The 71335-nt window shown below is 43.3% G+C and overlaps 2 protein-coding genes and 1 long non-coding RNA gene across 3 annotated transcripts in view; 2 read left to right on the top strand and 1 right to left on the bottom strand.

Moving 5' to 3' along the window:
* Nucleotides 1-17007, bottom strand: part of LOC101924328 (TGF-beta receptor type-2-like) — a 33636-nt gene extending 16629 nt beyond the window's left edge. The window contains exon 1 of the mRNA XM_027781189.2: nt 16873-17007. Within this exon, the coding sequence (XP_027636990.2) occupies nt 16873-16924 (52 nt within the window). The 5' untranslated portion in view covers nt 16925-17007. The remainder of the gene's footprint in view (nt 1-16872) is intronic.
* On the top strand, nt 592-4071 carry LOC129784979 (uncharacterized). Its single transcript, XR_008748344.1, has 3 exons — nt 592-2078; nt 2825-2966; nt 3304-4071. It is a non-coding gene; the product is annotated as an uncharacterized LOC129784979 (long non-coding RNA).
* Nucleotides 17008-26469: 9462 nt separating the features above from the next.
* SNX4 (sorting nexin 4) lies at nt 26470-61709 on the top strand. The gene is given in 15 exon segments (XM_055812436.1): nt 26470-26532; nt 26534-26650; nt 27729-27844; nt 38254-38392; nt 38469-38618; nt 39682-39729; nt 43602-43657; nt 48192-48264; nt 49782-49843; nt 51410-51475; nt 55524-55613; nt 56854-56953; nt 57787-57932; nt 59333-59447; nt 59803-61709. Coding segments are annotated over 15 exon segments (1374 nt in total). The 5' UTR covers nt 26470-26484; the 3' UTR covers nt 59851-61709.
* The last annotated feature ends 9626 nt before the right edge of the window (nt 61710-71335 follow it).

Here is a 71335-nt window from a genome sequence, read left to right as displayed (position 1 = left end):
ATATTATTTACTTATTTATATCAAGGGTTTGCTTGAGGTCTCAGAGCAAAACGTCAGCCCTGGCAGTTTTGTACTGGTGTGTATGATGGGGATCTTGACTTGGCAACTGTTTGCACTGTGGAGCGGAGAAGCCACGGCAGATGAAAGAGTTAAATATGGAAACAAGATCCAGAAATATAGTGGTAACTGGACAAAATTCTTTGGAGACAAATTGTTCTAAACTAGCTCAGGCTGCAATTCTGTTATCTGCTCTGCAAGAAAGGTCAGAGCAAGAATATCTCTTTTCCCCCTCCCTCCTCCTTCTCCTAGGAAGCTAAAAAGAAGAGCACAAAGACCACTGTAAGTTTCTTTAGGACTTTGTGTCCTTGAACCATTAGCTTGTAGGTACAATTTAACTGCCACATCACTCATTGTGGCCCTGATTAGACCCAGATGAACACTTTCAATATTAATAGTTGGATGATTTAATAAAGCTGCACGAGCAGTAAAAGTAACAATACACTTCCATAAAGGGGTTCCAGATGTTGCCAAGGCAAATGCTAAACATCAAAATACAAACTTCAAAAAAAAAAAAAAAAAAAGCCAAAAAAAAAAAAAAAACTGGATAAGCAAAACTTGGAACAAACTATAAACTAATTAAATGTGGGTTGAGTTTTCCAAAAATAAATTGAAGCCATAAGGATGTGATGTGAGCCAATAAATAGTACAGTTAGTCAAAGTTACTGTGGAGCGACGGAAAGATGGTTTGAAGTCACCGATAGGTGGGCTCTCCGTGAGCTTGGCTTCCTATCAGTAGGAAGGCTTGTTCTCTCGTGCACCAGAGTGGGATCAAGTCTTCTGGTATCTATAACTGGGACCTCAGAGAGGTTACTAAGAGAATATGAGAGGATTTTCAAGTAGAGGAATAAAGGAAAAAATTACTCCAAATGTGCCTGAGTCTCTCCTGCAAGAGCAGCAGGGGTAATACCACCAACCAAGGACACCGGGATATTTTTTCATGTGTGTTGGGGCAGCCCTCCAGCCTCATTACCCACAGGGCATCCACGCTCTCTACTTGGCCACCTGCAAGGCCCACTGAAGCACCATTGCCACAGTCAATAATCCATCCTCTTCCCCCTTAAGACAGTCACCTAAAACAGCTCTCTCAAAGAATTTCATACCAGTCCTATCACCGCAGTCACAGAAGCACTCAGCACCCAACAGATGAGCTTTTTGCTCGCCTGCCAGGTGCTCAGCTGCCAACGGTGGCTGCAGCTGCAGAAACCCCGTGGAATAAATAGGGCGCTTATTAGCTCGTCTCTACCAGTGCAGCCCCAGAGAGCAGGTAGGGCATCCACCACCTAACTCCAACTTCAGCTTGCTGCACGCTGCAGTCCCTCAGGAGGGTGCATCCCTAAGGAGCAAGCCAGGGGTGCACAGATGTGGAGGCACGGGGCATTTGTTACAGGGAAGGAGAAAGCGCTTCACAGCCAAAGTGGTGGCACGTGCAAGCAATGCATTTTTGCTGCAGGGCAGAATGAGCAGTTTTAGTTCTCCAATATTCTCTCTGCAATGCTGTTTTGTGACAACTAAACACCAGATGGGCTTCAGGAAAGGTGCTTGGTGTGAGATGCTAAGGCACTTCAGCCCCTCAGCACTCCTCCAAAGGTGGAAGGGGACCTCTGCCACATAAGAGATTATAAGGCCTTTTTATAATCTCCATTATAAGACCTTCAGATTCTGCTCCATCTTTCAGTAGCAAATTGCCCTTAAATTGTCTTTATTTTTCAAGGACAAAGAAAAATTGATCATTTTTAGGTCATAAATGCTCTACAGTGAAGTCTACCTGCTCTTTTCTGTGTATCTCTAAGCACCCAGGGATGGGGCTGATGCTAACTTAGCAGTTGTGGAGGGCTTCCCAGCTCGGTGTGACTGCAGCGGTGCCAGGAGCATTCTGCATCATCTTTTCCACATGGGACGGTCAACCTGTAATCCTCAGGCTCTGCACGCAGAGAGACTCTAATCAGCACACTTTGGTGCGGGATTGGGGACCACCTCTGTCCTAGCCCTGCAGCCACATCACTCCTGGAAACCTCCAGGTAGGTGCCCTGGTGGAAACCAAGACTGTGCTGAGGCCTGCTGTCCCACCTGGCTGAGCCCGGCCTCGGTGGCGAGTCCTTCATCCCCTGCCTGGTTTAGGGTTAGGCTTTGCCTTGGGCTTTCATCCATGGCTAATGACATGACTGCACAATAACAGAGCCTCTCATAAAATTATTATGAGAACAAACAAATTCCCTCCCTATTATATACAGTACTTGTTTTTAAGATTAAAATAACCACATGGCTGATGGGCTCTGCTCTCTTGCTGACCCGTGTGAGAACACCAGGACCTTGGTGTTCTCCATCAGCAGGTTATTCCTGAGCTGCCGCCTCCACAAAGCAACCACTAGTGCCACGGATGGGCTATGTCAGGGTAATTCCTACGTCCCTGATTTCCAGGAGATCCTACGCGGGGTCAGAAGCCCCCACTGCAATTGTCCAGCATGAACTGTATAACAGAGATCCCAGATTTCCTGCAGTCAGCTCCAGTTTGAGCTAGATCCAATCTGTCGGAAAGCACCTGATCTCACTGCAGCACCCTGCAGTGCTGCAGGATCCCCCCAGAACTAGACCTCAGGATATCGTACTTTGATTTCAGATGCAGTTTGGCTTCCTGCAGCACAGTTCTGTTCTCCAGGAGTCGGATCTGGTGCTACTTTCAGCTGTTGAACCAAAAAGGTTTTTAGCGTCGGGCTGCTCTTCTCCACCTATGCGTTTTACAAACACTGTATCTTCATCTTCATAGGAGAGGGAGAGCAGACCAAATGGAGATGAAAAAACTTATTACGCCATTTTTCGCCCCTGCAAGGCACAAGCCCCTGGCTCCCCCAGGAAACCCAGGAGTGCTCAGGCTGCATTTGGTTCAGAGGACCAGGATCTGCCCTCAGGTATGTGGTCCCACATCGTCCTGCATAATAAATACTGTACTTGGCAGAGTACAGTATGGAGTGAGGAATGAGCCAGTAATGTTTCCTGGTGAATAAAAAAGGACTGATTTTGATTGCCTTAGACATCAGTGCTTCCCAGTGCCAGAAAGACATGCAGTATACATTTCTGCTGTACTTGGACCTTCTTCAAACAGGCTGGTAACTGACTTATTCCACCACTTATTTTTCCTTTGTGAAAATATCCCTTTAAATTAAGTGTTTAGCAAATACTGCTTAGTCCCATTACAAAGTAAATTGGGTATGGATCGTACCAGCAGATTTCTCCAATCTCTTTCAGATGCTTAAATTACATCATGATCTAACTTCACCCCGGGGAGAGAAGAGCTCTGCAGAATACTGTCCGTCCTTCTGCTTTGGTAATCTTCAGTATTTCTCGGGTACCTTTCGCCAGTTATCTGCCTGTCAGTGCAATGACTGCTCACGGGGCATTGGGACCTTTCCTACAGACGTACCCCGAGGTTGTGCCCCAGCAATGCTGGTCTGTCCCGGTGAGCTGCAGGGCCAGGGGCCAGCGAGGTGGTGCCCAGCACTCTGGGGAGGATTTGGCCAGACTGGTTTCTCTTTGAATTCAGTCAGTTGATGTCTGTGCCTGCAGGCAAGGACAGGGAGAGTGTGCCCAACCCCACGCTCCTCCATCTGCCCTTGGACCTGCTCGTCTCCTCTGTCCACTGTCACAGCCCATCTTGCTCCTGCCCAAGGCACTGAAATCACACAACGCCAGGGATCCTTCTCTTCCACCTGCAGAAAGACACTTCCCCTTCAGGACATCTCAAGTTTTCTCCCCCAGATTTCACTTTCCGTGCCCCAAAGCTGCTCCTGCTGGGACAACCCATGCTCCATCCTTCTGGGTCCCTGTCTGTGTCGCAGAGGTCGGGGTGCTGGTGCTGGGTCTGGCCAGTGCCCGCCGCTGGGGTGGGCTGGCAGGGACGCCTGTGACGGGAGGACTGCACAGGCAATTATCTGCCATATTGTGCTCTCGCTTGTGTTTAAAAACAACAACAGCTCAACTGACTCATAGATCCTACGGCCTCTGAGTCATTTTTTATTTCTGGATTTCACTGCTCTGCCCTTTGCAATGAAGGGAGTTACATGCGCGCGCACACACACACACATCAAGTTCACATTTGTTTTTCCCCTATAAAAACAAAACGATTTCCATACCGTTAATGAAATAGAAATGATTTGACTTTGCATACCCTGCCTTTTATTTTCCATTGTATAAACTCTCCAGATTAAATAATGATGGTTGTAAAGTAAACTTCTTTTTCTTCCCCCCCCCGGCTCCCCCCCCTTCCCTTTCCAGGCAGCCTCTTTTCGAAACAGCAATAGGGAGTCACTTACAGGCTTGGCTTGCGCTAAGCCTGTAGTAATTAACCCCTTCATCCCTAGCTTTTCCTCTGTTGGTATTTAACCACAGCGTGGGTGAAGGCGACAGTAGGTCTCCCTGGGACTAGAAGCAAAGTGGGGGAGCAGAGCAGGCAGGGAAAGGAGGAGAAAAGCTGGGCTGTGCAAAGCAGTGGCGTGTGCTCGGTGCGGTGCACCCGTGGGTTGGACAGCTTTCCTGGGAGAGCTGCGGCACAGCACTGCACAGCCGGAGGTACCTGCCATCTCCCTGCACACACACCCTGTGGTTTTGGGTGGAAGTCAGCACCGCTGTGTTGTGTTTAGCCTGGCAGCCCTGTCCTGGGTTGTCTCCCTTCCTTCTCCCTGCCTGGGGACCACCAGCACTGACATCTCAGCAAAATGTCCTCTCCTCTCCACACGCCACTGTGGAAATCATCTGTGGTAAATAATTTAGTCGCTAAATCTTGCTCTTTCTGTTTACAGGGCCGTTATGATTTTATGAAGTACTCAGAGGAAAATTAACAGGGTGAAGTAATCCCTTACACAAGCAGCAGATACAGCTGGAGCTGGGTGCACGGGCACGTGCCTGCCTCGCCCTGTGGGACTGGGTGAGCTGCTCCCATCACGGTCATGTGAGCTCCGCTTTTCGATATACCCTTACCATTAACACAAGGTCTGCAATCTGTCTATCTTCAAGGCTTTTAAAGATGCTACAAGCATTTTTCCTAATCACATCTATGATACAGCGGCTCAACCCTGCATCCCCCCAGCAGTGGTTCAGATGCTTTGCCAGTGCCTGGCCCGGGCGGGTTAGTGGCACTGGCTGAGACACTGTTACTCTTCCCAGACTGGGTGATGTGTTTTATATTATTTCTCTTGGATTTATTAAGCATTATGTAACTGGCTAACCAATCCCGCATGCGATGCAATCGCGGCTGATTTCATGTCAGTGGAAAGTAAACAAAAAAAAAAAAAATGGTCTGAAGTGGCTGAACTGAAATTCATTTCCACATGCAAAGCAATTCCTGAAGGATCTTCTCCATCTCCACGCAGCTACTTTGCATCCAATGCAACCCATTAGAAAAGAGTTATGGAAAAATTGCATGTTGAACATGACAGGGTGTTACAAGCAAATGCTCTCTGTTTACTCCCCTGCATGAAATTATTAAGATAAAGTTTATTTTACTTAATTATTTTTAAGCTTTAATCTTTTTAGATTTCTGCTGCTCCTTGAAACATGTTATGCTTGCATATCATTTTCTCTTTTAGCTGGAGAACTCTTTCAAATGTGAAAATTACTCGCCAAAGGAAGTTTGGCATTAAACTCTGAAAACTAAAGCAAGCCAGCCCTGCAGTCTTGAGGTCCTGAAGCCCAGCAGAACCCAACCCAACATGATGGGGAGGATGTTCCATCTCTGCTCAGCTTTGGAATGACTGTAAGTGCCAGGTGATGTAAAAACTATACCCCCATTAGACTCTGAACTCAAGCTCTTTCAGGAGCACTCTTCTGGTGTTATGGACATCATCCTTCCTATTAACATCAGTTTGCACCCAGAGACATTGAACTGAGGATGGAGGAACACAGAATGGATAAAACACTAGTGGCCCTGCACTATTCCTTTTCTTTTTCGTGGTGTCTTTGAAGCACTCAGCAAAGTCCAAAAACGTTGTGTGTCTTTCTGAATCCATTTAACCAATGCACTTCACTGAAACGTCGGTAAAAGTCAGTGGCTGGGGGATACCCAGCTGCAGGTTATTTGCATTATTTTTCAGTAAGCCCCTAAGGCATCCAAGCACCTGCTTCACCTGGGCAAGTAGCTAAGTTCAAGTTGAATTGCTGAATTAGACCTGGCTGAGCTGGTGGATCATGTAACAACATTTGCCACTTGCCAAGCTGCAGTTGGAACACAAAGGTGGCACCTGTGTTCCTGGGGGCAGATGAAGTCATGAGGGGTAGGACAGGACAGCCCTGAAGGTGATGCTCGTGAGCAAGTTCGCAGCTCTGCACCTAACTTTGGGCCAACTTACTAGATGAGCAAAGTTGTCCTAAAACTTGGAGGGAACCCACAAGTTAGGGATTTGTCTGCCATTCTAGAGGCTCACTTATTCCCTTGGGAGATGAGCTGGGATGCCCTGCATCCTTCATTTGAAAAGGTGGCCCAAAGGAGGTTTGAAGGTTAGCACAGGAGTCCCCCAGGTCACACAAGACAGCAACTTAACAGAGATATTTTTCACTCCCTAAGTGCCAAGTGTGTGCTGACTATGGGTTGCTGTGGTAATTTGCTGTGTAATTATGGCCGGTACCTCCAGAGCTGTTACCATGCCAAGCAAAAACTGCCCTGGCAGACAAACGCAGTTGTGAGTTTGCCCAGCAGTAACTGTACTTACTCTATTAGGCATTCAGCAGCTGCTTGTTAAGTGCTGGGCTATGAAAGTCAAATGCAGGGAGCTAGGACACAAACCAAGGCTCGTGGCTGTCCTGGTCTGAAGTGCAGCCCAAGATCTCGGCTGGTAATGAGTCCTTTTGGTTGCACCTGTTGCCCTATTCCTTTCTCTTCCGTACCTTATTCTGTCCTTCCTAGCCACATGTGGCATTGGAAAAACCTTGAGAGACCAAGCCAAGCTGGCAGCACAGCTTGAACAAGTTTGGGGTCTGGGAGGGGAAAAAAACCCACAACCGGGGATCAGCCCAAGGGAAAATGACACATACGTACACTCAGTCCCGTGTGGTTACCTCCACCAGCATCACACCATGGCCCCACCGGCCCAGCAACTCCCACCAGCCCAGATGGCTCACAAGGGGAACGTTCCATTTCTCTTCATCAGATGGAAAGCAGAGCAATTTATTCAAGGTCTGAGGAGAGGGGAAAACTGCTGAGTGCAATGTTCATAAGCAGTTTTAGCAGCTCTGCCAGTGCCTCTGCTTATGTGGGTCTTTGCAGGGTAAAGCAATGTATTAGCATATGCCATGGCTATGTGTAGGCTGCCGGCGGGGTTGCGCAGGGCTAAGCTAGCATGTGCCCTGTGGCAAATGCCTTCTGATGGCTGGAGATTCACATGCCGTGTTTTCAGAGGGCTCTGACATTTCAGCCCTTTGAAGAGCGCTTTGCAGTGATCTGTTCTTGACTAAATCCTGGTCTTCAAAATTAATGCCTTCTTCCCACCTCCCATGCTGCTTGGAAGAAGATGTCATAGCCTGGCCATGCACAGGTGGTTTGAGCTCATCTCGTTGCAAGCTGTTGCAGAAATTACTGAGGATTTAACAACGCTTACAGGTCTGGGAGCCGAACAGCAGAAGGTAAGAGTCAACCAACTTTGCAATGCTGTTGCCATCGGTTTTGTTGCTCGTGTTTCTCCAGAGCTACCAACAGTCTAGCCTATATCTTACTTAACAGTGGCTTCTGCATCTCATTCTCAGGAAGATGCAACAGAGATGAGTCCCCCTCTCTACATAGAAAAGCAGCAGCAATGAACTTAGCAAATGCAAGTGAGCTGCAAGTTGGTTGCAGACGTTGCTCTGCAATTCAAGTAAAACTACTGCACAGCAGGTTTTGGGTTTTTATTTTGTTTTGTTGTTTTGTTGTTTGGTTTGGGTTTTTTTTTCACTATTATCATTATATTGTACTCTGGAATTCAGTTTTGTGTATATTTTTCAGGCTCTGCAGGAATTCTGGATCTCTGTGAATAGATGGAATTGAGATTTTCAAATATCATCCAAATAGGTAAACATGTCAGAAACATTATCTGGGTCACATTTGGGCAACAGGGTTTGCTCTGTTTTAAATGCAAATGGTCTACTGATGATTTAGATGAACTTCCTGAGGAGTGTTTGAAATTCCTGGCACACGTTCGATTTACCATCTGCTAGAATGACTTTGATGAGCCCACAAAGAGACGTTAGACTGGAGCTGCTCTTCATATCTCGGGTGGACTTGCTGTAATTGACTAGTTTGTAATTTTTTGCATTGGTATTATTTTGATTCCTGAGGAGAAGCGGGGCTTGCAAGGGACTGTGCTATGAACTGCTGGGGCAGAGATGTTCTGTTAATTCTCCGTCAATGTGCTGTCATCAAGTTGTTCCAGCACTGCCCGTTCTTTATGTCTGCTAAAATTATTATCTGGAGTCAAGTTTTGCCCTCATTTAGACCAGATCTAACAGTAATTAATTTGTGCTGTCAGAGGGAACTTGAACTTGAGGCTAGCCTGCATTACAGACGCTGAAAACTTTCTTGCTTTTCCTAAACCATCCCACATTTAATGCGTAAATAGATGGTGTGTTCTTCTCTCTCATTTCTTTCTTGATCTCTTAAAAAAATGTCTTTTAAGGAGCTTGTGTTGTAACCTACCAAAAGACGCTGCTCAATAGGGTTGAATGCAACTTGAATATTTTCCATTTTTCTAAAGCAGAAGAGAGTTATGGCAGGAGGGCAGAGGGAGCAGGGTTTTTCCTTCCAAAAAGGAATTTTTGCAGGAATGGAACCAAGAGTCTTGTTGACAGGGCCTGAAGTGCTGTTTTCTCCACACATGAAAGTAACAGGAGCTTGCGTGTCTGTGCGTTGCCTCTCCAGAGATCCCTCTTGCAAGAGGAGGAGAAGGTTCCCACGGGTGCCAGCCCCTGGGCAGAGCTGCAGCACAGCCCCAGGCAGCCTCAGCGGCCGGAGGGGGTGAGGTGCAGGGGGCAAAGCTGCTTCTCCAGCATGGAGGAATGGGCAAAGAGAGGAACGTTCACCGTCCACCACCTCCCGCTCTGAGATCTCCTCATCTGCAGTAGTGCGTTGCCTTTCCAACTCAGCGTCCTGCCCCAGGATACCTCCTGAAACATGCCACAGTCTGAATATCACTAAGCAATACTTCTGCCCCAGAGCTGCCTCCCAACCTGCAGCCTGTTGCAAAGGTAGCAGCTCTGACAAAGGCGAAAGAAAAGCTTGGCTGCTTGTGATGCTGCTTTACAAACAGGTGAGCACAAGGCAAATGTACAAAACCAAAGTAAATGTGTGGTGAGGAGATCTCACCCCCAAGTGAATGGCCTCTGCCTCTGGTGGGAACATCTACAACCATTTTCTAACCGCCCTTTGACATATTAAAGACATGGCAGGAACTGAGCTCCCAGGGGATCCATTGGTCTTATTTCTGTGGACACTTGTACCCTGGGTCTATTTGAAGAAGGATGATTCATTCAACTGCTCGTTGCCAATGGCTCTGTGTGTCACTTCCCATTGTAAGAAGAAGGGTCTTGTTTGCTGTTATGGACTGGTTGGGGCTAATTTTGGGATAGATCTAGCATGGAAAAAATGCTTTACACAGCAAGACAGCAGCTGATTCAGTTTCTTCATTGCTGGATGCTGGCGTTTAGAGTCTCCCAGGCAGGAAGTTTTATCAAGCAACATCAGACAGATGTTCCTCATCATGTCCCAGCTATGTTGACTGGAGACCTGCTCTGTCAAACACTTGTCAGGGCACATGGGCATTCATTCTGCATGGCTGGCATTTTATTAAACGATCCACCTGAAAACAGCAACAAATCTTTGTAAAGAAACACCTATACCAGTGTTAGCTGTGAAGACCCAGAAATGCTTGTAGTCATGGCATTCCCAAGAACCTTTTCCTGGAAAGGGTTCAAGTTCCTGATTTAGCAATAAAAGGGAAGAAATTATGTGGATTTCCAGTGCTGGACACGGTATGCATCCACATTGGCAGTATTGTCTTTTTTGATGGGGTGTGCAGTGCACCAAGGCAATGCAGGACACAGTTGAGCCTTCTGGTTTGGGATGGCTGAAGTGAGAAGGGATCAGTATCAAAATCTCAGGGTTTTGGATTGCTGGTGTAAGGAAAAGGCCTCTGTTAGCAGTGCGACAGCCAGCAGGCCAGGAACTTCAGCAGAGTGCTGAAGCCTCCCAGAAGCAAAGACAAAAGTGTGTTGCTCCCAGAGGGAAAGTCTTCACAGGGTGTTGGAGAAACTGAAAAGATTAGGAGGTACTCAGATGTTGGGGCAGGGAGATGTCTTAACAATGATAGGATCAGATCCGTTGGTGTCACCTCAGGTGATTGTGTCAGGGCTCAGCCCTGCCTGACTGCAGACCAGGGCAATAAACCAGTCCTGTTTGCTGGCTGCCAGGGCTGCACTGGTTCCAGCTGCTGGCATAAGCTCACCTGCACAGCTTTGCATGCAAGGCACGTATTAGGGTGTGACGGTCCTGGAGGCACGGACTTTCCAGCTCCCAGGCATGGTCACAGGACTTGCCATCATATGCTGCAAGGGGAGGACAACAGCTTTTTGCAGGCTGAGCAAAGGCAGGCAGGTATTTCTGTCAGATACCTTCAGGCCTCATCAGCATTGACTCTGGTGCCAGGGTGGCAGCTGCTGGCGACAGCTTTCTTTGGACCTCTGCTTGCCCAGAAGGGCTGGAGTTTTGGATCCAGCGGAGAGTAACTGACATAGAACTAAAGGGACCATCTCCATCTACAGCGTGGCAAGGTGAGAGGTCTTGCCACAGGCCCAGGCAGAACCTGTCCAATGTGATGCTGCTTCGACTACTCTGAGAGCTGTGGCCAAAGCATGGGTCGAACTGGAGCGTGGGACCCTGCAAAGTGACACCCGGCAGCTGCCACCACTGGAACTGCATGTCGGGTCCCCATTACAGCTTGCTCCTGCTGATAGCTGAAGGAGATAGCAAATCACACACCGCACATGTTGAAAAGATATTTTTTTTTTTTAATTTAAAATCTATTTTAATCTTGAATCCAGATGTAAATATTCCTGTCTTGTTGAGGGTAACACTTCAGCTGAGGCATAGCCTCGGAGCTGCCAGGATTCACGTGGGTAGTTGCCCTCCGTCCAGTGCAGGCTGTAGTGTACAGCTGGATACAAGAATTGCCCCAATGCCGAGATGCGTTTGCTGTAGTATAAATCAGCTGCCGTTTGTCAGACATGTTCCTGGCTTATCAGTGGGAAGCAAAACCCCACAGTGGAACAGCTCCATGGAAGGGTAAGCCCTGGGGTGGTGTAATCGGTAGGAGCATGGGCTGCAGAGGGGATTGCACGGCAGGCAGGCTTTCCCGCTTTTCCTAAAAGTTTGACAGCTACCAGCAGCTGGCAGGAGAGTTTCAGCCCCACATGGGCTATAACAAATAGATGAACCAATTGATGAGCAAGAAAATGACTCTGATGGACGTTACAGATGCTTTCCGGAGGCAGGATCACAGCAGTCATCTCTGAACTCAGGGATGTGCATGCGAGCAGGGCCAAGACAGCTTTCAGCCACCCCTTCATTTCCCTCCGAAGCTCCCAAAGGAAACATTATCCCACAGTTGGGGTCCAGCACAGGGATAATGTAGCTGTAATCCACAGGTTTGATAAGGCAGGCAGCCATCCGTGGTGTTATCTCCCCCTACGTGGAGGCCCCTTCCAGTGCAGGCTTTCACTTGGCACACAGCGCTAAACATTGGATGTGAAAAGAGCAAAGTGTGTGGGAGCTGCTGATTTTGTCTCCTTGGTGGGACTGTTGTTTTTTAATAAAAAGATCAGATGTTGCGCTTCCTTGAAAACACGACAATCTATGGGAGAGTTCATTAGTTTATGGCAAGTTGCAACACTGTGGAGCCCGGCTGAAGGCAAATGTTATTACAAAGAGTTATCACTAAGGGGAGAGGAAAATAATGTCCTGAGGAAATAAACTTGATGGAGCAAAACATGGAGCAATATAAAGCTGTGGAGGACAGGCAGTAGAGTTGAATACTTTCTCAGAATAAAAGTCCCCAGTCACCTGTTTTTAATGCCAATGTTTGCTTTCTGCATATTCAGTGAATATGTGGGATGCATCTGTTCAGGACTCCATCTCTAATGGGAGTAAAAAGTATCATGATTGCAGCTGGCTGAACTTTTTTTACTACTAGTACACAAAAATGTCTTTGTGACCATCATGAAATGGTGATAACACCAGTAAAAGTCTTTTTTTTTTTTTTTTTTTTTTTTAGAAAACCATGTGTGTTAATTTCAAGTTCCATGGAATTATATTTCAAGGAGGACTTTCCTCCGCAAAGTCCCCCACTAAAATACAGATTTGAGCAGCTTTTATGATGACCAGCCTGTCTCAAGTCTGAACAAAGCTGGAGATGCGAGGGGAAGAGAAATGCCTGCTTTCCTAAATCTGACATGGGTGTACAATGCCAGCTTTCTCAGCCTTCAGTTAGTCTAACTTACACCAAGGGCTGAAGCTGTAGTATCAGGTTTGGAGAAGTGTAAAGGTGAATTCAAAGTATCATCACTTTCCTTGCTGAGTCTCATGCCACTTTGTCACTTGCAGCACTGCGGAGGACTCTGGTTTTGCATTGTTAGGATTTTTCTTGTGCTTTCCCCTTTGATTTCCTAACCGGAGAATTTGCTGCAACCTTGCTGTTATTGAGCCTCATGGTGGAATGCACACGTTTCTCCTTCAGGCAGTGGCATGCTGCGCCTGCTCCCAGCCCAGCTACCTCCACCCAGCCAATGTGGGGACCTTGCAGCCTCTTGGTTTTTTTTGATGGTGATAATTTCTTCCTTGGTGTTTTGGCTGTCTTAAAACAACACCAGAGCAAAATATGGTGCTACTTGAGAAGGATTGTCATAACTAACCCTGCAGCCACGTGTCCTGGCATGGGCAGCACCCACCTCCACGTGCTGCATAGCCTGGGAGAAGAGGTCTGCCCTGGCTCCGGCTCAGCCTTGGACCTGCAAAGCCTCTTTCTGAAAATGGATGTATTTGCCTGCGAAACTGAGGGTGACTCTTTCTTTGTCCTCTTCCTTCCTTCATCCTCTCACTAGCCTGGGTTTCACCCTGTGTTCCTTGATTGTGTGTGCATTGGTGTTGGGGTGCAATCCTAATAGTTGCCCTGCCTGAGGAGCGGGCTGGTGTTTTGGTGCAGCATGACTCCTGGGTTTAGCTCTGGTGACCTTAGAAATAAAAGGCCAACTTCTGAATGAGCTGCCTGAGGAGCCTGGGATAGGTCAGAGATTTCTTGAGCAGATCAAAAGCCAGAGATGTTTTTCTGACAGCCCCGGAGCTCCCTGTCATGATTTATGCATTATATACGCTCTATATATTTAGCCAGAGAGGCTCACTGGGGGGACCAGGGCTGGTTTGTGCAAGCAGGAAAGAGCATGTGGCTTCGGAGAGCTGCCATCTACCAGGAGATATCCCTCCAAATGCATTCTCTGCGGAGCCAGTGAAGTGCCTTGAGGGACCATAGCAAAAGGAGCCCAGGATGCTCACGGCAAAAAATATCAAGATAATTTAGTGGAACAACATTTTAATGGGAGATCAAGTTATGGGGAAGCAGACCAAAGCTGGGAGCTCTGGACTCAGGGCAGCAGACCTGCAACCTTCCGTCATTTCACAAATCCTCTTTCTCTTTCTTTGGAGCTTCAGAGTACAGCTCTTCCTTGGTAAGGGCTACGTGCCCTCACAGATTTTGGGTTTGATATCCTTTTTTGGAGGCTGGATGCCCAAAGGCTCCCATACTTTGCTGGGCTCCTGGGGCTCCTCATGCCCTAAGAGCTGTCGTCACACCAGTGACACTTAGCTCACATTCTTGGGGTTGTCTCAACAGCTTAGAGGGTTGTGGTGCTTTTCTCTCCTCCCTGTGAGACGAGATTTTGCTCAGCTCCATGCTTGCATGGCCTGACCTGAGCCCTACCCCTGACAGACAGAGCACAAGGGAGACTTTCCTGATTTTGATGCAAAACAGGGCAGGAAAACTCCTGATTATTAACTTCAAGGCCAGAGTGTTTCCATGTGCACAATACAGTAATCCCGATATCAGATCTGTAGCTTCTGAATAGGTTATGGTCTACCAAACAAATAGTCTTGCAGTCTTAAAGGCTTTGAGCAACAAAAATCCACTACATCCTGAGCCTGAGTAATTGATTACCTGCTGGAACAACTTTACTGTGTTGTGCTGTAACACAAAAGGGTGCAGCTTCAGCTTCCAGCATGTAAATCTTGTTTTTCCTCTATCCCACAGAAGAAGCAGCCCTCTGCCAGATAGCATCTCTCCAGGACCTGGTTACAGATGATGACGAGCTCACCTCCCAGCTCTCTCCTGGCTAGAGACACTGAAAGCCTTCAGCCCCCATGGTGTAAGATAGATTTTGCAGTCCTGAATGATCCTTGTATTTTTTTGTCCTGGGCTAGGTAAATCCAGAACTGCGCTAGCTCTCTGCCCTGGGAGGATTCCCCTCTCACCTGCCTGAGGGCTTGTGTTAGCACTGGTGCAACTACAGCTCCTGTCTGCACCTTCTGCTGAGAAAGTCATGTAAAAATGCTGCCTCCAGCAGCCACTGCCACTGGGGAGAAGTGTAAGGGTAGTTATTTGGGGAGAAGTCTAAGGGTAGTTATTTTGAAGCCTCGCTAGAGCTGGCCAGGGACAATTAGGGAAATCCAGTAGCTGAAATTTCAGTGGTCTGTCAGATCTACAGTGCTTTTTTCTGTTGCATATGGACGAAAGCGGTCAGATGATGCTGGCTGATGACCACTCTATCATGTTGGTGATTAAAGGGGTAGAGACAGGCAGCATGAAGCACAAACTGGAGTCTCTGCTGCCCTGGTATAAACTCCTAGGGAGAGTGGCAAAAACTCAGCTGAAGTTATTCTGGGACAACAGAGATGCAATTTGGGCCATGTTCTCTATGGCAAGTCTTAAATCTCTGTGCTAAAAGGAGTGACTTTGCTGCTGTCACCAAGCTAGTGCTGCCACTCTTTAACAAGAGGCTGGGTGAGCAGCGGGGCTTGTTGCTTGAAGAACAGCTGAATGTGTATTTTCTGTCAATGTGGGAACTTTCTGTTCCCTTCTCTCTCAATGTCAATGCAAAGTGGGCTCCCAGGGTACTTCTACTGTCCCAGAATGACTATAGCATCTATTTAATGCTACATGCAAGAGAAGTGCATGTAGCCCCAGAAAACATCTATCACTGTTGAGCTGAATCACAGAGAGGAAGCCTTGGCTTATTTTTTTTTCCCCATACGGAGGCAAATTTTGTCATCATATCACTCACGTAACCTTTTGTATGAACTTAGTAATCATGATATGTTTTGGTTTGGCTTCTTTCAGATTAAAACCTTGCCTTTCAGAAAAAGGAAACCATAAGTTAAATAACTCCAAAACTAGGTATTTCTGAAGGATAATTAGTGGTCATCTTTCTTACCAAAAACAACCCAAGACTGTGCTTTAAATAATACCTTGTAGTAATTCCTTCAGTTCTGCTCCAAATGTGATTAATTTAGCAGGATGTTATTGGTATAGCATCCTACATTTTAAACCACAGTTTAGGGTATTATCTACAGTAATGAATACTATATAGCTCCACAACTTTTTGAAAAATCAACCAGACCTTACACCCTAAACCCTCCCATCTGGGTCCCCCTGCTTCAACAGTTGTGCCAAGAGTTGTATTTGCCTACACACACATTATCGACTGATCCTATTCTTTTATTCCCTATTCCTGTAGATAGGGGGACCCATGTAAAGTGAATGCAGGCACAGATCCCTGCCCCCAGTTATTTCATTTGGATGCAAAAGCACTGGAATTATAATCCTCCTACTTCGTTGCTTTCAGCAAAAAGCAATTTTAGTTACACTGAGATTTCTACAGCGAAAGGAACGGGTCTGTGTTCGTAAAAGAGTTCACTGTAAAAAGTGCCGTTGCCTGTGCAAATATATAAATATATACTATATAGGGTTATATGTATATATACACATACATAGGCACTGTATATACAGAAAGTATATACACACATACTTAGGAGATGTGTATATAACGCTCCTTTATATACAAATCTATTCCCTGTTATGAAACAATCATCTAGATATAAACAAGAGAAGTTAAACCATGGATGGGCACATTTTCAAGTGCTGCTGGAGGGTTTTATCTACAGTATTGAAGAAGTGCTATCAAAACCTAAACAGGGCACTTATTACAAAGAAATCTTTACGTAAGTGCTGGAAAGGTTTGCTGAATAACCAGATGTTGTTGCAAAGACACTTCTCCTCCCCCCTCTCCCCACTTCTTTCCTTCTTTAATAGTTCGATTAATTCTGCACATAAACCGGGGCTGATAAAAGTTCTAAGCTGCAAACTTCACCACATCTGGACACTGTCGAAGCCAGATTGTTCAGCGGTGCACTTCAGTTGCTTTTAATCTCCCTTAATAAAATAAAATCTTCCAACAAGTAATGCTGACCTATATATATTTTTGCACTGTAAACACTGACATCTGCGAGCTGCTCCAAGCGAGCACGCAGTGCTTTCCACCAAGGCGATCGCTCGCCCTTCACCGTAAGAGAAATACACAGCTGATGCAGCCGGAGCAGTGTATTCTACTAAACTCCTCAGCTATTTCCAGTCCTCTGGCTAATTGCTGCCAGGGGAGAAATCAAAGATTAGCTATTTTGCTGGAGGAAGGAAAAATAAACGACTTCTTGGAGTATGTTGCTTAACATTGCCTAACCAGAAACATTTTTCTACTCACAGAAGGAGAGCAGCAGTAAGGCAAGCAGACCCGGTTTCCTCCAGTAACCCATTTTCTGGATCCCGGCAGCAACCAGAAGCCCAGCTTCACGGCGTTGACCAATTCATCTTCCCTCGGTGCAGGCAGTCTCCTGCATTTCTGCTGTCAAGCCCGGAGCCCCGAGTTTGTGAGGCTCCCGGCCAGGCTTGCCAGGAAGGCGGATCCAGCCACTAAAGCCCAGCTGTGTGTGGGGTCCGCCCAGGAACTGCAGTTTATGAACAAACTAAGCCCAAGTCTCCTCTCGGAGTATATACAAATATGGGAGGGGGGAGCCAGGGGAAGAAGCCTGGATCTGAGAAAAAGGGTTGGATTTTGTTTTTCCCCGATGACAACGCAGAGCTGCTCCCAGCTCCGTACAGCCCAAGGAGGTTTGAAGGGGACCTAATGTCTGCTGCATGCATCTAATCAAAAAGGCATGGGTACTCCTGCATGCCTCTTCCATCTGAATAAAATACGAAAGGTAACACTTCAATATGCTGAGCTGCCATTAATTCACTGCTTCCCCACCCCCCCTTTTATAAATTAACTCTATCTTTTAAGTAAGCTTCAACAGGCTATATTTTTAATAAGGATAATTAGAAGTTTTAGGGCAGCTTTTTAAGAAAGACCACATCAATATGAGCTTAGCCTAAAGTACGTGCTTTCAACCCATTAAAGCAGCAGGATTTAAACATATATGTTTTCCTGAATCAGGGCCTGAAATAATAACAGAGCATTTAAATAGCTGCTTTCTCCCCAAGATCTCAAACTGCTTTACAAAAACTTGTAAGAAATATTATCCCACTTAAAAAAGGGAAACTGTGAAACGTAGCAGAAATGTGACTTGCCTTGGTTGTTAATGCAAACGATCAGTGGCAAAAAGAGGAGTAAAATCCTCAAACTCTTGCCCTATGATCTACCCCGATCCTCCAGATTGTGTTAAACTAACAATCAATGTACGTGAGTGTGGCAGAAAAAGGGACATCATTATTAAGGCTTTTTGCAGCCGAAATGCCTGCCCTAAGGTGAAGTTAGTTCTTTATAGTTACCGATAAATACATTGATTAATTTTTAATGCATATGCAGCATTCTAATTCAGCAAATCTCCAGCTTTTTATTTACCCATTTCTGCAATCCATCTTTTACTTCATTAATCAGTGTGATAGATACGTGGTGCTATAAAAGCTTGTGAGTATGTGTGATCATGACTGGTGAGCGTTTTGCTTCTTTGGACTTGAAGGTCCTTTTTTTGCATGAATCTTTCCGATATACCACACGCGTTCATGTTGTAAACTATTTATATAAATTATTCTTAGGGAGTTAAACAATGGTATCTTTTTACCTTCTTCTGTATTTAAAAAGGAAAAAGGGGAGGTGTTAGATGAGGTACAGACACCGCTGATGATAACCATAAAGCTTGTCTCCGATGGCACAGCTATATAAGCATGCCTCTGCACAGTTGCTTGGTCTGCTCTGACTTGCTTCAGGGTGCCAGCTTAGCCTGTCCTCCACCGAGAAATGGCCATATGCCGCTGGGATAGCAGAGCAGCAAGCTAGGTGGGTGCCCTAAAGGGTAGATACCGCCTGGGGTATACAGAGAATGTATTTGGGAGAATGAGCCTAGGAAGATCTGCGTGACCAGGGGAGCTGCTCGAGTCCTAGGCAAGGGGCAACATTGCTCTTCCTCGTTTGCCGGTCTTTACATCAAACTGGGCATCTTTCTACGTGCTACGTAGTATGAATCCAGAAGAGATGGCCTGGCCTAAGTCACAACAGCTGAGGCATGGCCTTTGAGGGCTAAGGATGAGCAAATGTTTAGCAAACTTTCAGAAAGACATTCTTTTCCAATAAGCGTATTGAAAGTGCTGTGTGCGCAGTGGTTCCTTTGGGTGACCTGCCAACTCTGCTCTTTCTGATTCAGAGCGTTTCAAAATGCCTGCAGATTGCTCAGGCTGCCGGGTGGATTTTCAGACGTGAGCCCTTCTGTGTGTTACAAGACAACGAGATAAGGCTTGTGTTAGGAACGTCACAGATTATTCATGATCCCTGGGAGCCCTCTTTAAAATCAGGAAGAATCCCCCGCTGCCTATGAAACTCAGAGAGAAATAATGTCCCCAGCAGGAGCCCGGAGGGGCTTTAAACAATGGTGGACATTGACAAAACATGCTGTAAGATCTGGAAGTGCAAGGGAAGCAAGGGATATTATTTTTTTAGCAACAGAACCTGGGAAGGCAGCAGGAAGCCTGCACAACATCCCAGCAGCTGGGGACCCTGAGTCGCAGGAGCTGCGTTTTCCAAAAACCCAGGTAATCCCAAACAACTTCTGGGCCAAAGTGAACCCTGTGAAATGCTTTGTCCTGTCTGCAGAATAATCTTAGGGAGAGATGTGGGGGCAGAGCTCACTGGAATGAAAGGAAAGGCAGTAGCTGTCCCATGCAATGGCATCTTTACAAGGCAGTTGGGCTCCTACAGGAAGCTCTGCAAGGGGAAGCTTTTGGGGAGTGATGTTTGTCCTGCTCTTCCTAAACAGCTGTACTTATTTCTTGATGGTGTTAGACCTGCTGCTTTGTAAAACATGGTATCGTGGTGACATGGACAAGGGTTTGCTTTCATAAACTGGCCACTGGGCTCTGCAGGCTGCTTTCTGCACAGAGGGAACCTGGCTGTTCAGCCCTTGCTGCACATAAGATTGCACAGAGCTAGATGTCCCCTCCCGTAACCTGCATTCTTGGTCCACTGAGCTGAGGCTATTGTAAGCAAACTTTATCTGCCGAATAGGAAGAACGTGATGCTGGGAGCTTGTTTCTTTCCTAACTCTGTGGTGTGGATCACCCCGGGTTGAGCAGGGAGCCACGCAGTACATGCCTCACCGACCTGGGCTTTGACAAACAGCTCTGTTCTGGAGCCCCTGCTTATTTCTCAGCCCTCATCCAAGGAAAAAGCACAAACTAAAAATCCACCGAAGTTACTCAGGAAGAAGTAAGAACTCTGGGATTCAGCCTAAAGTGTCTAAACTCACATTATAGAGCTTTGCTTCCATGAGAGAACACAGTGACCTTTGGAGTAAGACATTAGGGAGGAAGAAGAGATAAATGGTTATTTTTATTGTTGGCTTGTTTATTCCTTTTGGTGTAAATTCCCCTGCTCCTCTATTAGTGGTCTGGACAACCTCATAACTCAAGACACAGTGAAGGCTGGATTTAAGCTGAGGAACGTAAGGTCTCTGCAGGGTGATTTTTAAGTTGCATTGTGGGAGCGGTTTTCCCAAAGTTCTCGTTTAGGAGCTGGAATATATTTACTGGAGAAGTAAAATAAAACTTTGGACACCTGAAACAATATAGCGTATATTTAAATGAAGGTTTCAAACAGCCTGGGTTTCCACTGTGGGAGGCAAGGCTCTGCAATCAATCAATAGATCTGAAGTTCCCAACGAAGGCACTAAACACCCTTGTGCAGGGTAGCACTGTGATGCACGTGTGCCAGACCCAGGTGAGTCAAACCTCTTATTCTTCCCGGCGGCAAAGCCCACCTTCGTGTGACAGGGGACATGAAAGGAGAGAAGAAGGGAATGACATAGCCATACCCTGGATAGTGCTAATGCAAGGGCTGATGCTCCCGAGCTTCCCTGGACCTCCTCCACGCCCGTTAGACCCCAGGGAGTATAGCAGTGACACCGAGTTTAAAATGACTGACTACAACAAAAGGTGTTGGGTTTACTTCTGCACTCAGAAGGTGTTCCCTTGGCCCTTGATTGCTTTTACATTATTAATGTCTGTTGCATCTGCTTTGTTCTTTTTTAATCGGTTGATATTAGCAGTGTTGTTGGGCTTCAGATAAGGTCCATGAGTGTTTCTGTTGTAAAGAGGATTTGTTTTATGCTTTGAAGTTTTAAAAGGCAGACCTAAGGAAGACGGCTACCTGATAGGATCAGGATTGAGCTTCTATTAGTGAGCACAAATCCATACTCTTAATTTGTGTGCATATATCATGTGGTAGTATTGAGCTACTCCCAAGTTGTCCTGGCAGTTAATTAAACCCCAGGAATTTCAGTGTCATCACTTCTGCATCTTATAAGCATGGCCTTGGTTTCACCATGCCATCAGCAACAGTTGCCTGAGAAGGATGTGACCCTGCACTGTGGATCCCATTCAGCTGCCATCCCCACCCTGTGTTTGCAAGGACACTGGCTCCAGTCCTGGGAGGCTCGAACAAATTAAAATGCCATTGCCAGGTGAGTGCCGAGGGTGCCCATTGCTCTCTAGGGAAAGTTCTCATTACCCTCCTGCTGTCACAGTGCCACAGCGTGTTGGTGTTTGAGCTCATGTACATGATACTGTGGTTTGTGCTCCCTGCTATCACCTGAGGGAAAATACTTTGACCTGACCTTCGGCATTTTCCATTCTCTTGCTGCAGCATGTCCCAGCGATGGCGTGGTAAGCGGTGATGATCAGGTAGCTTGAGGAGTGCAACCAAAGCCAGCAATGTGTCCTGAGGGACACAGCTATAGCTCCTTCAGGCACAGGCAGCCTTGTCTGCATTGCCCCAGCCACTTCTCCTTAGCCCTGCCAACTTCCCCATGCTCCTGCCTCTCAGCTAGCGCTCATTTTAGTAGCCACACAGGATAAATAAATTTTCTAAGTGATGCCTGACTTTTATTGGAGTCTTTCCATAGTCCAGAAACACCGGCCTACCTTCTAACTTCTCTTAGACTGTGTGCGACAGGCTCCTTGACCAAATCTGCATAAGGATTAAGTAAAAGTCTAATTTGCCCATCTCTATCATTCACAATGTTATTAAGCTGGGTTTTTTTTCTGCTTGGTTCTGTCCTAAATCTTCTTTCTTTCTTTCTTTCTTTCTTTCTATGACATTTTGAATTTTTCTCATGCTTGCTTTGTGCTGCTTTTGAAACCACTTTCATTAAATTTTCTTTCATACTATTGATGTGCTTGTACAGATTCTTTCAAATAATGTGGATTAGTTTAGGCTTTCTTGTTTCTATTAAGGGATCCAGATCTGTTGTTGCTGAAATGGATGGAAACCACTACTACCAATTTCATATTGAGTGGAATCCGGTGACTTCCACCACCCCAAAAGACACCCATATCTCTTTTCTACTCTCCACTTATCTTTCCATGAGTTTTTCTTTCCCTGAATAATTAACAAAATATTGTTATTTCTACTGGCCATTTGACACAGCCATTTAGGTGATAAAAATATGTCTATGAGCATCCTGGATTCATGTGAGGAGAGGATTTCCCATTTATTCTTTTTGAACTTCCTTTTCCTCCTGCACTCTTCCATGCTGAAGCAGCTACTCATGCATTTTACCGACAGCTCCCTGACGTTCATTCCTCCGCTGTGTTTTCTTAGGGAACCTGAGCAAGCACTGTTTTCTGCTCCATCCATCATACTGACGACATCACATGCAGACAGATGCCAGGGTCTTCAGTGAGGATCAGCCTCTGAAGACCAAAAGCTCAAGGTAGCATCGCTTTGGCTGCTGGCTGCCTCCAGTTAGCAAGCACCTTTGGGTCTGTAGAGAGAGGCATGAGCAGTTTGACAGCCTGATTCATGATCTTTTTATTATTATTACTGGTAGTGAAATCATGATAGGATCCAGGAGCCTGAACCATGAATCAGGAATGTGCTTTTGAAGGGAAACTCCCATCCATACCACTTTGGCTTGCACTACAAGGCAGCCTTAGGGCATGTACATGCTGGATCTTTTTTCCGTAGCAGCTAAACTGAAAGGTGTAAAGGGTGGCCAGTCCCCAGGAGCAGGCTAGGGGCACCTAGCCCTGTGTGTGGATGGTGGCTCCTCAGGTCCAGCTGTGTTGCTCCATGAATCTGCTCGTGCTGTACCTTGCGAGCACCAACACAGCCAGACACTGTGCTGGCACATAGGTGCGCACCTCCCGTCAGCAGGAATATCGGCTGGTAAACTCTCTCCTCCTGAGGTTATTGAAAGGCCATGGGTGTTGTGGGGTAGATGCAAAACATAGCCACTGCTTTAGGTGTTTTCATTTAAGTTCTCAGTAGCAAAGTGATGGTTGTTAGTGGTGGTTGTATTATCATTTAATTCTAGCTACTTCTAAAATGTTGAAGGGATGAGGACTGAAAGATGAAGTTACTGAAAACTGGTGTTGTGGCAAAGGGGAAATTGCCTGAAATAGTTCTCAATGATATGGCATATATTTTTTATTTAAGGTGTGCAACTTCACAGAATCACAGAACGGTCAGGGTTGGAAGGGGCCTCTGGAGACCACCTAGCCCAACCTCCTGCTAAAGCAGGTTCTCCTACAGCAGGTTGCACAGAGTCACATCCAGGTGTGTTTTGAACATTTCCAGAGATGGAGACTCCACAGCCTTTCTGGGCAGCCTGTTCCAGTGCTCTGTCACCTTCGAAATAAGGAAGTTCTTTCTTGCATTCAGATGGAACTTGCTGTGATGCAGTTTGTGCCTGTTGCCCCTTGCCCTGTTGCTGGGCACCATGGAAAAAAGCCTATTTGCTAGAACAAAACAAATCTTTTGCTGTCAAAAGATCCAAGCAGGAAAGGTAACACACCTGACCTTACAAAAGGCATCGGGGAGCTAGTTATAAGGTAATATATCTTGCTTAGCTTTCTTCAAAGAGCAGTTTATCAAGAGTAACAGTAGAATTAAAAAGAATGGACTTCGAGGCTAGGAAAACATGGGGTGCCTGTTTGCCAGAGACTGTGCTGGGAGTCAGGAACAGCGGAGAGGAGGGCAATGGGACAGCCTGCAGCTTCTGCATGTGGTGTCATGGCTTCTAAAACTAAATACTAATACTAAAACTAATACTAAAATTTGCAAAAAGGAACATCTGTGCTTAGTGAACCTGGCATATTGGGGTCTCTCCTGTAAGACGTGTAACTCTCTAGTAAGGAAGTCAATCGTGCTTTGACATGAAAAGGTTGGTTTTGGGCAAATCTACCTCTCCGATGACAGCTTTGGAGATTGAAGGGACTTGCAGGTAGGGAGTTGAGCTTGTCTTCTTATGGTTGAAGAACAAGGGACATGTTGCCTGGTGAAGATGCTGAAGAGCAGGAGAGTCCTGGTTAGAGTAACCTGCAGGAAACCAGACTCACATCCTGACAAGAGGGTGTCCCAGAAGAGCCTGACTGCACTAGCGGTTATGCCTAGCTAGGGGGGAAACACTAAAGCTTATTTTGACCAAAGTAGCACAAACCTTGGAAGTACTCCTGGAAGCAGTTCTGTGTTGGGACCACTTCTCTGTGAGAAAATACTGTTAGCCTACTTTGCAGGCTGAGGTGGGGCAAGGTGGCTCAGGGAGAGAACTTTGTTGAAGACTTTGGTGCTTGTTGAAGACCTCTTCACTGCACACTAGTTTGTAGCTCTCCTCTAAAGCTCCCCAGGCTATATGTACATGAGGGCTACCCAGGCTCTTGGTCATCTTCATTTGGGCACTTCTATCACTATTGCCCTCCTACATATCCAGTATTTTAATTCTTCTCCACTTCACTTAGTAGTATGAAGAAAATTCAAAGCTGAAAGTAGTTTTTGAAATTACTGAATATTAGACCTGCAAAATACGACTGTACTTTATTGATAATATTGTTTCCATAATAAAAATATTTAATACAAAGTATGATATCCTGCATCAGCTTCACATAAATATTTCCATTATATCACTGATAGGGATCAGAAAAATTTCAGTATGCACATCCTGCAAATGCAAGTGTAATTGATACAAGGTATGTATCTTAATGTACATCTTGAGTAAATATAAGAAAACCATACCCTAATGGAAAACAGACTTTGTCATACAATGTGCAATCATGCTTTTACATCTAAACTGGACTTTGCGTTTAGAAAATAAATCTTAAATCAGTCCTGTTCAGAAGATAAATCACAGTTCATGTACTTGCAAAAAACTTCTGTTTTAGGAAAGCCCTTTGCGGAAAAGCTTGGGAAACTCCATCCAGCTACAGTGGTGGAGGGGTGGGAAAGGAGGGATTGAGGTATCAGTTCAAACAATCTGAGGAAAAAGTTGAATAAACATTGAAGACAACAGAATAGAAACCAGACACCAAATATTAATTCATGGAGTCTTCAAAGGGGATTTTGAGATTTATTTTAATTGTCGTTGAAAGAAAAAGATTAATTTTTGGATGAAAAATGTATGCAAATTCATCTCTGGTCAGCACCAAAAAACCTATTTCCCACTCAAAGCAGAAAAAAAGCAAAGCAAAGAAACCTGTAATATTAACTCTTTAATCCCCTGAGGTGGCCTTTAACCTGGGTTTGAAAAGGGCAGGAAAAGAAAAAAAGCTATGTGAGAATAATAAAAAAATGTAGTGCCTGAATCAAAGGACATGAATCTGGTGCAAAAATGGGAAATCTTGAGGGAGTGATGTGATACGTAAACCAGAGAACGATGGGGCTGCTCCTGAGTGCCCAAAACGATGTTTGGGGTATGAGGAATAAATGGGAAGAATCTCCGCTCTGCCCAGTTTGCTGCTCCACAAGGGCTGCGTGGGCACCTGGGGGTTGTGAGGGAATAAACCCAAAGGCTGCAGTCATGAGGGAGGAGATATATCTATATTTATAAAGTGTGATATATCAGCTGGTGCTCGGTAAAAGCCGTGGGGCAGGCTTGCTGGATGCGTCTGTGAAAGGATGGACCGGGAATCACGGCGATGGTGGTCAGGCTTCTTCCTGCTCAACGAGGAGAGGCAACGCAGTGGGGCTTTTATGAAATAAACGACAGAGGGGTCCCAGAGCTGGGCCTGGGGGTCTGAAGGGTGCGGGTGCATCCCTGCGAAGCGGGGCGGGGCGGTAGGCCCGGCGCCGGCTGGCCGAGGCGACAGGCAGGGCTGGGTGCCGGGCCCCCAGCGCGGCCAGCTGATGGAGAAGGCAGGGTGGGCCGGGGGTGAGGGAAAGCCAACACAGCACCGGAGAGTCCTTCCTCGCTTGTAAAGGAGCGAGAGCGGGGAAATAAGGGGCTGGTGGGCTTTACAGAAATAACCCGAGCTGCCTGATGTTAACAACCGTCCTGTGGGAAAGTTAATGGCCGCTGAAACAGACTCCATAAAGCAAAGTGACAAGCTGCTGTGTTGCGGATGGAAGGTGAGGCACAGCACGGGCGCACCAGACCCCCCGCAGTGAGCTGAGAGCTGAGGGGAACAACAGAAACACATCTTTAGAAACCAACACGGACAGCTGTACGAGTGACGGCGAGCGCCCAGGGGAGCGCAGCAGGCCCGTCCCGCTGCTGGGCAGGAGCCTGGCTCTGCCCGGCCTCGGGCGAGCGGCGGGGGGACAGCGAGGGGTGCCCGCACTCCCGCCGCCGGGAACGTGAGGGGCCACGGCTGGCAGGGAGCGGGGCAGGGCACCCGCAGCCCATGCGGGCTCACACCGAGTCAGCCGAGGAGCGTCGGTCGAGGCGGGCGGCAGCGAGGGCCGAGGGCCGGCGGGGCGCCCCCCGCCTCAGCCCGCCTCGCCTCAGCCCTCCGCCGGCCGCCTGAGCCGGCGCCCCGGTGGCGGCTGCGGGCAGCGCCGGCCCCTGGACGGACACACCCCCCACCCCGGCCGCTCGCTCTAGGACCTGCGATGAGTTTGCCCGCCGGAGCCGGCCTCAGCGCCTGCGCGGAGGGAGGCGGTTGAGCCCCATATCCCCATGGAGAGCGCCGAGGCTGAGCCGAGCGATAGCCGCCCGGAGGAGGACGGTGCCGCGCGCTGCAGCGGCCTCCCGCCTCCGGAGCAGCCCGGAGCCACGGTGAGGGTGCGGAGGTGGCGGGCGGCGGCGGCGGCGCGGCGTTCCTCCTGCGGGCCGCTGGCCTCGGCACGGCCTGCTCCGCCGGGGCCGAGCACCGGGCTTTCCTGAGCCTGCTGCCCGGCCGCCGCGCTTCCGGCCCGGGGCGGGCAGGGAGAGACGTCGGGATGGGCCGGCGCGGGGAGGCCGGGACCGGGCGGTAGCCGAGCGCTGCCCGCCGCGGCGGGAAGGGGCTACAGGTGGGCCGAGCTGCTCCCCGCCTGCCTGGGGCCGAGCCCCTGCTCGGGGCAGCTCGGGGCAGGGCTGTGCTGCCCGGCCCGCGGAGCTGGGGGGGCGTGCGCCCGCCAGCCCCGTTCTGGCCGGCCTCGGAGGGCTTTGTGCACCGTCTGTCCTCACCCCTAGTGCCAGATAATTAATGATAATAAATAGGAATAATGATCGTCGCAATTTGTCTCCCCCTTAATTTCTACAAATAAAAAAACCCCAACCGTCCCTTGCTCGGTTCAGCTCTGCCTGTCCAGGGTGGGCGTGTGAGCCTGATGGACTTCAGCCGACTAATGTGTAAAAGATAACCATCCTCCTCCGAGAGATTAAAGGGAAAACATCCCGCTCCGGATGTATTCAGTTTCCTTTGAACGGGGACATGTGGTTACATGTGTCCCAGGTGTCCAGGGGAGGAATTTACCGGCAGCTGGAAAGTGTTTTGGGTTGAAAGTACTGGGATTGATTGTTTTTTGCTTTTTGTTTGTGTTTTGTTTTTTTTCTTTAAGGTTAGTTTTTCTTACCTTAAGGAAAAATGTTTCACCTTTCTCTATCTTCCTGTCTCAGCACGGCTTTTGGTGTCTGAAGTTGTTTGTTGACTTTAGGGTTTTTTTTTCCCCAAAAGCAGTTTTTTTTCTGTTCTAATCTGCAAATGTGATATGGAACACAGGTATAAAAGGAAGCCCTGCCAAAGTTGTTAACCTATACAGACCTGTCTTACTTGAACGAATGTGGTGTGGGAGAAGGGGAGGCAGGGTTAGTAGCCTTTGCCTTGCATGACTAATGTTACATGCATCTTTTATTTTCCTCCTCTAAAAAGATGGAAGAGTGTTTGGCAAAAAAAATGGAAATCACCGTTTCAGAAGCTGAGAAGCGGACTGGAAGGAATGCCATGAACATGCAAGAAACATACACTGCTTACCTCATTGAGACAAGGTGGGTGACGAGACCTCACTCTCAGAATATATGGATGTGCTATTCTAAACAGATTCTTCCTCCTTCCACCCCTAAAAATACTCAGGTGCAGTTGATGAGCGGATTTAGCTGGCTTATGATTTTTTTATGCTATTATCAACCCACTCGGAGGCTCTTTTCCTGTGAAAACTTGTCATTTGATCTCCAGTTCGGTACTAATGCTGGTGTTTTGTAACTGTGCGCTGTTAACTTTTCATTTGGAGCTAGGTGGAAAAATGTGTGTTTGAAAGATGTTGCTTTAATACAGTGTCAGCAACTGCTTGGTTATTTCTTGGACATGAGTTGGGTAAACTTATATACATATGTATGAGGTTGTGCATTGAGGTCTAAAGTAATGGTTAGGCTTGTTTGAGATCACAGGAAAATAGAGAAGTCTCATGACTTATGTCATGTGGTCAAAATTTACTGCTCCACTAATATTTGAAGTGTTTTGCTTCATCTGATCACCACATACTCCTCGTAGATGCCCTAAGGGTTAGGGTTAATTAACTATTTCCTGCCTTCATACTAGCTTGAACTTTCATTGGAGAGCTTATGGCTTTCAGTCTTCTTGTGTTAACAAGATTAATAGTACAAGTATGGTAAACATGCTTGGTACCACAAAGACAACTTGCAATTTTAAGTACTGAGTAGTGAACAAAGCTTTAAAAATCCCTTATACCTTATTATTACTTCACAAACAGTCACCAGATGACTCCTGTAATGCAGGATCGTGCTACTCAGCTGAAGCAAGAACTTCAAAATTAGACTTTATTAGGAGTTTTGTCTCTTTCCTTTTATATTAACAGCTTTAACCTTTGGGCCTTGCCTTGAGAATGATCTACTGTATAGATAAAACCTTCTGAAACAAAGCAGTTGCATTTTGCAAAGGCTCTGAAGAGTTCAAATTACAATGCTATCACAGAAGTCTTCTAGTTACTACTTAAAAGGCTTCTTAGCTTGTTTAACCGATGGACACACCCTTCACACTGACTGCAGACCTACTGGGATAGGTATGCTATATTTTTGCTAAACCTTAAGAATAAAATCTGAAATAGATGTACACTTTATTTTTCAAATATTGTAGCTCTTGGACAGTTGCTCAGATGTTTTTTAAAAAAATACTTTTACAGTGTATTGATATTAAAGATCACATTTTCTCACATAAGTAATATTTTTCTTTTAATAATATTTCGGAAGGAAAAGAGAAGAAAATTGGAATCATTGGTGTCTAACTGTGATGTGAAGTGTACTCTGGGGCCATTTTTACACAGCCCCAGAACATGCTGACTGCATCTTCTTTCCCAGTAATCCTTGCATTACTTTAGACTCACTCCTGCTGGTCTTTCCCAGTGGTTCTTTCATAGTGGCAAAACCATGTTTTGCTGCCCAGACTGCTTTCTTTCATTAAGATTTATTTTATCCTGTGGTCAGCAAATACCAAGACCAATTACATGTTTGTCACAGAGCTATTGAAAATGTGGGTTTGTCACATCTCTAATAAAAAAGGTTCTCTATTCCTTTTGCTGAGAAGGCAAAATTTCTTGCATAAATATAATTGGTGGCTATTAAATGTGCTTCCTGCTGAGCCTGTAGCTGTAGGTGGGCTCCACAGCAATTTGTCTGTGGGTAATAGGATATTTTGTAGTTGAAGAATAAAATTCAGTTTATAGTAATATGAAAGGAAGACCACTTAATAATAGTTGTATTACGTTTATGTGAACTGGGGTTCCACCATTACTGCTATCTAGGATTTAATTTCAATTGAGGAATTGCATCTGGGTGAGAGACACAAGAGGGATGCAATTACAACCATTGCATATGCATTACAGAACAGGAGCTGAGTACCTAAACTTGCTAGTTTTGCTGGTGCTGATGAAACTCTTTTCAAAATGCAAGTGATGTTGTTGGTTCTTTTTTCTTTTCAAAATGAAAAGATTTATTACTATTCTCACAGTTTCATGTGCCTTTTGTTGATTCCCCCCCCCCCCCAAGTGATATTATACCCCTCTGTAGATCTTTGAGACAAAACAAACTCCACTGCTGTAGACCACAGAGCATCAGCAAATTCCAAGGTTCACACTTCCTGAAGGCATCCTCTTTTTTCCTGGTTTACACCTTTCTGCATTAACTCATTATATTTTTATGATGAGCTATTTTCGATGAATTAGTCTTGAAGCCAGTTTGTTTCACAGCTTCTGTTAAACAATACATTATTTAAAAATAACTTTTTATTTTCCCTGTGAGAACAAAGGAAATTTCCACCACTCTGTGGGAAATGGCATTAAGGCAAGTACAAATTCTTGTGATTAACATGCGTAGCTAAATATTTCTTCTTGAGATGCAGGTGCTCAGCATATCACTTGCTTTCTGTAAAGGAAATTGCAAATATTCAGGACCTCACTTAAATTCAAGCTTGCGTTGTTGTTAGAAATTTAGGCAGCTCTGTGTTACACCATAGTCTGCATGCAACTACAAGAACTGAGATGGTGTAAAACCCAGAGTTTGACTCCTGGTCTTGTACCCTTTGTTTTTCATGACAGAGCTGAAAGTTAATCTGAATGCAGAGCACCTCTTAAGTGTTGACTTGTAATTATAGTACATACAAGGATGCCTTTTTTCCCGTTCTCCTTTGAAGTAAACAATTTCTTTTGTAGTAGTTGTACACTTCCATTTAGTTAACTTTGCTTCCATCCCTGCTGACTTTCAGATCTCTAATCTGGTCTTCCTGGTCACACAATATGCTGATTAGAGTGGTGAGGGTTTTTTTGTTATGTTTTGTTTTTAAATGTGGCTTTAGGAAAAAGTAACAAAACTTTGTGTAGCCTGGTAGCTTGCTACTTAAGCAGGATCCCTGGTTTTCAGTCCTACTAGTCTTTACTTCCTTTTGAAGTAATTTGACAGGGTCACTCAGTGTATTTGCTTGTTACTCCCCCAGTATGGCTGGGAGGGAAGTTACTAATCTTATTTCTGCTTTCAGTATTTGGAAAGTTTTCCAATAGTTATGTTGTGACATGAGTGATACTTGGTTCTCTTAAAACTGTGGATTACCCATCCAAAGATAAAGGCTTCTAAAAAAAAATTCTATTGGAGAAATGAACTTGGAAATCAGTATCCAGACAGGTCACAATTCAATGGTAGCAATGCTGCACCATGGGACTTCAGGAGTTTTCATTTCGTTACGTTTTGTTTGAGCTTCTTTCCCAAACTTTCCTATTCCATGTAGGGCTAGGTGAAGAGCCCAGGCATGCATTTCACGGAGAGAGGCACAAAGTCCTGCAGAGGTATTTTGTCTTCTGATAAAACAACAAAATGCAGATTTTGGTTTTTGAGAGTCAGGAAGACTTGTCTTTTCCCTCCAAAAGGAGGTATTGGGAAAAAAGGAAGAAAGTCTGTATTCAGTATAAGCTTTAAACAGGGGAGAGTCAGGAGGTGAAAGACAGCAGAGGAGTTGAAAACTTACTTTACCGCTGATTTTTACTTAGTGGTTACTATGAGTCATTAACCTGCCAAGTATATGTTTATGTTAGTTAAATATGGCAAACTAGGTGACAGTATTAAAGAAAAATAAAAATCACCTGGCTGTGAAAAATCTTCTGGCAAGAGAACTGCCTCTTCATTACACAGCTTGCCAGGTAACTTCTGGTGTCTTACAAATGGCATAGTTGATCCATAATGATTGCTCTTCTGTCTGAGAGGCCCAAATACAGAGACCATCTCTAAATAGCTAATGGAAAAAGTTGTCCAGCACTCTAAAATAATAAAACTTTATGTAGTGACTGATCCTTGTCTTCTGTGGGGGAGTGGGAAGTGTCAGTTCTCATACACTGGAAGGTCAAAGGCTGAAAGAAAAGTTACTGCTTCTGCAATTGAAGAGGCGATTGCTTTTACAGTGAAATAAGCCAATGTACTTCCTTCTCATAGGATTTAATATTTTGCAGCCATTCCTCTTTTTATTGCATTCAGAATTGTTTAATGGCTCATTTAAGATAATTACTTTTACATAAGAAATGGGAAGAGGTTAATTAAGTGGACTAATGTTTTCACATTGGCACTTTGAATTAAGGCAAATGAACGTGACTTTTGGAGTAATATAATTTTATAATCGCTTATGATAACATCAGTTATGAACGTAAAAGCTGAAGGTTTCAATTTTGTCTTATTTTTTTTAGGCAGGTTGGTTCATTCAATGAATAACTTGCATTGTTAAAACTGCACTTAGAGGGGGAAACCATATGGTTTTCCTGCCTGAAGACTGTACAAGTATTATATTGTGTTTTTAAAACCAAAACAAATTGAGAAGCTTGACTGAATGTCAACAAGTGATTATAATCTTAATTGAAACTGGTCTGCAGTACTTGCATTTAATGATGGAGTTCATAATGTGGTCTAAAAAATTAGATGGTAATGAAGGCATTAAGTGTCATGAGTACCTTTTTGGATTTCTACTTCCTTTCTGGAAAGGGGTTCCTAGGTAGGAATGCTCTTGTAATTGGTGATATTTTATGTAACCAGCTGGAGACTTTTTTGGTGTGGTGAAAAAATACATATTTCTCATCTTGCTTGCCTGTCCCAAATCCATCCATGCAGTTTCAAACTTTTTTTTCTTTAACTTTGTTTAAAAGGCAGTAGTGCGGATGCAGGCTCAGGTTTGGGGGCTGTGCAGTACTTTCTCACCACAGCTTTGCAAAGAACTTCGCTGCTCCCCCACTTTTACCCAGCTCTGCAGTGTTGTGCGCTCTACAGAGCAGAATATGGCTGCTTTTACTTTATCAAAGCCTGGATGTAAGGGGGAATCTTGAACTAGTGTTAATAATTTCAAAATGTGTCTCAAATTTATTGCAGTGGGGCAATTTAAAAAGCATTACGTCTTTGTTGTGGGCACAACATAGCTGCCTTCTTGAAATGTTGTCTTTCCCCACTGGTCACTAAGAAAGCTTAGAAGTCACTAAGCTGAAGTTTCACAGCCTGTTGGGGAGAAAAAAAAAGTGACTAAAGCAGGTGCTGCTAGTGGCAGAGGCAGCAGGGATTTCCATCCTGCAGGAAGGGGCAGCATGGTGAGGCTTCTTGCTGAGGCACAGCTGTTAGGGTGCAGCTTTTTGCGTTGGAGTGTTGGGCAAGAACATCCAGACATTTTTCTGGACAAGTGTGTACCTGCTTGTTTTGCTGTCATATTTATGCTCCCTTTACCTGTTGTCTCTCAACTGCTTTTCATGCAAAGCAAGATCTCTATTATAATGGAGATAGAAGCAACAACTGCAGCCACAAAAAGGCAGCATTCACACTTCTAGGACAGCGAGAACAAATGCATATTAGAATAAAAGAGATAAGTATGATTGGAGAAGAGAAGTAATGTCAGGCTTCTTAACACAGACTGTGTTGAGAAGGTTTCTATCGGATGCTGTCTATTTTAAAAAAACAAACAAACTACACAGGCAGGTTTGGCCTTCAAGGTTCTCTAGGTAGTAATTTAGTAGTCTTCTTCAGGGTATAATGTGAGGCTTGTGTGTCCCTCATAAGGGTTGTGAAGCTTGATCAGCCTAGCCTGTTGTCCACAGATCAGAGTAAACTGACAGTAGGCTTTAGATCTAGTAAACTTCCTTAGTTTCTTCAGTGTGGGCAGTGAAGATGTGGTGAGTGGCATGATCTGATCTGGCAGTCAGCTTCCTTCCTCCTTGGGTTTTTGAGGCCCCTTGTGGACATAAAACTTCAAGTAACAGGGTGCCTGTATTTCCATTGTGGAATAGTAGTGGTTTGTTCTGATGTAGGACCAGGTGGCTGTAAAGCTGTGGTTTTCCTGCTGAAGTCCTACAGTCCTAAGTGACATTTTAAAAAATTTTGATTCCTATTTAATTTTCTGCTTGGTATTTGTGTGTGTGGACTGAGATGTTACTGCTCTGATTATTGTGGTTTTTGTTTTTTTTAAAGAACTGCTGTGTTCTTGTTAATTCTGGCAAATACGAAGCTGATATAGCAGGCATGTTGAGAAATTTTTTGCAGGTACGGCTCCACATGGTCTTTGTTGCTGCTAGTTTGTAATTAACTCTGTAAAACAGTCATGAAGCATTAGGAGCATAATTTACACTGGAACATTCTCTTGTCAGAAGACTGGTCTTTTATAGTGACAGCTTACTGATGGTGTGTGGACCTGAACCCTTACAAATGATAAATGGTCTGCTACACTTTTAAAATATGTGATGATCCTCCTGGTGTGTTTGCCTTCCTACAGTATTGGTAGGACAGGAACATGAAGTATAAGTTCATTCTCTTTTAACCTGTAATCCATACTACAGGAGTACATGTAGTTCACCAAACAGGTTTTAATCTGTGAAGTCACTTTTAAATTTCTAAAGACATTCTTTTTGATTGAAGTTCTTTTTCTTCTGTTAGTTAGTAGCAGAGCACTATTCTTTAGTTCTTTCCTCACATTTGTGGTGTTAAAACTGTTGAAACTTATTAAATGGTAATGTGGCTCTCTTGATGGCAGGAATTGGGAGTTCTGAGAAAAATACAGGTCAACTTTTACATGATGAAACTGACTTGGCAAAAATGTGTGAGTGTAGGAATAGAGCAGAATGAGTTAAGACAGATCAGCTATGGAAGACAAGCTGCCTAACTTTGTACTACTAACGTATATTACTGTAATTGTATTTGATACAAGTGCTGTATCGAGCCACTTAGAAATGCGTGCTACCAAAATTTGGGATAGTTCTTTTCTAACATCTTGTGAAGCTGTATTTCTACAGAAGTGCACTTGAAAATGGAGTAGGAATGTTTGGACCAGAAACTTACGTGAAAGTTAAGATAAACCCCTTTTCATTCTTCTCTGTGCTGACCTCATCAATGTTATAGGTTACTCAGAAAGTGATAAATAGAAGTTCAGACTTGCACTGCACTGGGAATTGCTTGGGTTAGAGGCAGAAGGCAACACCTAAGTACATGCTGTGTTGAAATGAATGGCCAAATGAACTTCATATTCAAAGTCCTTCATATTCAGGAGGCCGAAAACTGTTTGTCATTGCCCGTGGCAGTATAAGCCCATAGAATAAGTTGTGGAGATAAAATAATTGCAGTGAGCGTGCTTTTCCTTAGGGGCTCATATTGACAAGAAAAGTAAGAATGATATTTTAAAAAACAGTGAATTGTTCTTCTTGCAGTTTATCTTTGGTGGTAACATCTTCAGTCTCTGTAACGCTACTGTATGTCTGAAGTGTGTTAGGCTGCCATAAACTGTCTGTAGTGTGTGCACACCTAGCCTGCCTCTAGTTATGAGGTGATGCAGTCAGTCATAAACTTCAGTTTCATATTTTTTTTTAATGTAACTCTCCTATTGCAGAAAAATCAAAATTGGAAAGAAGAGCTAGTTAAACACAACTCCTGTGCCAATCCCAGGGTTGTATTTGCTGTGGCCAGGAAATAGTGATGCATAGGAGTGACAGAGGCATTTAATAGCAATGGACCAAATGCATCCTGCAGGGTTTTTTGGGTTTTTTTTCCTTCCTCTTTTTCTGGTCTGATAGAACATCCATTCTGTTATGGAGAACTCCTTGTTCCAGATCTGAGATCTGTAATCTTCCTGCCTTTAGAGTAAGGATGGCTGCAGTCTGCTTTTTTCTGTGCAGTGCTTCCAAGCTCTAGGTGAGTCTCTCGTGTCTTCCTACTGGTGCAGCAGCATCTATATCTGCAGCACAGATGGGTTCTCCTGGGATGTGGCTAGGTTCTTGGGGCAATCCTGGTCTGTGTTTTTCTTGTCTCCCTAGTCATGTTGATTTGTGCAGTATGTTCTGAGGGTCTACATAAACCTATAATGTATTGATGGTGGCAGCCTTGCTTAAGGTTTGATGATAACCCATGCAGAAGTAGTGCTCTTGAAACCTGTGGTCTGAGTCAGTGCATCTGTTGATAGCTGCTCAAGCTGGAGATTAAAAGGATCCCTAGTTCTGAAGTACTTTTATGTGAGCGTCTTGAATGGCCAGATTGTGTACCAGACCCTGCTGAGAGTTTTGCTTCTAGAAAAGTGAGGTTTGTGCCTTCAGCTTTCAACTGAACAACTAATCTTCCAGGGCATAGTAGCTTAATTCTTTATCTATATACATTTACCTCCAACTCTGCAATAGTACTATCACTGGATACCTGCTTTTAGCTGGAGTGTTCCTGAAGTTTAAATTGTGCAGTGTTTGTGTAGGGAGGAGTTCTCCACCGCCTCTCAGCCCAGTGCTAACCTGAGCTTACCCTCTTCAGAACTCCTGCAGTTGCAACTTTATTGAATAAAAATACTCCAGTAGGGAAGAATGCTGTGGGGTGTTGGCAGTGTGATTTAGCGGCTGCCAGCAGTGTGCTCATCTTTTTTAAGTAAGTCTCAAACAGTTTTAATCTGCAGCAGTTCATGTTGAATGATTATGAATACATCCTTTTCTTGTTCCTTGTCCATTTTTTTTTCTACAAATTCGGTCACCTGGAATAAATGTTCTTTCTACAAAGTAAGGATAGATATTCAGGACATGTTCTGTCTTACTCTTAAAAAAAATCCTTTTGCGTAATTTGGTATTAAATCAACCTCAAGATGTAACCATGCTTTTTTTGTTTTTTTTAAACTGGAGGATATATCAAGTGTTCCTCTCTAATGTGAGTTCAGAAATGGATGACAAAGGCTTTTTATATTTTGTTTTAAGAGTATCAAATAATTGGGGTCTCTCTGGAGTGGGATTGTTTGTTTTTCAGTAAGTTCATTAGAAATCCAACCTTACAGGTTAAGACTAGCTTAAAGTCAGTAATTTTTGTGCTATTTAGATTTTTAAAAAACTTTACTCCAGAAAGTTCTTATGAATTCAAGAACTGTATAGTCTGAGTTCTGCTGGAAAAAATAAGATGGTTAACCTGTTCTGAGTACTGTGTGAGTAAGTACTTGTGGTTCATAACTTACCATACCACTTCTGGGCTCTGCAGCACAAGAAGGATGTGGACATACCGAAACAAGTCCAGTGAAGGTCCATGAAGATGATTACGGGCTGTGGAGTGTCTAATGTGCAGGGAGAGTCTGAGAGAGAGAGGATTGTTCAGCTTCCCAAAGAGACAGCTCAGGGGATCAATGTGTATCAATGTGTATCAATACTTGGTGGGGGAGGTGAAGAAGATGGAGTCAGACTCTGATATACAGAGAGAGAACAAGAGGCAGCAGCCACAAACTAAAATATAGGAAATTCTATTTAAATGTAAGAAGACCTCTTTGCTGTGAGGGTGGTCAAACATGGGAACAGGTTGCCCAGTGTAGTGGTGGAATCTTTGTCCTTGGAGATACTCAAAACACAACTGGATGTGGCTTTGAGCAAGGGAGTTGTACTATGGATGTGCAGAGGTCCCTTCTAACATCAACTAATCTGTGATAATCTTGTAACACAATTAATACTGTAATAATGCCAGTGCTTTGTATGCTAATTAGTCACTTAATATAAGAGCTAAGGTAGATACAGACTTCACTGGTTTCTGTTAAGTGCCTTGTCTGAATTCTCTTGCAGATGTTAACTGCCAAGAAGCGTTGCTGATCTCTGATGCTTGCTTCACAATATTGCAAAGCATTTCTGTTGCTTTAAATGTCTTGTATGAAGTATTATTTTTTCAAGTTTTTGTATTACTTCTCAGTCATGTAATATTCCATGATTTCTCCTTTTATAGCAAGGTAAAATCTTTTAATAACTTGCTAGGTGATGTTGGCTTTAAAGTTTTCAACAAATTTTTCAGATGCATCAATTTTGTATCAGCTTACCTGTTTACTCTTGTCTTCAGCTAGTTTATTAGCCTACATGTCCTTAGTCCTTAAATATAAAAAGATACCACACTGAACAAAAAAAAGTGCTTTGAAATTTGCTGTTTTTCTAAAAATATCCTTTAAAGTTTCTTAATATTTTTAAACTTATATTTTTAACTTTTCTAGCTGTTGCAGGCAAGACAATTTTTATCCTCTGAAGTGAAGACTTTCCTGTTGAGTAGTAAATTCTTTCTTGTAATACACTCTTATCCTTCAGCTGCTCATGAAATCGTGCTGGCTTGGAGCCTAACACTGTTCCAAGAGAAATATGTCTTAATTCAGCATTGATGTGAACGAAGTCACTTGTGTTACTATTTACTTGACTGTCACCTACCTGGTTGTGGTGTGATGGAAATGTGTTGACTTTTCCTGTGTTCCTAAAAAAATTTGGGTGCTATCAGGCAGAAATTATAAAAAAATTCTTGTTTACATACTTAATCTAAAGTAACCATTTTAAAATTATGGGCAAGTTATGTAGTGATCATTTACTGGGTAACTTTTTAGGGTCTTTGCTATAATTGTACTGATGGTATGAGGGAGAAGGCGATAGCTTAGTAATGCTCAAATCTGCTGGTTTATCTTTCAGAGTTGTTGAGTCCCAGAGTGAGGGACAGTGTGCCCCAGTGGACTCCCTGTGGCGACGTTACAGTGAATTTGAGTTGTTGAGGAATTATTTGTCAGTTACCTATCCACATATTGTTGTTCCACCTTTGCCAGAAAAAAGGGTAAGGAAGCTGAAGCTGCAGCTTGCTTTGTATTTTTTGTTCCTTATTTACTATTAACACTCTTCTGTTTAAATAGGCTGACTTTGTTTGGCATAAGCTATCAGCAGATAATATGGATCCAGATTTTGTGGAAAGAAGAAGAATTGGTTTGGAAAACTTCTTGTTACGTGTGGCTTCACATCCTGTTCTTTGCCAAGACAAAATCTTTTATTCATTTTTAACACAGGTATAGTAAAGCGGTGTGCTTTTTAAGTACTTTCTTTAGTGATTATTTACTTAAGATAATGTCCTTTTGCTCTTCCCTCCCATTGACCCATAGCTTATTCTGTGCCTGGAAGAAGGATAGACAACATGAGTAAGCTTGAGGTGGAAAAGGCTTGTCCGTCTAAAAGCTTCTTAACAGCCCACTGCAGTTGTACAATTGGCCTTCTAATGACTTTTTTCCAGTCTAGTTTTAAGGCTTATGAGAGAGAATTTCCACCTCTTTGGAACAGCATATTGGTAACTTAATGTGTGGTGATTGGGAAGGCTTCCCTAGGACTAAAGCTGAAATAGTTAGCATGTGATACTGCTGGCTGCAGAGGCAGTACTGGCTTCCAATTCACTGTTTGGATATCCATGGCTTCTTTAGCTTTGTGGTTTGAATTGCAAGCCATTCATAAGTGTCGCGGTCCAAAACCGGTACAACATGTTATCACCAAATTTGTGATCAAATTGTCAGCTAAAGCATTGCATTGTGCAGTGTTCATGTTGGATGTTAGATTTTCTTTTTTTTTTTTCTGTGCTTTGAGAAATTACCAAATAGCGGGCTGAGCAGCACAATACAGTATGTAGATGAACCAGTGTGTGGGAACTGGAAACAAGGGATGACCAATTGCTACACATGAGCAAGATGACTGCGTGTGCACTGTAAACAGTTGTCACCTGTATGTTCTCTGTATACTCTCTGCCTCAGGCTGCAAAGGTCCTTGGTGCTGCTGATAATCTAATAGGCAATAGATAACTATCCTTTCTGAAGGGTTAAGCCACTTCAGGCAGAGCTGTGGGGCTTCTTCCCCCAGTTAATAGAATAGAGTAACTGAGTAGTAAAGGAAAGAGCTTTTTTGGGGAGGTTAGCGTGTAAGCACAACATAATGGCATGTTATTCTTAACCCAGATTCTTGAAAAGATGTGGGAAGGGTAGCTGAGGCAGAACCCAGGCGTCCTGAAAAAGCTCTTCTGATACAGGGACTTGGAAAAGTTGTGGCACTTAAATCACTCTAACTGATGTTGTTTTCCTGTATTTTTAGGAAGGTGGATGGAAAGAAATGGTGAATGAGACTGGATTTCAGTTAAAGGTAATTATTGTAATTGTTTGTCTCATGAGTGCTGTGACACAGAAATACTCCAGCAAAATATTTTAGGCTGTTTATGAAAGTCTGTTTGCTGTTAGAATGAGTTAAAGACATTGCTTTATGTATACTTGTAACTACAAAAAAATAGTGGTGTTCCTAGAACGTAATAGGTAAGACCAGTTGTTAGGTTCTCTAGCAGGCTTGTTAATATGTGCCTATGTTTGATGCTCAACCTTGTAATTCTGCTAGTAATGTAGAGTTATGATCCTTACGAGCTTTAAAATGAACTAACTTAAGCCCATAGCAGTGCTTTTGTATGTTGTCAGTTTAGGTTGATAGGTGTTGGATTTAGTTTGGTAAGTGATGCAAAGTGTCAACAACAAAAAAAGTAAGCAAAGGGGTCTGAATTGTAGGACTTTTCTTACAAGGATAGGTTGCTGGAGGGGACTAAGACAGATCAATTTGGTGCCCCTTAACTGTTTAACAGAATGTGTCTTGAAGTAGTACGATCCCCAGTGACATCAGCAAGTTTGTGGCTGGGTAGACTGGTGGAAGACTTGCAGGAATAAAAGATCAGAGGATGTGTGTCTGTACAAGCAAGAATCCATGAGAAGCTGATAGATTGCTGGGTTGCATCTGGAAAAGTTACTATATGGGGACAAATACTGAGCTTTTGTTTTGTTGTAATGTGATCAACACTCATGAAATCACAACTGAAAACTAGGTGGATTATGAAGAGTTATTCTGAATAGTGAGAGCTAAAGGAAATCACTGGTGCTCTTATTTTCAGCGTCCAAAGGGCTTTGGTACTGACACTTAATTGTTGATTAAGTTGACAGTGCTTCTATCATGGGTAGGGCTTGCATGCTGCTAGTATTCATAATGCAAAAAATGTAAAGCTGTCAAGTTGTCTTTTCCTGGTCAACACATCTTTTTCAGCTTACACTCACAGAAGTTCAGAAAGTGTGTAGTGGCAGGGTATGTTCAGGAGTGCACACAATGGTGTGTATATGAAAGAAAACTCACAGCAGAATCCTGAGAATACTTGCCTACCTGAAACCATACTGTAGACTAATAGAGAGATGAGCAAGTTCTGTTTTCCTGCTATATTTAGTTGTGTGTATAGTTTTCCTTTTACAGTCTCTGTTTCCGTAGGAAAGAAAAATGTTTTGCAAAAGCCTGGAAAAAGCATCTTTGCTTTATTCAACATCTGAAGTAGAAACCTCTCAAGATCGGAAGTTACTTAGCACTACACTGGTGGACAAACCTCTATTCACTATATGGCTTAAACTAGAATCAGACCACTAGTTTACATGCTGCTGATGCATTAAAGCAGGAAGTGTCTCTTGTCCCAGAGGGTTTGAACCAGGCTAACTAAACTTTAAATTAGGCATTAGTGCAGTGTAGCATGTTATAGTTGAATGTTGATGTTGGAGACTTTGTTTACTCTGCCAATTGTATCATTAAATCATGCCTTTCCTCCCTCTCACCCCCAGCACTTAATTTTGCTCTTTAAGGGATTTGTCACTTGGGATTTTAACCCTTCCTTTAGGAAGGAGAAAATTCCCCTCTCTTTAGTTTACTTAAATGATTATAGGATCATAGTAGGAATTAACTGTCTGAAAACTCCTCAACTGTGCCTCATTTTGATGGGGAGTTCATCTCTAAAATGCTTGTGTATATTATTCTTACATCAAGTTTAAGACTGGACAGACGTGTTTCTAAAAGCATAACTCTGTGGTGCGAGTGCTCAAAAGTGGTGTGTGGGAGTTACTGTGCTGTTAACAGCAAGAAGGAAATAATCCTACTTAGACAGTTGAGCATTGGCAGGATCTTGGTTCCTGCCTGACAGTGCTTGTATACTTACTGAACTCTTCCTTCAGAGCACTACATCTGTCTGTAACGAAAGGCAAAAACTTGCCCTGTAACTGTAATGTAGGAAGTGATCCTTTTCAAGTGTAAATCTGTTGAATGTGTATGCTCTCCCAACAAACCTGAATGGCTTCAGTGCCTGCTGTTTGAACGTAATTACAGTATTCTGTGAAATAGTTACTTAGAGGAAAGGACTCTGATTTAATGTCACAGTACCTAGGTGGTTGTACTGTGAGAGGATGCATGAGGAGTATGTGTAGGTGCATCTGAATGACCTGAAATCTAACTGGCTTGTGTAAGGTCTCGTTGGGATACAGCTATGGAGGTCCAAGGCCACGCAAGCCTCTGGAGTGCTCTGAATACACATAAAGGCTGGGACTTTGAGTTACTGCAGTGTTTTGTGTTCCTTGTGCTATCTTGGACATGCTTCCCCATGCTGGCTTTGTCTTCCCTTTGCAAGATATTCTTAGAGGACCACCATACATAGCAGTGACAAACAGCCTGTTTTCTTCCGCTGTCAGTCAGTCTTAGTCTTGCAGGTTTCATTCACTTTTTGGTTTGTGGAGTATGTATTGGTGGTTTGGTGATTAGAAGGAGGACAGCAGAAGCTAGCAAGATTTCCATCAGTACCTCGCATCCTACTTGCAAGAAAGAAGCTGCTTTTCCCTCCATTCGAATGCCCTTCTAAGTGTCCTCCAGATATGGAGGTGGTTCCAGGTGAAAGGAACTTGCAGTGATACTCCAAATATGGGTGTCTTCTGCTCAGCCCCAGTGCAGTGGCAGATGAAACAGTCTCAGACTAGACTTGTCTCATCTGTAGAAGTTATTGCAAGGGCCCTAAAGTAAGGATTCTCTTCTTGGTTGGGAAAACAATTTCCTTCACTGTCAAATTCAAAATAGCTCTTTAAGCTCTGAGTTGGCTGTAACTGTACGAAATATTCCTGTGTCATATACCAGCACTAACAAATACTGCTGAGGTAACTTACTGCTAGCAGTTGTGGCACAGTCTGTTAGCTAAAAGACTATGCTATAGTAAATCTGTATACCTCACAAAACATGTGTGTTTCTTTTTCTTTCACTGGATCGAGGGATGTTTTGATCGAAAGCCATTTTCCCAGAGTTGGAGTTTTCATGCAGTATAGATGAGCTCTGAGTGAGCTGTATGTGAAGTGCCATATAGAAATGAAAACTTGTGGTGATGTGGGACCTCTGTGGAGGAGGCTGGGATATCTCATCTCTGTTGGTGTCTTACTAAGAGTAAATATCCATTGCACAGTTTAATGTTCAACTAAACTGAAAAAAAGCCCCCACCTCCTTAGGCTCCGTAGTGCTGTTGCAGTCGTCTGTAAACCAGCATCTCAAAAAGTAAAGTTGCCAATTACCTTTTTAATTAGGTATTAAACTTTATTCTGTAGAGAGTTGTATATGCTCTGTTACAGAAAAGGAACGTTGCATTAGAAATGGGTCTATTCTGATATACAAATTACATATTTTCTGTAAAGCAAGTCATAAAATAAGAGAACACCATATATAAGATTTTGATTTCACTGGGGAGTTGTTCCTAGTAATAAAGAGCATATAGAGGTCACTCTACCACTGGTCTTATTTGGTTTGAAAAATATAAAATAGTTTGTCCATATGGTCTTATGTTACCTAATTGCTTCATCTAAAAAGAATGCAGGGTTGTGTATCTTAACTCCATGATTTGTGTAACATTTTAAGAAGGGACTGTTTTTGTGGGATTTGGATTATACCAGTTTAATTTTTGTGGATACTGTTTACATCCTAGTTCACAAAAACAACTTAGGTTTTTTGGGTTTTTTTATTAAAAAATCTGATGTACAGGGCAGCTAGCATCAACTTGTTCAATGTTTGAAGTTTTAAATATGCCAGGAAGGCAGTATTTTTTTCTAATGGTGCTGCCAGAAGGCTGAGACTTTTTTTTTGTCACTGAAATTTAATTGCATTAAATTAACAAAGCTTTTTTTTTCCCCTTTTTTCAGGCAGATTCCAGATTAAAAGCTCTTAATGCAACATTCAGAGTGAAAAACCCAGACAAGTAAGATTCCACATCCTTCTTCCCTCCCTTTCCCTTTTTCAGTTACAAATGTAACTTCAGATGACAGAATATTCTATCTCCTTATTACAAATTCAGAAAAGAAAAATTATATTTCTGCACTTCAAGTCTTAACAGAAGCCCAGTAAGGAGGTAGTGTGAAAAGGTTTGATAAATCCTGTTTCAAGAAGCAGGAAACACTCAGAAAAATGCCATCACTATATGCAAAATGAGTCTTTCATTTTAGCTAGATTAAAAGGAAGGGACAAAAGAAAAATCCCAGACCCAGAAAAAGAACCTCTTAATATTTGTTTGCAAAGAAATATTTCCAAGTGTGAACAGAATACAGATTGATAGTAGGTCTTTCCAAAAATCTGCTAGTGTACAGTTCTGGATGCGTGCACCCTGGTGTTGCAGTTCATAGTTATCTTCAAGCTGCCAATTTCCACAGATGCTTTTGGAAATCCAGAGGTCAGTTCAGCTCTGTTGCAATTTAGGAAGCTCTGGGACAGACATTGGAGCAATCTTCTGGATGAAAAAGCTAGTCAGAATTGACTGGGTATATAGTGGGAGGTTCATCACACCCCAGGTGCTGTGAGAAGGGTAAAATGAGAGTTGGAAGTAGTTGGAAACATTGGTGTGCGGCAGTAGGGTCAAGAGATCCTGCTGTTTGTCATCTATTAGTGGAGACCTGTATGAAGTGCCCTTCTGGGTTCATCTGCTCTCCAACAGTGGCAATAGGAGATGCTATTTAGGAGAGCCCATGTGCCTGACTGCTTTCTGTTGTCTGTTCCCTTTGTACTTCCTTAGCATCTATGGGTATTGTGTTAAGGGTATTAGAGAGTACATATCTTGCTGAACCTCCTTATAGACTTATCTGTGAACTGGTCCAGTTCCTCCTTTTTTATTACACTTGCTTTTACAGCCTTCTGTGGCAGCAAGGAAGCTTTTGGCTAGGTTTTAATGTAAAAGATAACATTCACTAATGAGATCAAAAGCAATTGTCTCAGTATCTTAAGGTGAAACTGGCCTATTTGAAGGCTTCATCCTCGGTTGTCTTTGTGTCTAGTAGGAGTTAGCTTTTCTTGCTTTCATAGCAGGGAAAGTTTGCCAGTAGCCTGGCTATAGGCATGGGTGGGCAAGACTGGTTAAGGCTCAGATGAGGGAGTGCTGTTATCTTTCAAGGTAACTTAATGTTTTAGAAAGCAAAGCTGTTGGGACATGTGGCTCAGTAAAAAGCAGAAAAGGAGTGAATACAAGAAAAACTTGAGGAAGGGCTTGTAACAAAAACAGTCCCCAAGTCTCAGTAGAGACTTCGCAGCACTTAAGAGATATGGCACATGTTTTCTGTTGTATTCTGCCAGCTATATAGCTTCCAAATTGAACTTTTAGGTACAAGTTGTGTAATAAATAACTGATGAATATTGTGGTGTGGTTTTTAGTGTTTTGTTTTTTTGTTTGGTTTTTTTTTTTAATTCAAGGAAAGCCTTTCAGTATAGCATGTGTGGCTCTTAACAGGAGGAGCAGTGCCTTGCTCTACCTGGCGCACTTACTCTTGAGCAGCCTGGAATCTGATGCCTTGCCCCTCATGTATTGCCTTTGGTGCTTGTGTGACTGGTGGTAAAGTGGGTTCAGCATGCTCACCTTGCTGAAAAAAAAATCTGACTGCTGTGTGGAGTGTAGGCTTTCAGGTTCCTGGACCAGGAAGGGTTCAGGTGAAGAACAGCTGTAACTCCTGGTCTGGATTGCCTTGTGACGCTGTAGAGCAACATGAAGAGCTTTAAACAGCTGAAACGCTGCTGCTCGAGGAGTTCAAATGTAGACTGAAAACTAAACCTCCCCCTGTGGGAAGCAATTAATACCTAGTGGTGGAATTACAATAAAAATATGGTATTCTGGTACTCAGCGGTAAATTTCTATCTACTGCAGACCTCTCTGATTTGGCCTCATGGCACCCATCCTTTGGTTTTCTTTCTGTGCTTTAATCAAAACAATAGTTTTCTTCTTGGTGAAAGATTTTTTTTTTTTTTTAGAAAACACTAAATCCTTTCCTAAGGCAGATCTGTTTTGATTTGTTTTTTTTAAAAGTAGTGCTTTTTTTTTTTTTTAAATCTGGCTACTCAGATGAGTGGCTTGTTCTTGTAACACCTATCACAAAACAGGAAAATGATGCTGCCCTCCATGATGTAGGGAGGAGTACTGCCAGGTAAAATGCACAAAGTAAAGAATTCATATTGAAATGCTGTCTACTGTAAATGAAACTTTCTGCTTTGCCATTATCCTAAAAGATATTTTTGAGAAGAAGCCTGGTGGTGTTCCTACAGAAATGTGACCTGATCTGTTCTTCATTTACATCTGAAATTTTACGTAACGGCTCAGTTAAATATTTGAACTAGCAATGTTGCAGAACAGTAAAACTAAATGAAGAGTGCTAGTTAAAAAAGCCTCAGTTACTGAGTGCTAGAACTGTGTCTTGTTTCACACTTCTACTGTTACGATGCACTGGAAAGTAAACTTCCCTTCGTGTGCCTTACAAAACTCAGTTTGTAATTTTTTTTTTTTACATGAGCAATGAATAGGACTTGAGCAGATACTTGGGAAAGAAACCTTTAATCTGCAACACCACCAGTCTCTTAAACATTTTTTCCTGAAAAATTATATATGTAACTTCCGCTTTCACAGAAGACTGGCAAAACATAGCATTGCTTTGGTTTATGCTTTTCTGAGACAATAAAAAGATGACAGCTTGGTTCTGAAGTACTAATTTTTAAAAATTATTACTTTATTTTTTTAATGGAGTAGAACTTGGCATGGGTGAAGATGTATTGCTGCTGGAGTCCAGGATACTGCAAGTCCTCTTAGGTTCCTGACTCTTGCCTTCAGGGAGTACAGCATTTGTAAAAGCTTTCTTGCCACAAAACAGGATAAATAAATCTTTTCATTATAAATTTCTGGAATGGAAAGGGGAGTCTTCCTGAGCTGAAGGCATGCTTTTTAATCTTTTGTTTTTAGTTCAATTATTTCAAATATCTTCACTGTATGTGTCTGCAGCTGTCTGACATGCAGCCCTGGTGCATATTTTATAAAGTGTAAACTGAAAAGATTGCTCTCTAAACCCCACTGTGCAGATCAATGACTACATTTATTTTTCCCATACAGTTTCTCTGCTGGCTTTTAAATCTTTTTATGTACTTTAACCCTGTGTGTCGTAATCTTATAAAAGATGCTTCTTGGAGATCAAAAATACTAGAAATGGTAATAAAACTTCTACTTCCTGAATGTAAAGATGAGAATTTTTTTAGTAGAAGACTTCCTGGCAGGGGAAGAAGAGGTGTTAAATGGAAAAACCCTGGAATTTCATACTTAGTCACCCAAAACAAGTGATCTGACTCATTTCAATAAGACCTCTTGGGTACAAGCTATTCTGAAATACAAAGCCTGACTGTGTGCTCTGTTGTGGGAGAAGGGATAAAGGTTGTGTGGGTTTGTTTTTAATGTTTCAATATCAGTGTGGAAGGCTAATCTTAGTTTCCCATTCCTTAATTCTAGTTGTGTTTATTCTCGGATCACTGTTCAGTAATTTAGGTAAAGCTGTTTCTGGCTTCCCATCTGGATTAAATACATTCTTTTGTACCAAAGTAGGTTATGATTATAGACTTGTGTGTGGTAGAGAGGGTTTATATATACAGAAGTGGCTGTTGCTGTGGCTTTATTGGTTACCTGTCACTAGCAAAACTGTGGCAACTGATTCACCTTTGTCATTGGCATGCGCTAAATGTATCAGCATAAAACACCACCAAGACTTAACCAGGGTGGCTCATAAAATGCCTCTTTCCTTCAGTAGTGGCAGGCCAGCAGTGTGCATATGATCACTTGCAATGGGTTACCTGACTGGTACCCTGTTAAGATGTAATGATTTGATGGCTTTTAGCTGTGTGCGACTCCTGTGCAGGTACAGGTCTCTACAGGGTTTCATACGTAACTAGTTACATTTACTGTATGTCTTAGCCTTGGAGAAATTGTGATAATTGTGAATGCTTCCTTGAACTCCTGAAAGGCTGTACTCAAAAACGGGCTTGATGGCAGCTTGAAAGTAAAGTGTCTTTGTCAGGTCAGAAATGTGAACATCTCTATTAAGAAGCATGGTTCAGCAGCTTTTGGTTTTGTACTTATTTGAACCTTTCCTGTGCTCTAATGCTTGTGTTTATAAAACCCAGTTAAAAACCCCAAAACACAACGATGTAGTAATTTCAGCTAACTAATTCTATTTCATAAAATTTTATCTCTTACATTGATCTGAACATTCAACATTTGCATGTAAAAAAAACCAACCCCAACAGCACACTCATGCAAGTGTTGGGATATTTGCTTTAAGGAAATTACTCTGCAGTCATTTCTTTAGGAGTCTTCAGCTAATTCCATTTCAACATAATCCAGGCTCTGTCTCACTGGCTGTAGCATTGTGGCTCTATCTTGCATTCTGTGAAAGCTTGCTTTCATGATGGCTAATGATGTACTATCTGTTTCCTGCTCCCAGGAGATTTACTGAGCTAAAACACTATAGCGATGAACTGCAGTCTGTCATATCACACCTTCTGCGAGTCAGAGCTGTAAGTATTTCCCATGTGTGTCGTGACAAATAGTATAATTTATTTATAAGGCAGTATTTCTTGTTTAGTCAAGAGAACTGGTATGAGTGTTCTAGAATAAGGGCAGTTTTGCTTGAGGGAGTCCAGCTCTGGGGGCAGCAGATGGCAAGGGGGGCGTGCTGGCTTTGTACAGGTTTGGAGGGGAAAGAGTTCCAAATATGAGGGTTGAGTTTGACAGTCATCAGAGAAATGAATGAATGCATGCACGTTGCTAATCTGCCCTCTCCTGTGATGGTCACATATCAGAGGGAGGTCTTTAAAGAGGATCGGGATGTCTGCTTCTCTCTACTCGGCAGACAAATTGCTTTTGCTTGATGTTTGGGCTGGGAAGGGCCCCAAAACACTGTTTTCTGGTCAGACATATAACACTGTTTTCCAGAGCTCGCAGTATGAATCCTGTATGCTTCCCGGCACACTCTTGCTTTTTTTTTTTGGCTTGATCTTCGATCTGTAATGAGTAGTGTTCTTTTTAATGATGAGAACAACTATATTATGCATCAAGATGCTCTATGGGTTGAGAATGGAAGATTTTTCTTTAAAGTCACCAAAAGGAAGTAGCAAATTACAGTTCCAGTAATGAGAGCATGATACTGCTTTTTAGTATGTTCAACATGGATTCAATTTTTGATGGGAACTGTGCAGCAGAGAGGATGGTAATGGATAGCCCTGTTGAGCTGAGGTTCTTGAGAGGATTAATCACTGGTGTTCTACTGACTGCCTTTTTCTCAGAGCTCTGTGTGTGAGATCTCATGGGCAACTTGCTCATGTTTCTTTTTTACTGCTTTGACAGACCAGTAACACAACTCTTACAGATCTTCAGTCTCATTCATTGGTACATCACAATTACAAGGGCATTATCTGGATTACAAGTAATGCTTCAGAGCGTATATGTGGTCTTTTCTCCTGAGGTTGTTGCCAGCGTTGTAGTGCTGACTCTCCAAACAGCTGAAATGACATACCTAACTTGAGCAATAAGTTCTGCAACAGATAGTTCATTTCCTCTCCTTCATTTCACCAAGCTGCGTGGAAAAATCAAGTCACTTTTTTAGAATTTTTACTCAAGGTTTCCTGACAATTTTGATGTCAGGATGGACTTTTGTCTTGCCATCTTTATGTTAAATAAGCAAGTGAGTATATAACTTTGGCATTATTTGGGTAAAGGATGCCTTACATCTAGTTATCAAAAACTGAAGGTAACTTGGTTATTTGTGATCTCCTTAGGCATATCTTGTAAATGAGTGCTTCCAAAGAAAGACTTGAAACGTTACTTTTCAATATAGCCTTGATTATGACTTCAGTCTTCAAAGAGTTAATGCTGTTTATTTTTTTTCTTCAGTAATTACTTAGATTAGACTTAGGCTTAATCTTGTTTACCTGTGTAAAAACATTAAGGCTTTAGCTTGAAGCTTGTACATGAGTTTTCACAAAGTGATTTCATTTAACATTGATAACCAAAACCTGACTCTAAAATATTTTAGAGGGTAGCAGACCGGCTTTATGGTGTCTATAAAGTCCATGGCAACTATGGAAGAGTATTCAGGTAAGAGTTCATCCAGTTTTTAAATGTATACTTAGAGAAGATGTGGGGAGGGAAAAGGGAACTTGTTGGTTATGTTGTTATGCTGTTGAAGTGTATCAGAAATGTTTCAATATCTACCTTGAAAAACTTTATATTGCAGTACTGATGAGATTTCTGTGTTGGATATAGCGATCTCTGGATCTGCTGAGCTTAGTCTCTAGTGGAAAACTTTAGCTCTTTGTTTTGTATCCCAGATCTTGGGGGCTTTTGCTGTTGTGTTGGCATTCTGTTTCTTCAGAAAGTAATGTACTACCTATTTTCATGCAGTTGTCTTTGAAAAGCTTTTAGGTCCTTGTAATAGTTAAAAATCAACAACTATATCCAATGTTTGTACCTTTTTAAAGTGAATTTGCCAATCTTTTTTTGATTTATATGAGTGAATTACATGCTCAAGTTTTCCATCTCGCTGGAGAATTAAAGAATCTAAACTTCTGGTTAAGGGAAACCTCCTGCTTCTACACACTGTTCAAGTGCTAAATTTAATTCTCTGGGTTAATGGATTGCAGATGTCTTTCTCATTGGGGGTTTTAAAATGAAATTAGGTGTAGTTCTGTAATAACACAAAGACAAACAAATGTCAACATCAGCAGAGTGGAATGTTTATGAAAAAATGAAGGACAGTATAGATGCTTTAGACATAAATTATGTGAAATATAGGGGGACCCTCTTCTTTTTTATTGTAAAGAGTTGTGGGTGTAATTCTTGTAACTAAGAAATCTCGTAAGGTTTCACAAAGCTGAGAACGCAATTAAAATTGCAGTGTACATGCATGGGTGGCCAGAACAAGTCTCATGCTATCTTTATTGTAGCTCTATTTCCTTCTTTATCTAAATGATCTCCCTAATGTGAATAGGTAGTTACAGTAATGAGACAGTTGTAATTTGATTTTTTTTTTTTAATGAATAGAACTAAACGGCAGTCTACTATATAGACAGAAAACAACATACAACAAACAGTTTCAGGAGCAGTAAAATGCTTGCAAATGTCAAATCCTACCTTTTGGGGTTTTGAATGAGAGGCTTCAGTCTGATATGTTGCAAGTCTGGAAAGCTTAGCTTCCTCGTGATGAGCATGTTAGAGTCAAGTCTGTAATTCTGTTATAGAGTTCCTTTATGTCCTGTCATCCCTGTCCTGTCCTGTCCCCACTCTGCATGTGCGTTCCCCCGCCCCCTTTATTTTAGGTACTAGGGTTTAGGATTTTCTGGTGGGCTTTTTTGTGTGTGTGCTTTCCTTAAATTGAATTTTAGCTATTTAAACAAGACTCTTTTTTTCTGCTCAGAGCCAATCCCAAACTAAGTATATTTGTAAGGATGAGTTTAGGTGTCAGGGACAATTGTTTAACAGTGCTGTAAATAGCCTGGCCACATTGTCAGTGTTGCTCCTTAGAGAAAGAAAACAGTTTGGCCAAGTCTAACTTTGAGGCAGTTTCCATTCAGGTGTCACCTGGAAAGAAACTATATACAGGATGCAGCTTATTAACTTCCCTTACCCTTCATGTGTGATGTTTCTCGTTTGTTTTTCCTACAGTGAGTGGAGTGCAATAGAAAAGGAGATGGGGGATGGGTTGCAGAGTGCTGGCCACCACATGGATGTGTAAGTACTGACTGAATATCTGATAGTTTGATGTAAGCCAGATGTAGAACTCTCCCTCTTTCCTCTCTTTTCCCTCAACCCCAAAGTACATACAAGTAGAGAAAGTTGGGGGTGCTTTGTTTTTAGGTATACAGTGTTTCTGTGATTTGGATGCGGGCGCAATTCTAGCATCCATGTACTGTATTAAGTAGCTCAAAAAGTCTCAGGAGAACCAGAGGGGTTTCTTTTTTTATTATTATTTTGAAATTGTAGAAGTGTTTGGAATTCTTCCAGTTTTTCATTTAAGCTTCTATGCCAGCAACTGGTGGAATACAACTTTAATGTACTGCAGACCTGATGAGATCTGTTTGGTTTTGATAGCAGCGTTTTGTACCATGCAGTGATGGTACACAGATTTGGGCTTAATTACAGAGAGTTAAGAAATTTAATTAATGAACACCAAAACTGCAATGGATTCTTGAAACCAATACTGACTGGATGTAATAAAGCAGAGAATCCTCCCTCTTTGCATCTTCTTGGCAGAGTCCATGAAGCACAGCCTTCAAAATAAGAGTCTAGCACTTCAGAGTGCTCTCAGAAGTGATACTGTAGGCTAGTGCTTTCTGCTTTTCAGGTAGTCATATATAGTAAGTGAAACTAATTTCTCATCACTCTGATTGCTCTTCTGTAATTGTGCGGTGCAGATAAGTAACAACTCCAGCAGGAGGTGGAAGCTGTTTGACACTTCTTTGCACAATACGTTTACTGATAACTTTACTTCCACACAAGTTACACTTTATCTGGTTTAGTTTGCAGTGCAGATTTACATATTTGCTACTACCTGGTGGTTGTCGGTGGTTTGACTACTGCCTTGTCATGTGGAAGGGTTTGAAGGGACATGCCAAACTCTGCCTTCAGCTTCTTCAGAATAACTCTGTTTTTATCAGATCTTTAAGAATTTGAACCCCTCTGAATAATCTGTTCACACTTCTGTGTTTTGAGTAACATGGTGGACTGCACCTAAAGCAAGCTATATTTATTTTTTTTTTAGGTGGAGGGCTCTGGAGAGAATAAAGAAATGGAGAATGCATTCTGCTTTCAGAATAAAATAATTGAAGTAGAGCTGCATACAATGTTAAGCAGCTACTGCAATATGCAGAAATTGAAGAGATTATGAAAACATGGTATAATGTAGAGGAGTTAAGGAGGCACAAGTAGGTTTTCGGTGGTTCAGATACACCACGCTAAGATGTCTAACACCTAGAAACGTGTAATCCACTAGAAGAAGAGGGTCTCACTTCTAAGTCAGGAGGCTGAACCCTTTCCACACATCCAAGATGTTTAGTATTTCTGTTTGCAACACAGTTAGGGTTAAAGATCCGGAGTAATGGCAGGGAGTTGCTGGGTAACTTTAAGCACTGCATGAAGTCCGAGGTAGCATTCGTTGTCTGTCATCTCTTCTGCTCCGGCACTCTTGTGCAACAATAATCTTCTAGTGACAAGCAAGCAAGAAGCAGCAGCTGTGAGATCCAGGAACTCATTCAGTGACCCATGTGGTCTCCTACCAGAAAGGTTCATATCTCTGATCTCTTGGAAGTATAATTTACCAGTCCAGTTACCTTTCCCATAACATTAGGCAGGAGTTTGCAACAGAAAGCGACTTCAGGAAGGCTGCCTAATATAGATGTTAAACTTCAAGCCTAATTTAATTATTCTCTATCTACCCCATATGCTGTAGTCTTTACTAGATGTTTATTTAAACTTTTGAGTTGTTATTCTTTGGTATGATCTAAAACCGCTTAATATTTGGAGAAGGCATCCCAAAGGTTCTCTGGGTGTGTGCTGTATAACAGGATGAGGCTTGATAGAAAACAACAGAGTATGCTGAGAGCTCAAGTGAATGGCTGTAATTCTAGCATTTAAAAGATGAAAGAAAAAAATGCCAGACCTTTGACTTCTGTCCTTTATGCTATTAATGAGTGACCCTTTATCTCTGTATGAACTAGACTGTCACTGCAGGTGGAATCAGTCTAAACTAAAGCAGAGGTTTAGTTGACGATTCCCATGAAATGGGAACATGTTAGGTACCTTTAGAACTTACTGCAGTGTTTTTCCTTAAGACTTTCCCTCGTTTACCTATCTGTTTAGGACAAACCAGTAGTTAAACTTCAGCTTAGGAAGTCAGTAATACAGCTTGTCTTACTACTTCCGCCTTCCCCCCCCCCCCCCCCCCCCCCCCCGAATCAAACTTAAGTGTCATTATGAAAACCCTGTCTAGGTAAGGTAGATTTCTGTTTAGTGCATTTTTCGTTTCATTTTTGGAGAGATGTTCTAACACAGATGAACTCCAGCACTGCTCTAAACTTGAACTTACTTGAAACTGAAATGTGGGCCATCTGCTGCCTTGAGAAAGCTAACCACTATACTAAAAATTATTGCACTTCAGAACTTAAAAATAGAGAGGGTAAGGTCACTCATGACCTGGATGGCTGCAGGATTTTTTCAGAACAAGTATATTTTTCAACAGTTTGGACTTGTTCCTTTGATTCATAATGTGAATTCTTGTTCTGCCAATTTTTATCCCTTCTACTTAAACTGATCTGCTGTTGCTGGTCACTTCGTATGTTATGCCTATTTATCAGCAATAGCCTTGGTAAGGCTTTTCCTGGATGTGCCATGTCTGATTTCATGGAGCATCAAAACAACTCATCTTGCTTGCAAACATAAGATTGATGAACAAACTGGCATGCCTACAGCTCTTCCTTGGTCTTCCCATTTTTCTAGTTGTCTTGCAAGTAGCTGCTCCCACTTTGAGGAGCCTTAGTTTGCATGCCCCACTGAGCAGGCCTGAGGGAATGATAAATTCCAGCAGGAGTACCTCTCTCAGATTCCCAGGACTCTTAAGTGACCTTGTTGTCACTTTTGGAGCTTGCAGGATGGATTTCTTGTTCTCCTCCAGGTTATGTTACCAGTTCAGTTTCAGCTTGGGACACTGCCACTTCTGGAGAGAGGGACAAATCCAAAGACCTTGCAAAAATTCAAAGCCTGGAGGTGCTGTAATTGACATTTGGGTCACATTGTGCTCATGACTATACAAGCATGGACATATGCTTGCTTCAGAGAGCCTGCATCTATGCAAGGGATTGCAACATGCTTGAGAATCCAGACAGAGTTAGCAGAATAGATGAAGGCATTTGTGATGGGATCTCATTCCTTCGGTTATCTCCGTTGGCATGTGGGCTGCGGTGGCATCCTATTTCTGCCACTGTGCCAAGTGAGATGTGCAGTTACCTCTTAGCTGTGCGTCTTCCCCTGCAAATGTATCAAAGCATGGTCATCTTGAATTGTCCAAAAAGCAATATAAACTAGAAAAAGTGCATTTTGCCATTTTTAGGGGACATTAGCCTAAATGGCAAAGCTTTTAACTGAATGCAAGAGCTGCAGAGTTAGCCCAAGCCCTTGTACTTGGATTTCTCCATAAAAGGAAGGTTTCAGCTTCTCGTTGATCTGAATTGATATGCCTGACTTACACAGCAGGCAAAGCAACAGACTTTCAAGGAACTGAAGGACTTAATGTCATGGTGTTCAGAGCACCACTGTGAGTTCTGTCATACTCAGGCTGAATGAAGAACAATGAAAGCAGCCTCTTTGCTTTTCAGAAGATACAATGTTTCATGTTCCTGTGCCTTAATGCATTAAGCCTTGCAGGATTTCTTCTGCACGCCTCTCCTGCCTTGTGCACTGCCTATTGACAGCCCCCTGAAGAAAAGGTATAAATTGTTTTTCTTTCACGTAAGGAAAAACTGCTTCATCTTCAACAAAAACTTAGGATAGATTTTGTACTTGTGAAAAGACTCGTAGTAACAACCAAACAAACGGGTCTGCAGGAACATTTACATTAGCTGATTTGGAGTTTAATTAGAAACAAAGGAAAACCCTTTTTTGGAAGTGGTTGTCACTCTTACTCTGGAGTTTCTGTCAAACAGGTGTCCTCCCTTGTTCCTGTATGTGTAGTCCTTAAAGGTTAAATTAAAGAACTTTATATTTAACCACGGCTGTCTTTTACCAGATATGCAGCTTCTATTGACGACATATTGGAAGAAGAGGAACATTACGCAGATCAGCTGAAAGAATATCTCTTCTACGCAGAAGCACTACGGTATGTACAGAAGCGTATGGCTCAAATGGAAGCTGTAGTCCTTTCCTCTAACATTGTGGTTATGTCGAAATTAGTTTGGTATTCTCTTCTGTTCTCAGAGAAGTGGAAATTTCAATGTTGTGGGATCTCCGTCTTGTCACATTTTATTTTGCTTACTTGTATTTGATTGCCATGTGGGTAGCAATACAAATTAGAACTGAGCTGATCAATAGTGAAATGAAAGAAATGTTAAAGTTGGTATGCTCTGGAAGGTAATGCTGTTTATTCCTCTGGTTAATCTGTTGCCTTGACTTCTGGTGTAGGTACCCCAAAGTGCTGAAAGCTTCACGGTTCAAATGAGATAGGCTTAACAGAACAGCTACAGCCATTGCAAACTCCAGCAAGTTTCAAAGTGCCCTATGTAACTTTCATCTGCTGTACAATATTGTGCATCTAAATCCTGACTTTTTTGTTTGTGGTGGGTTTTTTTGAAGTTAGCCTTTATAATAAGGGCAGTCCTCCCTTACAAGCATGAATACAAAAGTATATTGCTTTATGCTGTAAGATTGTGCCTAAAACTAGTGTGCTGTCCATTGGCTGGCTCTGAACCTCTTGGAGAGGTCCAGTAATGCTGTAGAGGATTGGGCTGGCGAGTGTGATGGCTGCTGTGTGGGAACCCAGAGCACTAGCAGCCTCTCCTGGGAGACGAATGTGCATCCGGCATTGGAGTACGGATGTAGCATCGTCAGCCCACACAGGACTGGGACTTACTGCAGGTGGTCAGAGGAAACTCTTCTCTTTTTCCAGATGAAAGGCACTGTATGAATCTAGGAGCACGGTTTCTTGTTTCATTGTTTAAAAAATAAAATGTGAAGAATTTTATGATTGACTGATACATTGCTGCAGTGACAGGTACCATCTCCAGGCACCTTTTGTTATTGTTGTGATTTTTCTGTAATGTAGTTTGAATAAAACTGTTTTACAGTGGTGTCCTTAAGTAGGCAGTAGGGCTTGTATTGCTGAGAGTGTCTTGGAATGAGCCTCAAGAGAATCAGAATGCTGCTGTACTAAGAACTTGCTTGCTTAACTACAGCATTTGCCGAGTTATGCATTGTGTGATAAGGCTGTTGAATTTGAGCTCGATAAATAACTGAATGTACTGCCTGCCAAAAGAAAAACCATGATGCCATTTGTAAAGTTTAAGTGGAGGAAAACGTAGCAAAACAAAGTACGGTGTGACAGATCTTTCGTTACTTTTCAGGGCAGTTTGCAGAAAACACGAACTAATGCAATATGACTTGGAAATGGCTGCACAGGACCTAACATCTAAGAAACAGCAGTGTGAGGAGCTGGCAACAGGAGTGAGTCTTTTTCCACTTTCTTCTCCAAGATGCCTCTTTTTTTTTTTTTTTTAATTTATTTTTTATTTGAGCCAAGTTACTTGGAATGACATTTAAATGGCACTAACAAGCTGGCTGCTGCTTATGAGAAGTGATGTTATATGAACTGTAGGCATCTGAGGTTTAAAGTATCTTGGTGACATAAACTGTTTGTGCCAGACTTCTTTTATTGAATACTGAGCAAGTAAAGGGTTGCAGGAAATATGACCTGAGGCAGAATAACACAAACAACTCTACGCTAAAGATCAAAACACTGGGAATTCTGAAAGGCTTCCTCTGCCTTTTGAAAGGTGCTAGTTACTGATACGTGGTGTTAGTCCCTTTTGTGTCTGGAAGATAACATAACTTAAAACATAATTTGAAAGTGGTAACTTAAATGTTTAGAATTTTTAGTATTGCGGTTGGGTCTATTGATGTTCTATACGGAACTAATTTATGGCTTTTCTTTCTCATACAGAACACAAGACTTAGTTTCTTTCCTACTTCAGTGGGAAAATTGCTCTGAAAGGTTATCTGTATCCGTGGAAAGACTCACTTATGGTCCAGTCCACAGACCAGTCTTAAAGTTTGAATGTCAGATTACTTCCTCCCGACTTTGCTCGGTCTAATGCAAGCCATCAAACCTCCCATAGCTACCCATCAAATTAATGAAAATTTAATTCACAAAATGGAAGTTAAAGCAAAAAAAAAAAAAGCTGCTAATAAGAATAAGACCAAATGCTGGTGAAAAGTCACATAATGTCTTGTGGTTGTGCTCAGGAATCCCAAACCTCGAGTGTCTTTGTTTTTTGTAGACTGTGAGAACGTTCTCCCTGAAAGGGATGACCAGCAAGCTCTTTGGGCAGGAAACTCCTGAGCAGAGGGAAGCCAAGATAAAAGTTCTAGAAGAACAGATACAGGAAGGTGAAGAACAACTTAAGTCTAAAAATCTGGAGGGCAGGTAAATGGGCTTGACTTTTTCAAAGAAAACGCAGGGCTTGTTTTAGCAAAAGTCCTTAACTGGATGTTCTTGAAGGTGTTTGCATTTTATAAGTGTTTTTAATATATTCTTGGTGTTTATGAGCTGTCTATAAAAGCTCCTGTCAGCTGCAAGTTGTGAAATAAAGTGCAGTACACGCAGTTAGCTTCTGGTCTGAGTGTATGGCTTATGTAAGCCTGATGACTTTCCCAGTTACTGAGCCCACTCTAATGGCTGACTTGCATGCTTTTACGTTCAACTTGTAATATATTTAGCAGGTGGGCTTGTAGGTCTGCAGCTGAATAGCCTAAGACTCAAAAGCTGATTTGCTTCAAATACAGTATTTAGTTTGGTTTATGTGTATGGGTCCTGAGCTCATACTCCCCAGCTTCTCATATGGGGGACAACTGACTCCTGTTTGAAAGAGATTAGAAGTTCTGGCAAGTTGTCTTTGAGAAACTGCTGCTTGGTGCTCTAATGAAATCTTCTTCAGGAATGCAAACGTGAAAAAGGAACTAACGTTCCTAAAGCAGCATGATTGTGTCGGAACACGTTCATCATATAACACAAGGGGCAAATGTGGTATCTTCTAATATGTTAGCATTAGAGCTGGAAAGATAAGACTAGTTCATGAGTAGTTCAGAACAGCAAGACTCTGTAAATGCAATTTCTTAATCATTTTGACAGAATTCTGGAGATGGGCTTTTGTAGCTCTGGAAACAATTTTCAAGTGAATACTTGCCTTGTATGTGTAGTCCAGCACAGATGAAAGCTATGAATTACAGAAATCTACCTCCATTTTAGTTAAGGAGACATGAAGACACATCACCGAACCAACAAAATTAATTCCTAAATTATTTTTATTATTGTAATTTTATTACAAATTTGCATTGTAAATGTTTGTTGTACTTGAGTGTCTCAAATCCTGATGACAAGTGAATTTTCTTGTTGGAAAGATGGAGATTCTGACTTGACAATTGAAAAAGAAATGTGCGATGCTGTGTGCTGAATATTAGCATAAAGATACTTAGCCACCCCAACAGAATCTGAGGAAAAAAGTGTGTTCTGAATTATGCTGGTTCTATGGCAGTGATGCTTACTGGTGGGGGGAGAAGCCAAAACCAAACAACCAACCTGACATATCCTGTGAAACTGATTCTTTAGTTTAAAAACCTTAAGATGATGATGGAGAATTAGGTAGCAGTGCCAGTTATAAAATGAGGATACTGTGGGATGCATAATTATAGGACTTGGTTTACTCTCTGAAGGATGGAGTGCTTTGTCATACGTAGCTTCTCTGCTGAGGGTCCAGAGGAAGGAAGATAAGCTGAAGGTGGAACATGTAAAACACTTAGTAACACAAAAATTGCTTTTAATTCCAGAGATTTTGTGAAAAGTGCCTGGGCTGACATCGAACGGTTTAAAGAGCAAAAGAATCATGATTTGAAGGAGGCGCTTATAAGCTATGCTGTTATGCAGATTAGCATGTGCAAAAAGGTACGTTTAGCTTGTGAAAGGCCAGGCTGTTGTATTTGTCGTCTCACAGGGGATCAGATGCAAACTTTCAATAACTAGGAACATTGCAGTCATAGAAGGTTGGAAGTCACTAGTGTAAAACCTCCTGCATACTCCGCCCTACTCTGAGTGACATGTTAATTCTGTGTATTTTATACATATATATATATATATAAAATAGGCGGTGGGTGTGGTCCAATTCCGCTGTGGTCTTGGCCTTAATCTTGTGTCAAGTTCTGTGGGACTCTTTTGTAGTCTTCTGTAGAAGAAAGTCTGTTGATGAGGTTTGCAAACAAAGTGCATTTCCACCTATTGATTTTTAACTTTTTTTTTAAAGGGAATTCAAGTTTGGACAAATGCAAAGGAATGCTTCAGCAAGATGTGATTATCTGGAAATGAATTCTTCCTCCAAGTGCCAGAGAATGGAAGCACAAATGTGTAACACCAATGTTAAGTTGCTACATGACTTACATACAAATCATGAAATAAATGAGTTAAGTGAATAGTTTTTCTTTCTGCTGGTTGTAATTGTTAATAAAGGACAAAAAGGACATGTTATTAAATGTTTAGCCCTGACTGCCACTTCTGTGGCATGTTTTATGTGTGGTAGCAGATAATTCAGGGGTAAAAGAGTTACTGAAAACTATGGCTCTGTACTGGGGCAAAGGTGGGGGGAAAGTTACCCTGACAGTATGAACTGAACTGTTCTGAGACTTGTGAAACACCATGCTCTATAATGTGTAGATCACTTCCAGATGCTCCTCTTTTCAGCCCTTGCTGTTTAGAATTTTTTAATGCCTAAGGGTGCTTTGGTTTTATAGTAGGACACACAGTTGTGTTCTTGAGGTCTACACCATAAGAGGACGAAAAATGAAATATTGTAACACCTGGGGTTCATATTTAAATGCCTTTGCATGTCCATAGAGAATTGTGCTTTTCCAGAGTTCAGGTTAAGCAGTCTCAAGCTCCTGAGATGTTTGAAACTCTCTACAGTAGAGGTGTTGTACAATGGTTTGATACAATATTCTGCATTTACTGGTTCCTACTTAAGTTTTGATATGGGCATTGATTTCTTCTCAAACTTCTTCCTGCAAGTAAAGGAGACTGGTGATCCAGTTGAGCAGCAAAAACCAAAGTCAAAGCTAGTAAGAAGTGGATGCAACTTGTGTTTGATTGTTTGGAACCTGTTTACACTAGATATGAATCTGGCCTGTGGTACCTCTTCTTGTAACTGAAGCAGTTTGATTTTTAAAAGAATAGTTCTTAATGAAGATGCTGAAATAAACCTCGTGTAACTTCTGTAGTACTTAAGAGCAGCGATGGGCAGGATCCACAACAAACCAACTTGTCTGTTTGGCTCTTGTCATGATGTTTCAGTGTGTGCATATATATGCACACCAGTATAGCGTGACTTGCAGTTACAGGTACTTGGATTAAGTGTTTCCAACTATGAAAACCACTTAACCACTCTAATGTCAGGCTTTTTCTACTTAAAGTTCCTGAAGTCTTGTGGAATTTGTCAGACGTGACTGCTAGTCCTAAAGGAAGGTTTGTAATATTCTGTTAAGAAGTGTATTTAATTATTCTGGATTATAACACTATTCAGATTTTGATTATTTTTTTTTAAGAGATACTCCAGGAAGTCCTTAAGTGTTCTTTTGATAAATTATCTAAACATAGTTACTGATATGTCCCATGTCACTCTTGTCTCTGCAGCATTTCTTTTCTATAAAACCATTGTAAAGAATTCATAGGCCTGGTGTACACTACAGCTTAAAACGCTGAGGTAAAATGGTCGCTCTGATAACTGTGTTGGCTTTTTCAAGGCATATGACAGTGACGGTCCTGGCTGAGAGATGATGTTGGGCAGAAAGAGGTCTCTCCATTTAAACACTTATAAGGAGAAGCGTTGTTCTGTTCAGAGGTTGCAGAATCCAGTTCCGATACAGGCTGAAGGACTCTTACATTCCAAACCAAGACGTTGCACACTTGATGTATTCAGTAAACCTTCTAAAGGAGTGGTGCCTTAATACAATACCGTGAGGCGCTCAGAGTAGGTATTTTTCATGCACTTTGATTTTTGGTAGATCTTTCTGGTGCCTCTTTCCACATTTCACTTGCTGTACAGCTTATTAAATGTATTAGTATGCCTTTTTTCCTTGCTAGTTGTACTAAATTGAAGAAGGGAACAAAACTGTTCTTGTAAGTTTTGTGCCAAATAAGCTAAATAAAATTGCTCTTTGATATTTTTGTTACGTTGTTTTTTGTAAAAATGCTGTCTTCCCAATTCTGACAACTGCTGTTCAATTTCTTGAAGTCAGTTCTTGTCCATCATGGCTCTCAAATGGCTTGCAAACTTGGGTTTAAAATTTCAGTAGTGAATTGTGCACAACTAGCTGATTTGCCTTTTCAGTGCAGAACATTGTGCTAAGGCCAAAACTGGATGCTTGTTGCAGGCCAGCTTTGATCCCTGCTTTGGTTTTGCCCAGACAGAACTAGCTGCCTGAATTTTATGCGTGTCTTCATCTAGGTAAGAAAAGGTGTATTTGGAAAAGGTTTGCTTTGTTTGAAAGAAATTGGGTGAAGGGTGACTTAAGGATAATTTGCAATAGCTTTATTTCTTTTACTTCTATTTCCAGCAAAGCATTGCATGTGGTCTGTGTACTCGTGGACCTTAGCAAACAGTGAAGGTTCCTTCCCCCTCTTAACTCTTTATAAAGGGAAATTATCTAGCTAATGGCTGTTAGCATGTGGTTAGTAGTCCACGTGATGAATGCCCTCTTGTGAAGTGTGCGGGTTTTCAGTTACAGTGCAGGCTTAGCTTCCACAGCTCGATTCGCTTCGCCTCAGCGAGCTTCCTTCAGTTATTTTGTAAACATCAAAAATGGGTGGAAAGCTTTGAGAGTAACAGCAGGTAGGTAGGCCGTTTTAACTTAATCTTGACAAAATGACTGTATATAAAAAGTTTACCTACACGGATCATCTGATGTGCCGATGGAGCTGTCGCTTCTGTCCCAGGAAGCTTTGCTGGGTGGGTTATTACTGCTCATGCTGTCCCTGGCCTTCCCCGTTACTAGCAGTGCCTTGACGTGTCAGTACGTTTTAGTTGCTACTGTTGTCTGCTCCTGAAATGTAGCTGGAATAAGGGAGCCAGCTGAACTGGAAAGATGAAGTATTTTTATGAACTCTATTTATTTATTTATTTTAAACATCGTATTATTTCAGTATCTGGCACGTCAGCCAAAGCAGAGTTAACCTAGCAGCTGTGTGCAGGGACTGCCTTGGCAAGCGCAGAGCAACTCGTGGAGCTCAGGTCCACACTGAGGAGCTTGCCTCGTGCAGGTGAGCCAGAGGAGAGAGGCCGCCGTGCCCAAACACTCAGCAAAGTCCCAGAGCAGCTGGCTGGGCTGTGAGCACGGCATCCTAGGAGAGACCTTACTTTCCTGTCGACTCCTTACCACTGAAATTCTTATTTGCCTTTCGGCTGAAGAAACGAGAAACACTTTCTAATGTTCCCTAAAGGTTTACAGGGAAGGAAGTTGTCTTAATTCCCCACGCTTGTTACACAACGGTGAGGCAGGGCTCTAACTTGTGTTGCCTTATGCTGCCTGGCTGTTCTGCACACCCCTGGTGCCTCTGTCTTGTACTTGCTCCTAGAGCTCTGTGGGGAGGTGCCATCTACATAATGAAAATCCTCGTACGGGACTATTGTAGAAATAATGGAATGAAACAAAGCTGGCAGAATGAGAGCTAGTAAAATGGGAGCACAGGCTTTGGTGCCAAATCCCAGCACAGAATACCCGTGTATTGCCAGCAAAAGCTGTCACCTGTGCCACAGGAGTAATGCGTGAGCTGTTTCCCTCCGGTGGGTGGCTGCCGGGGAGGGCAGGATGCTGGCTGCAGCGGTGCTGGGCAGGGAAATGTCTCTAAATGGCAGCGGCTCCATCGTAGTCGTTGTCGTCGTCGTCCGTCCCCGTCCCTGTCCCCCCTCCCCCCCCCCCCCAGCTGAAACGGGGAGGTTTTATGTGTGACCCCTCTGCAGCACAGCTGCACCAAGTACCTCCTGCCTCGGGCAGGCTGGAGAGCGTCAAGTTCCTGGGTAAGCAAAGAATCGAGAGTCTTTGGCTGCTGTTTTCTGATGCTTCTTGGTATGATACGGTATTAGCAAAAGGAATTTGCAATTGTGACTTCTGTAGGGTCAAATGCAGACAAGTAACTTTTTAATTTTGCTTTCTTTTAGTTGCTTTTGAATGGCTTACATAGACTGGCCTTTCCAGTGCTGCATCTTCTTTCAGAAAAAAAATACCTTTTTGCTTTGGCTGGTTGTAGAAGTTACCTAAAACACCAAACAAAGCCAAATTGGAAAGGATCTTGGGTGGATCTGGGGGAAAACAATTCCAGACGGTGTATTGCAGAGTATTTGGAGCTAAGGGGAGATGGCACCGTGCTGGGAGGGGCAAGGGGGGCTGAAGCTGCATGTGAGGGCAGATGGGGTTTTGAAGAGAGACGCATAAGAGGATAAGGAGGTAAGAGGCGGTGAACAGGCAGGAGGAAGAGCAGAGATGGGATGGGCAGGGGAAGCGGAGAGGAGAGCTGATGGAAAGCTTCTGTACCTGTGGGCTGGGATGTACGGGAGGAGGGGAAAGCAGCACTGTGTGGCCCTTGTTTTGGGGGGGGGGGGGAAGTGAGGGAGGTGAAAATGGGAGGTAAAAGAAATTTCAAGAGCTGCTGAAGACAGACTTGTATAATACTAATGATAGTGTAATGATAGCACCTAGGTCTGAGTGAAACTTGTGGTGGTGACCGTGGTCCTAAAGCTGAGTCAACACTGATAATGGTGTAACATTTCTCTTGAGCTCAGAAGGAGAGATTTAATTTTTTTTCACATTTTTTTATCTACTTTTAATATGATCGCTTTGAATTTTCTGAATAAATAAAATAGGAGAAGAAGCTTCAGCCTTCCGAACCCCAGCATAAACTTTGTGGACACCTTGCTCCTACAAATGCCAGCACGATCAGCCGTGTGATCTGGGGGCCTGCTGGCTGATGCAGCTCCATAACAGGCTGCTCCACGTACCACAAAACATCCCAGGGACTATAATTAGTAAATAGCTTCATTTGCAGCAAACGTTTTCTGTTACCTGTATATATTGTGGCATATGATAACACCAATTACATTCTCTTCAGAAAGTAGCTGTGCGTGGCCACAGAAGATGAAAAACGACTTTGTGGTGAGCCTTCCCAGGATACTAAGATGGAAAATGATGTAGTCAGAGGGAAAAGGCAACCCCGACCGCCCTCTTGTGGGTCTCCAGCACGGGCTCCCAGGGTCCGAATAAAACTGCGCGGCAGGAGGGAGGCAAGTGCCACCCCAATAGCTGAGGTGTAATAGATGCCTAAATACAAGAGATGGTTATACTGGAACAGATGTTCATGCAGGATTTAGCAATGAATTCCTGTCTTGCTGCAGGTTGCTATTAATAATGCTGTGTATTATGCTGTGATTTGCAGGTTCCTCGGGTGCCATTCATACTGCACAGATGCTGCCGTGAGTTGGACTGAAAACACAGGTTTGAGCTAGCGGTATCTTTTTTTTCTTTTTTTCTTTTTTTTTTTTTTTAAAGAACTGCTTGGAGGTCCTGCTGGCTGCGCGGTCAGAAGGAATGACCTGTGGCCGTTTGTGTAAGCCGCACACCAATGCGAGAGATGGCAAAGTTGCCCTTGCCTAGTGCTATTTTGAATTAGCTTTGTCTGAAGCATGTGCTCCCTGATTCCAGCTCTGAACCTCTCTGGTGACAGAGAGGCCAGATCTCATGATGGTTGTTCCAGGGGCTGAAAGCGTAGACTTTATTTCCAGTCTCATTTGTCTGCTTTATCTCCCAAGCAAGGTGTTGGTAGGCTCCTACCTGCTCACCTCTGGTGGCCCTGCAGACACTGGATGCTCCGAGGGCAGCAAGGAAGAGCTACGGGCTCCCTACATCAACTCTTCTTTTCCCAGGTAATACTTTCAGACTGACAGGCATATAACAATCTAATCTTTCTAACTATGTATTCTTATAAACAGGCAAAATACTAGCTTTCTTCCTGCCTTGTGCAATTTCTCCTGAAATTCAAGACTTGTTGAACATCATCATCCGTGGTTCAGAGATCTCTTATGCTGGGACTTGCATAAGCTTGAGAAGAAGCCATATATGGATCTGCAGATACAGGTGTTAAATTAGGAAGCTGATGTCTAGCGCTGCACCCTGGGTGTGACTCAGGAGAAATTATCTCCCTGTGCTGGAGCTAACGCACAGCTATGGTTGATGAAGAGTGCATGTGGAGTATGATTCAGATTTAGCGTTCTCCTAAGTGAAGTGAAAAGCATACCCTTACGTAGTTTAATGTGTTATTACGTTATAACTCTCTGCTGTTGCTGAAGTTTGACCAAACTCTCAGACATACGAAGTGCTTAACCTTTGAACCATGTAAAATGTCAGGAATATTCACTGGCACAGGGGGTTCATTTTGTGGACCAGGAGACACCGTGTGGTCTGGGAAGCCAAAGTATTAGAGGACATGAGGAATCCTCCTTCAAAATCTAAAATCCTTCTCAGTGTTAAATATTGCCTAAGTGTATCTCTCTTCCTTATAGATAATTGAACTTTTATAACCTCTAACTTCTCTTTATGGTTGGCTTTACCATTTCTCCCCTCTCCGTAATATCTTACCTGTTTCTGTTTCTCCTCTAAGCAGAATAGGGATGTGAACATGTATTGCCTTTTCCAATTTCGTGGCACTTGATATATTCGGAAATAATTGCTGGTGATCACTCACTTTTTGTTCAAAGTCCTTCGCCCTGCTGATGTAGTTACTGCTATTTTTAGCTTTAAAATGCTAAATACACAGTGCTTAGCTGGGTCTTTTTCTGTTTCCTTCCAACGAATATAATGATCGCAATTACAAGGCAATTTAGTGGCTGCTCGTTTCATGTTACTTTTATATTTGAAAACATTTCCTTTTACCCTTCTCATGTTGACGTCCACTATGGAGCTTCCTGGGCTGGAATTCAGTGAAAAGGATGGTAAGACAGGGAGGGGGGCATACTGCCAGTTTAAGGTGTGAGTGGCAGGATAGATGCCTCGGTGGTGGTCCTCAGTAGATGGTCCTTGAGAATTTGTTACTTTATTCAGGTGAAGTTTCTCCTTCCTCCCTATGCCCCATCACTGGAGTGGGATGGTTTTTGCACTGTGCTACTGGAGATCCCTGGCAAACACACAGGGATCAGGGTCTAATGGAAATGCTTCTGGAGGGCCACAGGGCAGCAGGTTCCTGGGCCAGGGATTTGTCTGATCTCACAGGAGCCAAGGGTGGTGAGCTGCCGTAGGAGCCTGCTCTTGGGAGCTGATAACCTCGGCATTGCAAGATCCCACTTTCAGTAGGCAGATAAGGATACAGAGGGGAAATTAGTTGTCAATAGTAGCACGGCTGGAGGTAAGCACAGGGAAAGGAATCACAGAGCTCTGCAAGCCCAGCTAGAGTTTTGGGTAAGGTCAGGTTTGGCAAATACAAACTCAGCTTGTGGAAGAGTTAGTAAATTTGGCTTCCAGGACTGACTTTCACACGACCCTGCTATGGTTAGGAGGTGGCCCTGCTTGGGAGATGGGTTGGGGTTGCTTTTTCCATCTGAGGGGCAGCATATGGGATGCAAGAGCCCTAGCCCTGAGTGACAGAGCTGGGAGCTGGCACCTCAGGTGAGAGTGGCCTGTGTGGGATGAGAAGGCACGTTTTGGTGTCCTGGGCACATTGAGCTGCCTGTGCGGGCAGACATAGTTATTGGTTCAATAGTGGTTCCTACCATCTTTGCCAGAGGATGCCTCCTCCCTTTCTCTCTTGCCACCTACCTTCCTGCCTTCCATTGGTGTTAATACTCAGGCATGGGAACCTTTCACCTGGTGTTGGTAAGGCCACCATGCCGAGTTTGTGCCTTCAAGTATGTTGTAACAGTTGATCTTACGTGTTACCCATTCTGTGGCGTTACTGTGCAGGCAGCCGGCTGGTTTCCTTCATTGCTTTTGTTCTGAACGTCTTGGCTCCCCCTCACCCTCCCTTCAAGCTAGTTCAATCCCTTTCAAGTTACTTAGTTTGCCTGTGCCTGCTGCTCAGAAAATTGGGGTGGCTTTTACTGATATGGTGGCCATCCACAGTACACAGCCTCCCCTCCTGCGGAAAGAAGGTGCCACAAAACCTTAATCTCTCACTTCATAATGCAATTGCATTCCTGATATTTTTTTCCTGTTCTTCCTATCTGTTAATGAAGGATGGGAAGGGTCTTGAGGTGTTGCTGAGGTATCTGCTGCTTCCTGTTGTGCAGGGTCCTCTAAAGTCCTTGCCAACATGTCGAGTCTCCTTGGATGTACATTGGCATGGATGGCGCTGCTTCTTTACAGGTGGCTCTATAAACAGCCATCCCTGGAAATTTAAGCTTAATTACATTTTATGTCTCGGCTCTAGAGAGGCAGGAAGTGTGTCCCTAGAGCGATGCTCTTCTGTTATCCAGAAGGAAGTGGGTTTCTGCGGTGGCTGAAGAGCTCTGGCAGCATGGATTGCCTTCCAGGTTGGGTCAAGCAGCCGTGTTCAGCAGTGCTGCTCCTCTCACCTTTCGCCTTTCTGCCTCTTCCTCTGCACTCTCCAGCCAACAGGGCTTTGTCCTTTTGCCTCATATTTAAAAACTGAAGAGACTCCTGCTTAGCTTTGATACAAGCCATGTCCTTAGCAGACACTTTTCTTTTTCCCCCATCTTCCTTACCAAGTGAGCACCAAGTCCTCCAGCTCGGTTGTCCAAGAGTTCTCCAGCTGCTGTGTCAACATTTACCTTCCAAACCACTGATTTTCCTGTAGCATGGTGACCAGTGTTCAGTTCTGAGGAACCTCTCCTGCTGCAGGTTGGAGATATGGCATGCTGCAGCAAGCAAGAGGTGCGCTTCCCTGGCCGGCTGTAAGAGTGTGTCACATTCTGATTGTGTCTCGGTAGCTGTCCCTGAACAAGGGATGTTTCTGGATCCAATGAATGGAAAAGCAAACTGTTGCATGGCTGTATGGGAAGTCTAAATCCACTTATTAGATTTTCCCCAGATTATGGCAGAAAGGAAAATAAAATACAAGCTGTGAAAATGTGTCCTCTCACTGACTGATCTTATTGTTGCTGCTAGTCCCTTGAGTCAACACACACCGGAGATGTTCCTTTACCTCCAGGTGTTTGAAGAGGCTGATATTTGGAAGGACAAGTGTTCTACCAAGTGTAAAGGTGTAGTCTGACTCACATCACTGAAGGTGAGATCTGGAGTTATTTCTGTGTAGCATCGCTGGGTGCGAGAAGGAGTTGGTCACATCTCAAGGTTGGTGTTTAAGGTAGGTTGAAGGAATTGCTCCCTGGAGATCTCTCTGTCTGCCTGGGCTGCACAGGGAGCTGCAGAGACATAATTAGATTTCACATGCAGTTCACCCTAAACAAGGAACAGAAGCTGTAGTGGATTGCTGTGGGTTTGCTTTTGAAGATTTTGACCTCTTTTTGTCCGTAAAAATCAGAAACTAGGAATTTTACAGAGCCTTCTTGGATTTGGTCCAGAAACGCCAGCTTTGCTGTTCTCTAGGAAAGGGAACCCCTGTCTTATGTTTCTTCCTCTCTCCCTCAAAAAATAATAATAAAAAACAAGCTAAAAATAATTTGCAGGTCAGTGTGCCTCTGGCACCTGTGTTTATGTGCTTGAAGGGCAGGACAGTAATCCCCCCCTGAGGAACCAGATGCTGGCTGAGAGCTGGGTGCTGTTGCTGTAGAGGTGTTTTGCCTGGCAGGATGGCCACAGGCTGGCAGAGAAGAGTTAACTGGTGGTATCTAGACTCATGCACAGAGCAGCTGCTGATCTGCAGGCAAATGTGTTCCAGCAGGAAAAATAAATCTTGTCCCTACCTGTGCTCGTCTGTTCCCGCCGGAGCCAAATTGCAGCGCTGCCTGTCAGGCTGGCCCGGGGCCGGCTCGCAGGCTCCTGGCACCGGCAGCGCTGGCCGCATTTCTTGCCTGGCTCCGCGTCAATGTTGCTCCTTGGGTTGGAGGATCTTGTGCAAGTGGAGGGCAGCTGGGGGGGTCAGTGAGTGTGTGTGACAGCTCATACGCGGTTTGGCAAAGTGATCTCTCCCTGCTTGCAGCTCGTCGGCACTTGCTTACCTGCCCCGTCGCGTCCGTGCTCTTTGCTAATGGGCGCTCTCCAGCTGGCTCTGCAAACGTGCAATTCACAGCTGCATCGTAGCTAGTCTCCCCAGAGCTTGCAACCGGGTTTGTGAAATCTCTCGCATCTCAGCGTTTTAGCATAAATGCTTATTGACGTCACCCGTGGTGGGTGAGCCCCCAGCACAGCTCTGGGGACCGTGCGCGTGGCACCATGAAGGGAGCGCACGAAGCAACCCCATGCTGTATGCCTTGTTCAAACAAGTGCCTTTGGATCCAGCAGGTTTCAGCAGAGAAATCCAAAACTAGACTAGACAAAGCCAAAAAAAAAAAAAAAAAGGAGAAAGATTTAAGACATGCTTTTCACAAGGTAAATGGCTGTTTCTGGGTTTCTTCTTCTTTGGTTTTCTTAGCTAGCCTTTAGCTTTTCTGTGAAAATCAAGCCACTTATCGTGAATTTTTTGAATTTAAATTTGGGACCCTTTGCCCACTGCACAGCATTACGGGGGAAGTATTTGTGAATGGCAGCTGTTCTGCTGCAGTCAGTGTAGTGGGGAACTACACTGTGAGCCACCTCTGCTGCTCACCAGCACTCACAGGGAAGGGATGCTTGCTAGACAGACTGGTTTGTGAAAGAAATGTAAACCAAAAAAGAAACAAAACGAAAATAACCCTAAAAAGTCATCTAAAAAAATAGTGTCATCTAAACCCCATGAAAAGCTATCCAATACACACTTGATCTTAGCCTTGTCTTGCAAGCTGATATATTGTTTTTGCTATAACCATGAAAAAAAATTCTTCAGCTCAAGTTTTTCCTACTGGACAGCGTCTATGAGAGAAACCATTTCCATTTCTGGGCCTGGAGAGTTAAAATGAGAGAAATAACTTACTTGCTTATGGCTAACCTGTCAGAGGAGACACAGATCTTGGCCATCACGCTTCCACCCCCATCCAAACTTCCTCAACGTTTGGAGCAGACAGATTTGAGTTTTTCTATCGTACATGGCTCCAGATGCAAAGCTTTGTTCCAGCTGCTCTGAGAGGCTTTTTGGATCTCCCACTTGGCTGGGGACCATCTCCAACAGGAGCTTCAAGAGCAGAGTCTGGGCTTGTACTTTCTGTTAGGAAAAAAAACACAAACAAAACACCCCAGGGCAGAGGGTGTACAGTCAAGGTGCTCCTCTCTTCTGCAGCCGCCCTCTGTGCTGGCTTCTTCCAGCCTAGTGGGAGATGCTTCTTCCCCCCCTCTTCTTGCGTAATGTCAGCTACAGTCAAGCCCTCATTTTCTTTGGTTCTGTATTTCTTTTCCCCCTATAATTATTTGATAATTTATCTCCTAGTTCCTCGTGATGTGCTTTTTGCCTCATCCTTACTATTTCTGTCATTTTTCAGAGCATCCAAGGGAGCTAAGCTGCAGGTGAGTCCGTGCACCTGGCCGTGGCGCTGGTGGCGTGGATGCAGCCATAAATCCTGCGATTCAGAAGAAGCCTATCTAGCGACAGCCACACACTCCTGGATCTGCTCAGTGCAAATAGCGATGCACCGCTAGGCTGGACTGCCAGGATGCAGGTTAGTGGCAGATGAATCGGAAATCGCAGCAGAAAGATGAGGACGTGCTAGTTAGCTACCTCCACCCTTCACTTAAGGTGTCTACAGCACAAAACAG

This window comes from Falco peregrinus, chromosome 8, assembly GCF_023634155.1.
Source record: "Falco peregrinus isolate bFalPer1 chromosome 8, bFalPer1.pri, whole genome shotgun sequence".
NCBI lineage: Eukaryota > Metazoa > Chordata > Aves > Falconiformes > Falconidae > Falco > Falco peregrinus.
The sequence above is the reverse complement of the archived record's forward strand: the minus strand, read 5'-3'. Positions and strand labels throughout refer to the sequence as shown.